This window comes from Trifolium pratense, linkage group LG2 (assembly GCF_020283565.1).
Source record: "Trifolium pratense cultivar HEN17-A07 linkage group LG2, ARS_RC_1.1, whole genome shotgun sequence".
Classification (NCBI taxonomy): Eukaryota; Viridiplantae; Streptophyta; class Magnoliopsida; order Fabales; family Fabaceae; genus Trifolium; species Trifolium pratense.
In genome coordinates this window covers 10144900-10216177 of record NC_060060.1, presented here as the reverse complement: position 1 = coordinate 10216177, position 71278 = coordinate 10144900, and the positions used below count along the sequence as shown (strand labels likewise).

Here is a 71278-nt window from a genome sequence, read left to right as displayed (position 1 = left end):
CCAATTCAATTAGTTTATAACTTATTAATTTTTATTTCAATTTTACTCGTATTATCTTACTTCAAAAAATTAAATATTAATTATGTCATTTCATATTTATATTCCAGTTGAATTGGTAATTTTACCCAATACTACTAACTCAATTACTTATTTACCTTTTTTTGCCAAACAAAGTTAAAGTTAATTGTTATAAAATTAAACTATATATAGCTCAAAATAATACTTTACATATAATGAAAGACTTGAAATCATCAATAATAGACTAGAAACTAATATTTGCACTAATACTTAAACTAATATATGTACAAGGGACTTACAGTCATCAATAATAAACTCTAAACTAATATTTACATTAATATTTGTACGAATATATATACAAAATGACTTAAAATTATTTATAAAATATTTATTTATTTATTTTAGAAAAAAATCGGGCTGGGCTGGTGTGGCTATAGCCACACCAAGCCTTGAAGAGGTCCGCCCCTGACTATGCATATGACTGTTGCATCTGCACAAAGAAGTTTTTCAAAGTTAAAATTATTGAAAAACTACCTGAGATCATCAATGTCACAAGAAAGGTTTAATGGTCTGACCATTTTATGTGTTGAGAGATATGATAGAACATATTGATATATAAACAATTATTAATGAATTTGCATATAAAAATATTCATAAAAATTATTTTTTATGAGTATTTTGATATTAAATAAAAAATTTATTGTTTATTAGCAATTCAACTTTTTTATACTATTTAATAATTATGCCCAAATTTTAAAGTGCCATCAAAATCTTAGAAACGGGACTGTATAAAATAGTTTGAATCGAGAGAAAATTGTGAAAATTAGAAGTAGAGATGATCGGTGATTAAACCTCTCACTCTCTACCTCTATCATTTTCATTATTTGACCCAACCTCACCTTAACCCGACACACACCTATATGTTGACAAAGCAACCCTTGTTCTTCTTACGTGGCTAGTTATTATTGGCTTAGAAAAATATTGAATCCAATGGTATAAAGTCTGTCCTACACACGATGGACCACCACAGTATCTGCGTCAATGTCATCAAACGTCATACAGGGCAAGTAGTACTAGTAGCACCACCTACTATCACTAGTCAAACACCCTTTCTCTCCCATGTCTAGTTAATGTTTGGTATGCAAAAGTGATCAATTAAAAGCATAGAAAACGATGTAACTAGTGTTTTTTCATTGAGTTGTGTTAAAAAAAATCATTTCTCCATCCCAAAATATAAGCAAAAATGAGTCAAAGAAACATAAAGTACTCTCTCCGTCTCAAAGTATAAAAATTAATTGACAAGTGCACGCACACCAATACTTAATTTTGATTACGAATATTTTTAATTGTGTATTACTAAAAATTACAGAAATGTGATATTTTGAAAATACTCGTTGAAACAAATCAAACAAGATCTTATATGATAATATTTACATTTATATATTTTTAGAAAAATACGGTCAAAACAAAAATATGAATAGTGCATTTAGTCAAATGAGGTATTATAAAATAGGACGGAGGGAGTATTTGGTTTCAAATTTGAATCAAATACATTCACTTTTGTTGACTAATTTTTGCTTATATTTTGGAACGAAGGGAGTATCTTTCATTGAGTGAGTAAATGGTTACTTGAATGAATAAAAATTTCAAAAATCTTCTAAAATGTAATATTTTGTTATTTTAGACTATAATTTTCTTAATAGAAGACACGATCAATATCCCCTATGACGCCCCTTAAAAAAAAATAAATATATCCCCTATGACGTAAGTATCAATTGTCACATATTCTTCTTTATTTTATGTACCCAAAAAAAAAAGTATCAATTGTCACATAGACTCCATGTTATAAATATTAATTTGAGTGAATAGTCACGTCATATAGGGGTATTTGATCAAAATTTGTAATAAATAGAAAATTCCAACGATCATCTTCATTTTCTTATGTGAGAATTTTCTTCACCTCTATTTTATTTCATTTACGAATTGAGTTGACATGTAACTTTGACGCAGTACAAAAGCGTGAAGGAAAAGCAAGCGCTAATCCTATAATAAAACACAGGTCCGCAAGCGACAAACCTGTTAGATAAGGCTCTAGAATCCACCAGATTTCCGGAATCCACCAGAAAGAGTAACTAATCTAGAATCCACTAGACTTCCGGAATCCACCAGAAGGAGTAATTTGGAATCCACCAAATTTAAGAGAAAACTTTATATTTTATTAAATCAAAAAGTTGCCTTTCAAGGCTACAATAGTTTAGTTTAAATAGTAGTGAAAAATAAAAATAACAAATCTTCTAAAAGATTGTAAAAATAAAAATAACAAACCTAGCTAAATAAAAATAATAAATCTTGCTAAAATATAAAAATAATAAATCTAGCTAAAATATAAAATTAAATCTTCACTATTTTCCAAGTGAACCTTTCTTGCGCATCACTTGATCTTCAATCTGGCGCGGCCAACCTTCCTACATCAGTCTCCTCTACCTCAAAAGAACTCGACCCCGAGTTCTCATCTTGATAAAGGACCTCAACGACATGGTATTCATATATATTTGCTACATTGAAAACTTTAACACTTCTACATTTTTCAGCAACTGCTTTATTCTTTTGCCTAGTATCTTCTAACTTAGCCTTGACAGCTTCTTTAACATCTTTATTAAGCTCCTCTTCACTTTGCGTCATCAACAAGAAGCTAGACTTCTTTTCCCTTTGGTTCTTTTCAAAGTGTAAAACAGGAGCCATAGTAATCTTTTGTGTGCCCCATGTAAACATCATCACATTATCTCGTCCTCGATAAGTGATATCATTATCAAATTGCCAAGGTCTACCAAGTAAAACATGATAAGCATCCATATCAAGAACATCACAAAGTACCTTTTCTCTGTAATGCTTTCCAATGGAGTAGGAACTTTGCAAGCTAGTGTAACTCGAACTTGGGAATCCTTGCTTACCCAACCGAGGGTGTATGGCTTCTGATGAGGTTCAGTGGATAACTTCAAATAGTCTACTAGTTTCTGCGACACTAGATTTTCCGTGCTGCCAGTATCCACAATCAGATTACACACTTTGTTCTTGATAGAACAATGTGTTTTAAATAAATTTTTGCGCTGCCCTTCATCTTTGGATGCTAGTAAAGTTCTTTGCAACACAAAACTTACCCTCTCATCAGATTCTTCTTCAACAAATTCAACTTCTGCGTATTCATCTTTGTCAGCAAGATGCTCATCATCATCATCATCATCCCTTTCCTCCACTACTCCAGTAACCCTCCTTGATGGACACACATTGGACCTGTGACCCTTCCCCCCGCAACGGTAACAAGTATCACCAGTAGGCTTCGCATAAGGGTTATGTTGTTTTTGGACGGAGGCCTTTCCTTGCGGTGCACTGCCAGAACTGCCTGCTTTGTTAACAGGGTTTGAATCTTTGGTTTCTGCACTTTTCTCTTTGTCATCAACATTATTCTGTGGAGAATACCTTCTGAAGTTTGAGAAATTTCTGGGGGATTTCTCTAATAATTAAGCCTTCAAAGCTAGGTTGGACGCTTCAGCAACGGTCCAAACAGTCTGTAATCCCATCTTCTCTTGCAACGAACTTTTCAAACCACTAATATAACGAGCCACTTTCTGATTCTCGGACTCACCTAATTCATTACGTTCAGAAAAACGTAAGAATTCAGCCGTGTACTCAGCCATTGATCGCTTGCCCTGAACACATTCAATATACATCTTATACAGAATTTGTTCATAATCTTCAGGTAAAAATCTTTCAAGCATTAACCGTTTCATCTTTCTCCAAGTTCGAATAGGGCGTTTCTTTTGCCTCTTCCTCTGAACAACAAGTCTATCCCACCAAACAGCTGCGGTACTTTTCAGCCTGATCGCCACCATCTTAACCTGCTTATTTTCCGGGACGTCCATGACGTCGAAAAACCTGTCAACATCGATCTGCCAGTCCATAAATTCTTCCACCCCCATTGTTCCGTGAAACAAGGGAATATCAGCCTTCACGCGGTAATCATGGTGATTCCCACGTTCACCTCCCTCTTCGGGCACAACTTCCTCATCCTCAGAACTCGAGTCATCAGTAGTAGGGTTGTTGTTGTTGCGGTTGTTGTCGCTGTTTCTGTTGTTATTGTTTCTATTGCTGTTGTTGTTAGCGACGTCGACCCCCTTAGTCGTCAATGACATGAACTTATCTGACAGAACTTTGACCATTGTAGCTAACTCGTCAAAGTCTGCCCTCGTCACCGGTTGATCTCCCATGGCTGATCAATTCACGAAAGAACAGGGGAAACCTGCTCTGATGCCAACTAACGCAGTACAAAAGCGTGAAGGAAAAGCAAGCGCTAATCCTATAATAAAACACAGGTCCGCAAGCGACAAACCTGTTAGATAAGGCTCTGGAATCCACCAGATTTCCGGAATCCACCAGAAAGAGTAACTAATCTAGAATCCACTAGACTTCCGGAATCCACCAGAATGAGTAATTTGTGTTGAGGACAAAATCCTTATTTGATGTTTTAAAGATAACAAACATATTAATTAATTTTAATTATGATTATCTTGTTATCTACTAATGTGTTTTGTGAGAAATGTTTCAACGATAATGATATCATCTGTCAACGGTAACGTTATGGATGAACAACCAATGGACAAGCAAAACATATAAGCAATGAGTAGAAACAACAGAAGCATCTTAAAGTCTTGGCTTAAATGATGAAGTGCTTCACAAAGATATTATTCCTTTGCCTCATCAAAAGTGGTAGTATTTTAAGGAAACACTTATGTAAGGAATATGTCAAATATGGCATAAATTGAATCATGGGCCATAAAGCCTTTTTGGACTAAAGTGATTAAAAGCCCCTTTGGACAAACAAAGGAAGCTTCCATCAATGATTGAAGAAGATTTGAAATTCAAATGAAAGCCACATCACACAATGATGGCTTGGACGAAAATTGGCCAACAAGGTGGAGTCACACCATAAGCCAAGTTGTAGCATGCCTCATTCTCTTCAAGGGAACATAGAGGGGACAAGGAAACAACAAAGGACAATGAGTCACCAAAACAAAGTACAATAATTACATGATATTTTTTCCCACTTGCATACAAGTTGTCCAACCCTAAATTAGGAAAGATTCCTTCTTATGGACATATATGGGCCACGTAAATGCAGTGGTTGTCATTGGATTAAAAGTGTAGTGCAGATTGCCATAACGGTAATGTTACTGAAGCAACGATAACGCACTATTCACAGCAAATTGACAGCACAACATTGTGACATGTCAAGTTGGATTTGAAATTCAAATCCCTCTCTCATACGCTCCTCCAAGGTTATATTTGCCTATAAATACAATGGAGCTACATGAAGAGAAGATTAAGAGTTTGCAAAAAGAATCAAATCATATACTTAGTTGAAGCAAAAATCAACAAGTAATAAACTCTTCAAAAGCAAAGCAAAGCATCAAAGATATATCATAAATTTGTGAAAAACAAATAGACAAAGCTTGCTATTATCAATCTCTCACTTGAGTTGATTTAACCCATATTCCCCACAAATATTGTAACCCTCTCAAGTCTTTCTTTCATGTTAGATTGAGTGTTTGTGAGAAAGTCTTTTCGAGTGAAGAAAAGCATTTTGAGTGAAAGTCTTTTCGAGTGAAGAAAAGCATTTGTGTGAAAGTCTTTTCGAGTGAAGAAAAGCATTTGTGTGAAAGTCTTTTCGAGTGAAGAAAAGCATTTGTGTAAAAGTCTTTTCGAGTGAAGAAAAGCAGTTTGTATTGATCCAGTTGTGATCAAGTTTTTGATGCGAAGCAGAAGGTTCTGATCTGAGCATTTATAGTGGACAATCTCACAAGGACTGTGAGGACTGGACTAGCCCAAGTTGGGTGAACCAGGATAACTTTTGTGTGTTTTTCTCTTGGACTCTAAAATCCTTAAAACATACTAAACTAACTAACTGAGTAATACCAGAGTGCTCTGGGCCTTAAACATTTACTTATTCAGCAACTAACTCAGTATTTATTTTGTTCATTTATATATTGTTTATTTTATTGTTGCTAACTATATTTCTTTGTTAATTGTTAACTAACCAATTAAAAGAAATATTGTGTTGAGTTATTTTAAACTCACATAAAAGATTTTTAAAAAAGGGTCACAATTCAAACCCCCCCTTTCTTGTGACATTTATTGCTACTTCAATTGGCATCAGAGCCTGTCTCTACAGGTTTATACACTTAACAAGTGTTAGAGGAAAAAGATTCAGGAAGAAAAATGTCAAAAGAAAGATACATTCCAGAAGGAGGATCTGCTTCAAGACCACCTTTGTTCACTGGAAAAAATTACTATTTTTGGAAAAACAAAATGCAATTGTTTTTAAAATCTCAAGAAGTAGGAATGTGGCGCATAGTCACAGAAGGAGATTATGTTCCTACTGTAACTTCTGCTGAGGGAGTCATTTCAGATAAACCTGAAGATGCATGGACAACTGCAGAACAACAAAAGGTACTCCTAAACTCTAAAGCTCATTTATTTCTATCCTGTGCTCTAAGCATGGAAGAAAGTGAAAGAGTAGATGAATGTGATACTGCTAAAAAGGTTTGGGACACTTTACAAGTTCACCATGAAGGAACTAGTCATGTAAAAGAAACAAGAATAGACATAGGAACTAATAAATTTGAAACTTTTGAAATGATTGAAAACGAAACTATTGATGAAATGTTTTCAAGATTTACTACTATCATAAATGAATTAAGATCTCTTGGAAAAACTTTTTCAACTAATGATAGAATTAGAAAACTTTTGAGATGTCTTCCAGTCACTTGGAGACCAATGGTTACTGCCATTACTCAAACTAAAGATTTGAAAACACTTCCCATAGAAGATCTTATTGGTACTTTAAAAGCTCATGAAGTTATTCTTCAAGGAGATAAACCTTTGAAAAAGGAAAAAACCATTGCTTTAAAAGCTTCTCAAAAAGATATAAGTTTTTTAGAAGATGACTCTAAGGAATTAGAATCTACCCAAGAAGAGGCAGAAGGAGAACTAGCTCTCATTTCTGGCAAAATCCAACGTATGTTAAGAAGAAGAGATCAAATAAGAAGAAACTTTTCTTCAGGAAAAGATATGCAGAAAAATGACTTTGACAAAAGTCAAGTGACCTGCTTTGGTTGCAACAAACTTGGACATTACAAATCAGAATGTCCCTTAAACAAATCACCCAGAAATTTTCCCTTCAAGAAAAAATCTATGTTAGCTACCTGGGATGATGATGATGAATTTGAAACAAATAAAGAAGAAGAAGAAGCCAACATCTGTCTAATGGCAGATTCAGAAAATGATGAGGTATTTCTCTTTGATAAAACTCATCCTTATGAAGAATTAGAAACTAATTTTGATAGTTTATTACATGATTCTGAATTCTTATCCAAACAATGTTTTTTGTTACAAAAAGAAGTTTCTGAACTAAAAGAAGAAAAGAAAAAACTTCAAATTGACATTCTTAATTTTGAGAAAATTAACAAAGACTTAATTGAGTCAAAAGAAAAACATGTTTGCTCTAGTGTTTTATCTAAGAAAATAGATGAAAATGTTGTGTTGAAAAATGAAATAAAAGAACTGAGAAATGATCTCACTGGGTTTATAAAATCAACTGAAACTTTTCAAAACATTATGGGATCACAATCTCAAGCTCTTAACAAAAATGGCTTAGGTTTTAATGAAGTTAAAAACAAAATTTTTGAAAATGTTCTTTTACCAGCAAATAGAGAGTTTAAGTTGAGATGTTCATTTTGTAACAAAAATGGTCATCATGAATCAATTTGCTATCAAAAAGAAAGTTATGAAAGTTTTTACCATGAACCAAAACGTTATCGTCACTTGGAAAGAAAAAATAAACATTGTTCATTTTGCAAAAACTTTGGGCATCTTGAAAAAGAATGCTATTTTAAAAATAAACAAATTGTGAAAACTAACCCTCAAGGACCCAAGTCATTATGGGCACCTAAACGAAAATTTCAAAATGCAGGGATACTGTCAAAGTGCAAAGAAAAAGCCATGGTTTTTGGACAGTGGCTGTTCAAAACACATGACAGGAGATAAAAGGTGTTTTCTCTCCTTCATCAAAAAAGAAGGAGGGTCAGTTACGTTTGGTAATAATAATACTGCACAAATAAAAGGAAAAGGTATTATAGGTAATAATGATTCTGCAAAAATTGAAGATGTTCAATATGTAGAAGGTCTAAAACATAATTTACTTAGTATTAGTCAATTATGTGATAGTGGTTTTGAAGTTATTTTTAAACCAAACATTTGTGAAGTCAAACAAACTTCATCAGGAAAAGTTTTCTTTTCCGGATCAAGAAAGAAAAATTTGTATGTTTTATACTTAGATGACATTCCAGCTGAATCATGTTTTATGTCTATCGAAAAAGATAAATGGATTTGGCACAAAAGAGCTGGTCATATAAGCATGAAAACAATTTCAAAATTATCTCAACTTGATCTAGTAAGAGGTCTTCCAAAAATTAAGTTTGACAAAGATAAAATCTGTGAAGCTTGTGTAAGAGGAAAGCAAGTCAAAAGTAGTTTTTATCCAAAAGATTTTATTTCAACTAAAAAACCTCTGGAACTACTTCACATTGATTTATTTGGTCCTGTCAACACCACTAGTCTTGGTGGAAAACAATATGGTTTTGTTATAGTTGATGATTTCTCCAGATACACATGGGTTTTGTTTTTGAAAAATAAAGATGAATCTTGTGATGCTTTTCAAAACTTTTGTAAACTTGTTCAAAATGAACAAAGCTCAAATATCATCTCTGTCAGAAGTGATCATGGAGGAGAATTTGAAAATTCATCTTTTAAATCATTCTTTGATGAAAATGGTATTTCTCATAATTTTTCTTGTGCAAGAACTCCTCAACAAAATGGAGTTGTTGAAAGAAAAAATAGAACTTTACAAGAAATGGCAAGAACAATGTTAAATGAATCAAATGTTGAAAAATATTTTTGGGCTGAAGCCATAAGTACTTCTTGCTATATTTTAAATAGAGTTTCAATAAGAAAAATTCTAGACAAAACTCCATATGAACTTTGGAAAAATAGAAAACCAAACATATCATATTTTCATATTTTTGGATGTTTTTGTTATATCTTAAACACAAAAGATAATCTTGGTAAATTTGATTCAAAATCAGATAAAGCTATTTTCTTAGGTTATGCTACTAACTCTAAAGGATATAGAATTTATAACTTGAAAACTCAAACCATGGAAATAAGCATGAATATTATCTTTGATGAATTTGATGATCTTATAATGCCATCAATTGATGATGAGCAAGAAAGACTAACTTCTCAGGATGTTCCAAATCAAAAGAAAGAAGATGATCCTCTTCTTCCTCCAAAAACCTTAAGAATTGTTGGGAATCATCCTCAAGATCAAATCATTGGAAGTTCCACTGATGGAATAAGAACAAGACTATCATTCAAAGAAAATGATAACAACATGGCAATGATCTCTCAGATAGAGCCAAAATCCATTGGCGAAGCCATTATTGATAATTCATGGGTAGAAGCAATGAGAGAAGAACTTCTTCAGTTTGAGAAAAATCAAGTATGGTTACTTGTTCCATCTCCTACAGATCATTCAATCATAGGAACAAGATGGGTTTTTCGAAACAAGCTGGATGAAGAAGGTAAGGTTATTAGAAACAAGGCAAGACTTGTTGCTCAAGGATATAACCAGCAAGAAGGTATTGATTACGATGAAACTTTTGCTCCAGTTGCCAGGTTAGAAGCAATAAGAATTCTTTTAGCATATGCATCACATAAAAATATTAAATTATTTCAAATGGATGTTAAAAGTGCTTTTTTGAATGGTTTTCTAAATGAAGAGGTGTATGTTCATCAACCTCCTGGTTTTGAAAATGAAAAGAAAAAAGATCATGTGTTCAAACTTTCAAAAGCCTTGTATGGTCTAAAACAAGCTCCAAGAGCTTGGTATGACAGATTAAGTGCATTCTTAATCAAGAACAATTTTTCTAGAGGAAAAATTGACACAACTCTTTTTACAAAAATTGATAAATTGGATTTATTAATTGTTCAAGTCTATGTTGATGATATTATTTTTGGATCAACAAATGAAAAATTATGTGAAGATTTTTCCCATCTCATGCAAAATGAATTTGAGATGAGCATGATGGGAGAACTAAGATATTTTCTTGGTTTACAAATTAAACAAGAAATAAATGGAATCTTTATTTGTCAAGAAAAATATATTAAAGATCTTCTCAAAAAATATAAAATGAATGAAGCCAAAATTATGGCAACTCCCATGCATCCATCTACATTTTTGGATAAAGATGAGGAAGGAAAAATTGTTCCGGAAAAGGAATATAGAGGTATGATTGGATCTCTATTGTACTTAACTGCAAGTAGACCAGACATAGTTTTTGCAGTAGGATTGTGTGCACGTTTTCAAACTTCTCCTAGAGAATCGCACCTAACTGCTGTTAAAAGAATTTTCAGATATCTTGTCGGTACTACTAATCTTGGTCTTTGGTATAGCAAAGATTCTATTTTTGATTTAATAGCTTATTGTGACGCTGACTACGCTGGAGACAAAATTGAAAGAAAAAGTACAAGTGGTGCATGCCAATTTCTTGGAAAAGCACTCATAAGCTGGTCATGCAGAAAACAAAACACGATAGCATTATCTACCACTGAAGCTGAATATGTGTCAGCTGCAAGCTGTTGCTCTCAAGTTCTCTGGATTAAAAATCAGCTTGAGGATTTCTCAATAAGGTACGAAAATGTACCTATTTATTGTGATAATACTAGTGCAATTAATTTGTCAAAAAATCCCATTCAACATTCAAGATCCAAGCATATTGAGATAAAACATCATTTTATTAGGGATCATGTTAATAAAAAGGAAATTGAACTAATTTTTGTTGACACAGATAATCAACTAGCTGATATCTTCACTAAACCCTTAGAAGTTAAATTAAAAATAATTCAAAATCCCATTAAAAGCTAGTAATCCAGAAATATCTAAGGTGAATTAAAAAATTATCATTTAAAATGACAACCCATAAATGATTTCCTTTCTTATTTAAAACTTTTCATCTAACCTACTTTACTAAGTGTGATTATTATATCTGAAAAGGGATATCTTTTCAAGATATCACATCTAATCACTCCCTCCCTCGGTTACTTAAACCAACTCCCACCATTACTCCTCATTCATCAACTCTTCCTCTTCTCACTTCAACCGAGTTCATCATCTTCTCCAAACCTTTCTTCTTCCTTCATCTTCCTCTCCTTCACAATCATGAGAACCAAACAAACAGCCAGACGAGCACCACCATTCAACCGTTCACCACCACGATTCCGCAACCCTTCACCACCACCATCTTCATCGTTACCCTTAAACTTAAAACCCTTAAGAACCTTGTTTCCTCCTTACTATGGTCAACCACCACCAAATCCAGTTGAACCATCTCAAAATCTAAACCAAACACCATCACATCTCAAACCAAGAACAAAGAAAAAGAAACCATCCTTCTCTGCTCCTCCGCGTCGTTCTCAGAGAATTAGGGAAAACTTTGCAAATCAACAAACTCAGAGCAATGTTGAAAAAATCTACATAAATGTTGATTCATCTGATGAAGAAGAAAGTGATGAGGAAGAAACTTTCGTTCCTCCATCGTCCAAATCCAACTCAAACCCTTCATCAAAATCCTCAAGCAAGGAAACTAAGTCAGAGTCCACCATTCCCACTCAACCTCAAACTAAAAAGGGAAAAGAGAAAGTTTGTGAAACTTCCTCTAAGCCGAAACAGAGATTGGAAAAGAAAAAATCTGTGAATGCTATGTTTCAAGATGAAACACCAATGTACTCATCAGAAGCTGAAGAACAGATTTTTCAAGAAAAATGGAGAACCAAGCCAATAGCACCAGGACGGTTTTTCAATTTTAAAGCTCTTCAATCACATCCTCTTGAGATAAAAGCCTACACTGACTTTCAAGGTTGGTCCTCTTTTCTATCTCTTAGAGAAACCTATTACCCTAGGTTAATTCAAGCCTTTTATTTTAAGGCCAAGTGTGATCGTGAAAATTGCACAATTAGAGCCAATGTTAAGGGAGTAGAGTTTGAACTAAACCCTGACATTATTGCTGACATTTTCAAAATTCCAAACAATGGTTTTAGAGCTTATGGTAAGAACTGGTATAGCTTAGCTAAAACCACTTTTGAGGAAGTAAGGATCCCTATTTTCACTTTAGAATCTCCAAAAGACTCTCGAAAAACCTCTGACCTAAACTTTTTGCCAAAAGTCTTTCACATCATAAGTCAAGGGAATGTTATGCCTAGACAAGGCAAGTATGAAAATCTGGATGATAATGAAATTATGGTCATTCATCATCTTTTTGAAATGAAAAAGCTAAATCTACCTTTCATCATAATCAATTTCATGATAGATATAGCTAGCAAAAACAACAAGAAATTTTGTGTTTCTTATGGCATGGCCTTAACCAAAATTTTTGAACATTTCAAAATTCCTTTTGAAGGAGAAACCTTTGCAACCTTTTGCAAAAATTTTTCACTGAAAAATCTCAAACACTTCAAGAGTGAACCTATCTCCCAAGCTCCTGTAAAGGTTTACACTAGAGCCAAGAGAAAAAGGAATGAGCAGTATGATGACACTGCACAATCTCAACAAATTCCTGAACCTTCTGTTGAAGATGAATTTATTCCAAATCCACCTTTTGTGCCACATTCTGTTGAAACAGAAATCCCTCAAAATGAGGCTTTTAATTCTCCATCCTCATCTCAAATGCTAGGCCCTAGAGCTGAGATAAACTTGAACATCCCTCTAGCCTATCCACAAAATGAATCACCAGTTGCAGCTGCACCTCAACCCGAGCCACAGCCTCAAATTGCTCCAAATTTAGCAGTCAATCAATTTGTGAACCAACCTGACCCTGACTCTGTGTTAAACCATCTCACCTCCTCATCCACTAGTAGTGCTCCATTGTTTTCTTCTCCACCAAGCTTCAACCTTTCACCTATGTTCAATGAAAGCTTTAACAGTTCCTTTTTTAACTTTTCACCACCTCAGAACCCTTTTTCTCAACCCTTCTTCACTCAAAACATTTCCATCCTTTCACCCACTTTGAATCTCCCAAACATCTCAAACTTCAATGCTGGACCATCAAATGCTGCACCTAGACCTTCACCACAATTACCAAGATCCAAAGTTGAAAGAATCACCTCCAAAACTAGGAGTGATGTGAAAAAATTGTTCCAAGCTACTCAACTTCTTGATTCTCATCTAACCTATATCACTCTTGAAAACTCCATCATGAGGGATTGGATTTCTAATGTTTTCTGTCAAAGGTTCAATCTTCCAACACCTCCAGCCAATCCATATCCCATTCCTGTTCATGTTATGCCTCAACCTTCCACATCATCATCATCAGATGGCTCATCACCATCCAGGCCTGCGCCTTAGCCCACTTTTTGATATGACAAAGGGGGAGAAAAGAACAAAGAAGAAAGCTGCAGATGCTAGCACAACAAAAGGAGCGCACCTCTTTTGATTTCTTTTGATTATTGTTCTGTTTTACTTATTTTGCATTGTGATGTTAAAAACTATGTTTTATGATGCATTTGTATTTTGAACTAGTGCGCCAATATGTTATGCTATGATAGCATGCATCTGCAAGTTTATTTTGAATCCATATATGAAAAAACTCTTGCTACTGCTATGAAATGAATGGTTTATATGTTATGTTATTAGCAGGTTTGTGAATCATCAATTTGATCACAAGAAAACAAAGCTATGCTTTGAGAAAATATGCAATTGAGAGATATCTCAAAATTTTATCATGATCTCTTTTTTTTTTCTGTCAAAAGACAGTTTCAGGATTCATGTTGAAATATGTGATAAATTTCATATTGTTTGATTCTCTGAAACATGCTAAGTTTTTGATCCATGATAAGTTTCTGCATTGAAGGCAGGTAAAAGATATTCAACCAAAAGGATAAGTAATGCTCTAATCAAAACATACAAATGTTTTTGAAAATATCCTTAAAAACTCTGATATGAAACTCATTCAAATTTTGAGCAAAACCATCATAACCATAAACATTCACTTTGGTAAAAGAATGACTTATTAAAATTTGTCATATTATTAATCAAAGTTTAAACTCAATTTGCTATTGAAAATAGAATGCTTAAATTGAGGGGGAGTTATTGACAAATCAAATGCAAAAGATTATCAAAATCTTTTTATCAAAAACTCAAAATCAAAATTAAGTTAAATGTTTGTCATCATCAAAAAGGGGGAGATTGTTGAGGACAAAATCCTTATTTGATGTTTTAAAGATAACAAACATATTAATTAATTTTAATTATGATTATCTTGTTATCTACTAATGTGTTTTGTGAGAAATGTTTCAACGATAATGATATCATCTGTCAACGGTAACGTTATGGATGAACAACCAATGGACAAGCAAAACATATAAGCAATGAGTAGAAACAACAGAAGCATCTTAAAGTCTTGGCTTAAATGATGAAGTGCTTCACAAAGATATTATTCCTTTGCCTCATCAAAAGTGGTAGTATTTTAAGGAAACACTTATGTAAGGAATATGTCAAATATGGCATAAATTGAATCATGGGCCATAAAGCCTTTTTGGACTAAAGTGATTAAAAGCCCCTTTGGACAAACAAAGGAAGCTTCCATCAATGATTGAAGAAGATTTGAAATTCAAATGAAAGCCACATCACACAATGATGGCTTGGACGAAAATTGGCCAACAAGGTGGAGTCACACCATAAGCCAAGTTGTAGCATGCCTCATTCTCTTCAAGGGAACATAGAGGGGACAAGGAAACAACAAAGGACAATGAGTCACCAAAACAAAGTACAATAATTACATGATATTTTTTCCCACTTGCATACAAGTTGTCCAACCCTAAATTAGGAAAGATTCCTTCTTATGGACATATATGGGCCACGTAAATGCAGTGGTTGTCATTGGATTAAAAGTGTAGTGCAGATTGCCATAACGGTAATGTTACTGAAGCAACGATAACGCACTATTCACAGCAAATTGACAGCACAACATTGTGACATGTCAAGTTGGATTTGAAATTCAAATCCCTCTCTCATACGCTCCTCCAAGGTTATATTTGCCTATAAATACAATGGAGCTACATGAAGAGAAGATTAAGAGTTTGCAAAAAGAATCAAATCATATACTTAGTTGAAGCAAAAATCAACAAGTAATAAACTCTTCAAAAGCAAAGCAAAGCATCAAAGATATATCATAAATTTGTGAAAAACAAATAGACAAAGCTTGCTATTATCAATCTCTCACTTGAGTTGATTTAACCCATATTCCCCACAAATATTGTAACCCTCTCAAGTCTTTCTTTCATGTTAGATTGAGTGTTTGTGAGAAAGTCTTTTCGAGTGAAGAAAAGCATTTTGAGTGAAAGTCTTTTCGAGTGAAGAAAAGCATTTGTGTGAAAGTCTTTTCGAGTGAAGAAAAGCATTTGTGTGAAAGTCTTTTCGAGTGAAGAAAAGCATTTGTGTAAAAGTCTTTTCGAGTGAAGAAAAGCAGTTTGTATTGATCCAGTTGTGATCAAGTTTTTGATGCGAAGCAGAAGGTTCTGATCTGAGCATTTATAGTGGACAATCTCACAAGGACTGTGAGGACTGGACTAGCCCAAGTTGGGTGAACCAGGATAACTTTTGTGTGTTTTTCTCTTGGACTCTAAAATCCTTAAAACATACTAAACTAACTAACTGAGTAATACCAGAGTGCTCTGGGCCTTAAACATTTACTTATTCAGCAACTAACTCAGTATTTATTTTGTTCATTTATATATTGTTTATTTTATTGTTGCTAACTATATTTCTTTGTTAATTGTTAACTAACCAATTAAAAGAAATATTGTCTTGAGTTATTTTAAACTCACATAAAAGATTTTTAAAAAAGGGTCACAATTCAAACCCCCTCTTTCTTGTGACATTTATTGCTACTTCAATTTGGAATACACCAAATTTAAGAGAAAACTCTATATTTTATTAAAGATGAGTGCTAGCAACACACTCTTTAACAAACACACTCTAACACACTCTCTTCTATTGATTAAAATTTATATGGGTCCCATAAAAGTTATATGGGTCCACATTTTTTTATGGGACCCGTGTGAATTTCAACCAATAAAAAAGAGTGTGTTGGAGTGTGTTTGTTAAAGAGTGTGTTGCTAGCATTATTCTTTTATTAAATCAAAAAGTTGCCTTTCAAGGCTACAATAGTTTAGTTTAAATAGTAGTGAAAAATAAAAATAACAAATCTTCTAAAAGATTGTAAAAATAAAAATAACAAACCTAGCTAAATAAAAATAATAAATCTTGCTAAAATATAAAAATAATAAATCTAGCTAAAATATAAAATTAAATCTTCACTATTTTCCAAGTGAACCTTTCTTGCGCATCACTTGATCTTCAATCTGGCGCGGCCAACCTTCCTACATCAAACTTGAACCCTGAGCGATGTGAGCAGACATGACTTGGACCCTCAAGTTAGTGTTGACATGAATCGAACATTCAAAATAGTGTTGAGGTCGGATGTGAGTTAGCATGACTTAAACAATCAAACTATGTTGGGGTTGGACCTAGATAAGCGAAGTGAGTTGACGTGAAGAATAATGCAAGCAACACACTCTTTAACAAACACACTCCAACACACTCTCTTTTATTGGTTGAAATTCACATGGGTCCCATAAAAAAATGTGGACCCATATAACTTTTATGAGACCCATATAAATTTTAACCAATAGAAGAGGGTGTGTTAGAGTGTGTTTGTTAAAGAGTGTGTTGCTAGCACTCCTAAATAAACAGCTAGTACTGGGGTTAGGAACTTGACTCAACGAGACGAGCTAACCTAACTTATACAGTAAAACTAGTGTTGACATAGGACATAAACTTGTCAAATAATTTCAATAATAGAAACTACATAGTGGTCATCCGTTCCGGTCCAACTATTAACAAACTAACATTCTTTCATTCATATTCTTCTTGTGAATTATTTCATTTATCAATTTTATTATACAAAGCTAATTGAGTACTCCTAATAGAAATTGACATATGTACTACTAATCTAATACACTATGACAAACTAACAAATTAGGACTAATTAATCATAATGGAATCCTTTTAGCGCTCCTTCTAAAAAGTAGTGTAACACATCATCTAAGACATCTCATGAAATTTGAGTTTACTTATAAAATTAAGATTTTGTCTATAAAATCTAACACAAGCCAAAGCCAACCATGCACCAAAACAGAAACAAGTAAATAAATCTGAGCAATTTTTTTTTATGGAATATATATATATATATATATATATATATATATATATATATATATATATTCTATTCTATTATTGATGCGGTAATTATTATGATGCAGTTTTTTTTTAAATGCAAAATGGAAAGCATGATATCATAGTAAGTCATCGACATCCCAATTATGTTAGCACCTCAATGCATTACCACTCTTCTACCACCTCACCAAAAGTATTATTAAAATGAAAAACATAGTTCATTTGCATAATTGATTTGTGAACATTAAATAAGTTATACTGCATTTTAAAAGGTTGAACGTTATTATGATGCGGTGACTAAAATATTCACTAGATATACTGCATTTTAATTATAAATGGGTTAAAAAAGTACAAAAAAAACACGTTTGTATCTTAAAAAAAGTGCATTAGAAATAAAACTAGAAATAAGTTCAAAAGGCAATAAATAAATTACAGTCGGACGAAAACCACCAATTGACCTTAGTCTTTCATTAACATACTCATGTAACCTTAGATAAATAAGTAAAACAGATAATGTTAAGATCATGCATTTTATACTATTCTTCCTCCTCATCGTCATACACTTGGTCATTATCATCATCACCTGAGTCATCATCATCCTTTTCCACATCACAAAATTCATTCTCATCCTCATCTGCCTCATCAGAAATAATAAAGAGGATCTGGCCATATATCATCCTTGATTATATTTGCAATCTTATAATGATTCTTATACAGACCACCTCTCTGCTCAGGTTCACTAAACCAGTTAAAGAAACTGATATCAGAAGAAAGCCTCTTGTTCCCTTTCTTCTCCTGACTAATTCCATTGGAAATTTCCTTGCCCTCTTTCCACTTTATGGGTGTATTAGTAACTTTTGTTGTTCCTTCTCCAAGGAAGGTAATCGACTTCACAATCTTTGTATCCTCAAAATAAGGATTGAGATTGAAGTTAAATGTGATTGAATAGCCTGATTTGACATCTTCATGGTCTTCAACCTCCAGAGAGTTTAAATGCTTAAATATCTTACGATCTTCTTCGTTCAAAAAAGTGTTAAGAACAGGATGGATCGTAAACACGGCTAGCCAAAAATTACGAATAGACTTGATATGATTGGTGCGCTTATCATACACATGTTTACTTACCTCATTGTACTCCTGCTTGATTTCAAGAACCTTGTCAGTCGCCTCCTCATCGATCTGTTTGAGCTCGTCTTGAATTTCCTCCAACTTTTTGATGGAGAGGTCAATTTCTCCATCAATTTCCTCAGAGTTATCACTCTTGTCAGAAACTTTCAACTTCTTACTCTCGTCGGCAACCATATCGTTGTTGTTTGAAAGCAGAAATAGGTATGTTTTGTTGAAACCCTAGCAGCAGTAGACAACCTCATTGGTTACTTATATACTCCCTCCGTTCTTTAATATAAGATGAAATTTACTTTTTAGATTCATTGAAAATCTAATGTATCTAGTCCATATTACAGACCAAGTACATTAGATTCTTAATGAATCTAAAAAACAAATTTCCTCTTATATTAAGGACCATAGGAAGTACTTTATATAAAGAGTATTATTTAATTTTATAGAAATTACTCCTTCCGGTCCTTAATATAAGAGAGACTTTACTTTTTAGATTCATTAAGAATCTAATGTATCTAGTCTATAATATGGACCAGATACATTAGATTCTCAATGAATCTAAAAAGTAAAATTTCTCTTCTATTAAGGATCGGAGGGAGTATTAAATTTTATGGCAATAAAATCAATTTTTTTTTGAATTGTTGACTGTTGACCGATATTTGGTCTAATGCACATCTTTAATTGTTGACTATTGACTGTTGACCAATCATTATCATCCTTCCATCTATAAATACTACACTTTTTTATTTTATTTTTTCATGTAATTGATATCCTCTTTATATCATTTCCAAAGGCGGTTCTTATTTTTTTTCAGTACTAGTACCTAATAGGTACTTTCATTGGAGCAAAATCAAAATAGTACCTAATAGGTACTAATTCTAAAATAAGACTTGGTACCTATATCATTTTTTGTGGGACCCATTTATAATGATGTAGAGTTATTGATTAGATGTATTATTGGTGAGACCTATTTAAAACTTTTTAAGAATTGTTGGGTTGGAGGGATTGACTTCAATGGTGTAGTACCTATTAGGTATTCATGGTACTTATTATGTACTACCATTGGAGCACAACACATTTTAGTACCAAATAAGTACAACTTCTCAAATAAGCACTCTCTCTCACATAGTACCTAATAGAATTTGTGGGATCAATTTATTAAGATGTAGAGTTATTTATGAGATGTTGAGTTATTTGTGGGACTCGTTTAAATTTTTTTAAGAGGTGCTGGGTTGGAGAGATTGAGTGCTTATTAGATACTATTATTAAAAAATTATAAATGAGTGATGTGTATACGCGAGACCCACTTAGGTACTCAAAATTGGATTTCTCCATTGTGAATGCTTATTAAAAAATTATAAATAAGTGATATGTACACGTGAGGCCCGATTAAGTACCAAAAAATGGTGAGCTCCATTGTAGATGCTAGCAATTCTTACTTGGGCACAAACCCAAGAAAAATCTATTTAGGCACACTCACATGTGCAAAAAAAATTAAATGAAAAAAGGTTAAATGATGTGACAATTTAAATTTTATTTTAATTTTTTAAATTTTTGAGTGTATGCCTAAATAATTTTTTCTTGGATTTGTGTCCAACTAATTCTTTCTCATCCTCTTGAATACTTTTTTGAAAAAAGTGAGCTAATATATTATTTATATTAAAATTTTACTCCTATTTATCATCTTAAATATCCTAACATAACTTGTAATAATGCCCATATGAAGCTTCATCAATTCGTTTACTAGAAAAGGTTCCACTAATTGTTTGTTTATGAGTGAGGTGTGGATTTCCATATTTTTCATTTGGGTCTTTGTTTCTTATGAAGCTAGAACCCTAAATTCCTTTTTTTTTTGGTACAACCCTAAATTCCTTTTTAATTTACAATAAGACGATGCTTCTTTGCATTTTAGTTTTGTTCTTTTTCTGTTTTTTTAATTATTATTTCAATATAAGAGATAATAATAATATTATATTTAAACAATAAAATAATAAATTATATATGATGTAGCCACATAAACATGATACATAGTGCCACATAATCATAATTGAAGGCTAAAATAAAAGGGGACCAAATGTACAAACTTTTAAAAATAGGAGGTCAAAATTGTGGTAAAAAAAATAGAGGACCAAAATTATGGTGCTTGTTGGGGGGTGGGGTGTGTGCGCGCCACGACGAAACAACGGAATGAAAGGTCACTTTGCGTTGAATGCTCTTGACCCAAATTTTGTAAAATGGGGGTGTCAAAATTACATTTAAGCTATTATTTTATTCTAACTTAAAATAATTATTATATTATTTGTAGTTTCACATAATAGTGTGTAATATTTCTTTTGGTACATAAAATACAACTCTGATGTGTAATACTTTTTATTTCTTTTGAGTATAAAGATGGTCTAAGTTCGAAGAAGAAAAAAAAATAAACAACTACTATAATTTTAGGGGGTAGAAATCTTCAAAATACTAGCAAGAAATCTAGAACGTAACTAACATGACATAAATTATAAATTCGTATGATTGACTCATTGTCGCATCTTATATTAGCAAGCGTATCTTTACCCTAGTTCATTTTTTGGTAGGCATGACACATCTTGAAATCCAAGATAGAGTCTCTTCGGTAAAAATAAGTCATAAGCTAGCTGAAAAGTTAGTTATAGCTGATAGCTGAAAAATTAGCTAATTGAAATTAAAGTGTTTTGTAAAATTAGCTTTTAAAGTGGTTAATAAATATAAAATGACATAATTGATAGTGAGTAGTTTCTTTTTTAGAGTGGATAATTATTAAATTAAAGGGTAAAAATGGAATAAGGTATAAAAAACTATAAGCTATGAGCTCAAACGCTACTTGAAATAGCATATGAGAAAAACTATAAGCTAGTAAAAAAAACTTGTTTATGTTACCATACACACCCATGGAGTCCGCAAGCTACTACACCAACATAGAGTCTTTCAAATGGAAATCCAAGTTAACTAATAATAACATTCTAAGTCATGAATTGCAGCTAGGTTTGAATCGGTTTTGAATGAATAATTTCAAAATTTTCGATTCGATTCCATCCAATCAAATTTAATTTAAATCATTTTTTGCGGTAAAATTAATAATAATAATAATAATAATAATAATAACACGGGTCCCATACTATGAGGCGATGGCTCATCTATGGCCCCAAAGCTCACACTGTTAAACAATCAACAAGATTCTGAATCTGTTGTAACGATGATAACAGATTCAAGAATTTGTGTGTAAATAAAAATAGTATGTGACACCATTTTTAAAATATTAAAATGAAAAAAAAAAAACAAAATATGTACACACAAAAGGTAGGAAGTTACGTGGCAGAAAAGGACAAGGTGAAACGATGACGAAAACATGAGGACACTTTTTCATATTGTGCCTTTTGTTGGATACAATTATTATTATTATATTTAACAAGAAGCTAACTTGGTGGAACCAAAAGCCATTTCCAACACGCATAGCATAGATTAAGGTTGAGTTGCGAAACAATTATAGTTTACATAGTTGAATTTTTATCTTTTCTTTTTTTGTTTTGTGAGTGGTGAATTTGGAGAATCTTCTTTATGGAACTTGAGGCTGAAATTGATCGTTTGCCTATTGACTTGTTGGCTCATATTTTTGTTCTCTTCACTTCTTTCACTGATTTGGCACAGTAAGTTTGATCATGAATCATACTATAAATGTTTTGTTTTCTTTTTTTCAGTTATTAATGTTTGTGGTGTATATTGTGTGGTTTTGTAAGGGCTAGCAAGGTTTGCAAGAAATGGAAACAAGGTGTGAAGGAATCTCTGGCAAGGAAACAGAATCTTAGTTTTGCTGGTTGGAAGATGGATGATGATTCAACTTCTCGACTTGTTTCTCATGCCTACAACCTCAGAAAACTTGATATGTATGTTTGCTTTTCTTTTCTTAATTCTAATAATTCTATGATTCTTTGTAGTTTTTGATGATAAGATTGGTGGAATGTTTCTGTCATATTGTCTTTGATGATTTCTGTTTAATATCAAAGTCAAAACTCAAAAGTTTAGTGTTGATTTTATGAGCTTTGGAGATGAATGGTGTAAATATTGAGTTAAATCAATTTTGAATGGATGAGGAATTAATTGACAATCCAATGATAAAAGGTTTCTAGTTGGATACTTGAATGCTATGAACATTCTGCTTTGTTTGAAACTGCATAGCCTTTCACAGTGGAGAATTTGTTGGATTAAGTCTCAACTCACTAAACACTATTTAGTCCATATCATTAATTAATATGAGACTCTTACTGTATTTCCTCACAGTTAGAAATAGACATGTGTGACATTACTCGAGTAGTCTGATAATGAACATGCGTGACATTACTCGAGTGGTCTGATAACTACCGGCCCAACAGATCTATGATAGGCTTTGATATCTGATATCATAATATGAATTTAGGTTAGGCATAGCTTGCTAAAATCGACTTGTAAGATTATTTAGTCCATATCATTAACTAATATGAGACTCTTAACATATTTTCTTGCAATTAGAAATGGACACGTGTTTACTCAAGTAGTCTGATAATGGACATGTGTGAGATTACTCGAGTAGTCTGATAACTAGCGGTCCAACAGATCTATGATAGGCGCTGATATCTGATACCATAATATGAATTTGGGTTAGGCCTAGCTTGCTAAAACCGACTTGTAAGATTCCCCCCACCCACCATTTTGTAATTTGTAACCGTTGTTTAGCTCATATCATTAGCCAGTGTGGATTCTCAACAATTAGATTAAACATGGAATATGTTTGTGTCACTTGCCATTGACAAGCTGAGAGATTTAGCAACTGAAACAAACACAACATTATTTGTGTTATTGTATTTGCAGACCAAGGAGCCGCTGGAGTTGTCAAATAACTGATGCTGGACTTATCAGAATATCATTTGCAAAGTGTATCAGCAATCTCACATCCATATCATTATGGGGTTTAACTGGTATCACAGATGAAGGAGTTGTTCAACTGGTATGCCATCATCATTATAAAAATATTTCCGTCTTTGATCCAACAGTCCTGCCGCGGCTGCACCGTATGTAAGTGCAGCTGCAGGGGGTCCAAGTTTCGGAATCTGAATCTTTTCATTATTCTGGCATTTATCAGGTTCATGAATTGTTACTTTGGGTGTTGCTGCATCTTTTGCAGGACAAATCATTGAATAATTTTAATGTTAATTCCTTTTGCTTCTCTGATGGCAATTATTCTAACAGATCTCCAGAACTAAGTCGCTACGGCATCTGAATGTTGGTGGTACATTTATCACAGATGAATCTCTATTTGCCATCTCAAAAAGTTGTCCAAAAATGGAGGTAAATTGTAAAAATTGAATGTTAGTATGTGTCAAATATGTCTCCTTCTCCCTTAAATCCATGTCATATATGATTGCTTCTTGTTCTTGTTCAGACCATTGTTCTGTGGAGCTGCCGTCATGTAACCGAAAATGGACTTACTGCCCTAGTTGATCAATGCCTCAAGCTCAAATCAATGAATGTATGGGGAACAAGAGTTCCTGTGGATTGTCTTAACAATTTACTTATCATGAGTCCAACTCTTGAAATAAAAATCTAAAACTGGATTGCATGTATAGAATAATATCCAAGTTACTGATTCTAACAGTGATACTTTCACTGTTAATTTTTTTATATGTACAGATTGTTTTCTTCTTGTACTCTTAAATTTGATTCATGAAAAGATGAATATATCAATATTCTTTCTTTAATAATGTACAGAAAACACCATGTTGCGGTTCATAACTTTGTATTTTGAACTCTATCAAATTGTAATTGTTGTAAAGGTTAAGTTCACAAAATAATTCATAAGACATGATTACAGTACGTAATTAGTTTAACGTTGTTTGAAGGAAATGCACATGGTAAGAATTGTTAGACTTAGGATTCAATCATAACAAACCATTACCATGAATCATGACCAAGAGTTTCCAACAATCTTGATATTGCGAAATCATTATACTGTTGACTGTTGATGTCTTCCTAAAAAACCTGAAAGACAACGAGGAGAAACGTTACAGTGAGCCAACAATTAATACATTTGCAACTATTTTATCAAAAACCATATGCACATGCGATGCGACGACAGATAAGTAAGGAAAGTGTACACATCAAGAATGCCAAACATACAACATACCTGAACCGATCCAGATATATTCTTGGTCTGTCTTCGTTGCTATCTACCTGAGGCGACTTCTCAGATTCTTGATTATAGCCTTCACTATTCTGAAATTTTGTCACCTAATTTTCTAACTTCTAAACTATTCCATGACATTCAAGAGACTATCTCGTATATGATATTCAAATATGACAATACCAGAAACTCATCTTGAGTCTTGACTCACCTAGCTTGCATATGATTTACAATAATATATTCATCGAAATTGCAACAGAACTGCAGTAAGCAGGAAGTAAAACAAGAGGAAAAGCGAGCAATTTGGAGAACGGACTGGTGAAGCTGATCTAACAGAAAACTGAACATAACCATTAAAGCGTCCAGCAGTGTTGGTCAATGGACTTGAACTTGGAACAGAAATGTTCTTGCATGATCCAAAAGGTGCTCCCTCCTGCAAAATTCATCAGAAAACATATAGATATAAGAAATCGTAAAAATAAAGAAGAAAGTTCACAAACAAATGGCATTTAAGGCAATACATATTTGGACAAGAAATACAAATTAACCTGGCAAGCAATGACTGTACTGCACCCACACAACATGTGACCATTTATTCTATCGACAACGTCAAAAACACCACCACCGTTACTCCTCTGCATTAAATTCCAAAATGGATTTGTGAGGTTGAGATGTTTTCTTTTTTATTGAATTTGAATTGACAACATAGAAGAACGAACAATACCATGTAAAAATTAACAGCTATGAAATTAGGCAGCACATTTCCTGCAGTTTTGTAACATGTGTTCACCATATTTGCAAGTGGAGCTGAATTGTCTTTGCAAGAGTCGGCTTCAACCGGATATGTTGGGAAGTAATTCTGCAAGAAAAGTGATGCACTTCTTGAGTTTAGCGGATTTGATTCTTTTCTACGTCGGCAAGAACCACGTTGAACTCCAGGATCTCCAGCTGAAAGTTGGTTGAACATGAGATTGTCATTTCATATCAAGGGTCTGTTTGGATTGGTTTATTTGAATTTATCTACTGACATAAACACTTTCGAGACTGTTTGGAAGAGCTTATGGAAACAATTTACAACTTGTCCAGAAGCTGTTTGCAGCTTATTGCCATAAGCTCTCTAGGATAGCACATGAAAACAACTTAAGGCTTATGTGAATACAATTTGACGTTATTTTATCTTTTGTTATTGAAATAGCTTATACATAAACACTAATATCATAAATGTTTATATTATAAGCGCTTGCTTAAGTTGTTTATCCAAACAAGACCATATATATAGTATAGATATCCATGAGCAATGACCAACATTGGACTTACACTCATTTTCAACCATGTACCTCCACTGATAAGCTATTCCTTCTTCAGCTTCCTTTGAAGCATCAGAAGTGAAAACAAGAAGTCGGCGATTTGTTCTAACCATCTCTGTTATAGTTGGCCAATCTTCATCCCTTTTTGGCATATCAGACACAGGAAACCAATATTTATCTAGACCAGCATTTGTGAATAGATTAATCAATGCCTTTGGCGTACGCACATAGTCTTCAATTACAATGGTGACGATTTCCATTGGATTTTCAGTCAAGAATGCTTCCACTTCTTTCAAAGTATTTATTGCAGGTTGCTGAAAACATGATTAGATACATTAGATTAGAACCTCATAACCACAGAATCAGATACAAATATTCAATTTCAAATAAATCACAAAGAGAATTAGATATGATTACAAAGGCGGTGAAGTTGAAGCATTGTCCTTGAAATGAATGACATAGCCAAATATCATTCTGGAAGTCATACATATCCAACATTAATCCTCTCACTCCATTCTAAAACAACATTCACCAAACAAATGTATAATAAGAATCACAATAGAAATAACCAAACAAAATTTTTATTTCAAAATAAATAACAATCAAAGAGGGTGATGTGATGTTAACAAATACCATCAACTGGTTGGTGACAGTGTCTTCTTGATTATAAAAAGTTAGTCTTTGAACTCCATTCAAAGAGGGTGCATCCATTATGCTGAATGAATTATGTGTCATGATCCATGAGTATTTATTGAAGGGTAATCCATTTACCTGCATAAGTTAGTTACAAAAGACGGTTAAAAAACTAAACATATGTTGTTGTTTTTTGTCTTAACTCTTAATCATCTTGTTCACAAGAAACTCTAGTAATCTGGAGTTTTTTCAAATAAAGTCTGACTAAGAATTATTTCAACTGGGATTCGAACCCGGGTTTTTCTGAACAATTTGACTTTAACTGAATTCATTAATGACTTGAGTTCAATATGGCTTGGTTGAAAGAGATATTTCAAAAAGAAAAGAAACATGGGATTGAATCTGAGACACTTACAATGGATGTTACAAGGGTGGCTTGGCCTCTGGTGCAAACAGATTGAGTCCTACCTAAACCAGGGCAATGGCCACAATAGAAGCCTGGACCACAATCTGTAGCAGCTGAACATGCTTCTACAACCTTTGAATTCTCTGCTAATAATAAGTAGATGAATAACATAGGGAAGAAAAAAGAAATTCCCATTGATGCAGGAGGAGGAGGAATAAGGAAGAGAAGAAAAGAGGGGGCACAGAGATGTATTTGATGATGAGAGGTGCACTTGCCCTGCATTTGGGTAAAGCTAATTTCACTATTTCAGAAACAGGTTTTACTGTGAAGAGAAAGTTGATCAAAGTAATGTTATGGGGTTTGTCACCTTTAGTTTCTCTTATTTTATTTTTTTGACAAGTAGTTTTTCTTATTACCACCAATGCACTCATCATTTTTATTTTTTGGTGAACATTTTATTTTAACTTATACAATTTAATAATAATAATAATAATAATTTAGTGCAAATGGTTTTTTGTTTTTGTTTTACGGAGTTTAAGATCATATCTCACACATATCATATGTCCCTACAATCCTCTCTTTTATTATGAGTTGTACTTACAAGATCAGTGTAAATGAATTTTAGACATGATTAAAATATATTTTTCCATGGTATTATATGGAGATATTAGTTCTTAAAATAGCTATTGTATAAATATGTACATGGTTGAGATATAATTAGATATTTATGTAAAAGAAACTATACATAATAATTGAATTATCTATTTGAATTAAGAAATATAATGTTTGTTGGATCCACACTCAAAGCACTAAGCTTGTGAGTTGTGAGTTGTAAACCACCCTTTGGAGAGGTTAAACCCTTCCTCCTAAGTTATTTCTTCTGTGTGCTCCACTCAGCCTCCAATTCTTATCTTGCTTTCTCGGATCTCTTTTATGCTATGCTATCCATGTGGTGGGGTACGTTGCTTCTTCCCATTAAATTGCTTTCAATCACACTGTTTCATGTTGGGCATGGTATACAATTTGATGACCACATTTTTCAAGTCTTGTTTACATGGTATCTCTATGAATTTTTCTTAACTACAGTTCAAGAATAATGCGTTAATTCTTGTATTCTTACCATTGAATGATTATTTAATTAAAACGAAAATTCTCTCAATTACAAACATACGCCACATCATAGCATCACAAATACATCATACCGACCATATATATAATTTTAGTTATTTAGATTAGTCTCTGAAGTCATTAAACATTCCAAAAATATTTTCTTTCAAATAAGCAAAAATATCACCATGATAAACTATCAGGAATTTGACCTGTAAAATTTGTATAATTTTCTAATTCAGATGATAAACTAAATGAAGTCTTCCACTGATATGTATTTGCCCATTTCCCTTTCAGGAAAGGATTGCATGGAATTTTGACTAAACAAGACTGTAATATCCATCTGGGATATCGAATACAGTTAACTAATGCCAAAATGAATGTATAAATGTAATTTTACCTATTCTATTGTATGGCCTTGCTTTGAACAAAAGAACTCGATAAATAATTCTTTCAGCTATCAATGAAACTGCTTTCTCTATGTGTCAAAGAATACCTAAAAGAATGGTTTTTGATTTTTTAAACAAACTACCATTAAGCAAGCTTCTTTGCACGACCACTTGAAGGAGCACCGTCTTCTTTTTTTGATCCAGGTGCCTCTGGCTTCCGAGCCCAAGCAGGAGCTCTATCGGGCTCATAGCGGTAATCATAAAATAGCTCCTCCCCAGCATTAATCCGTTCCTTGGCAAATATTCCTACCCTATGATCTCCAGCAACCATAATAACCTGCCAGTTTAAGCAAAGAGCAATTGTGAACGACACCAAAAACCCACGAAAGCTCAAAATAGAACTCCAATTATAAAAGCATTTTGATGAGGGGAAGAACTGAACACCTTCGCATAACAATTTGGAACAGGAGAGTGGTTTGCAAACTTCAATTTATCACCCTTTCTATAAGCATCAAGAACAAACTGCAAACAAGATTCTTTCATGTGACGTGTAATGCAATGTAAAAAACTTTTATCCAACAAAGGTTTATACTTTATAGTAGTAAAATCTTGCCTGATCATTCAGATTAAAGAGAAAAGATGAATTTTCACGGTCATATATCTTTCCTCGCTTGTCTGCTTCCCTGTGTGAAATTAACTCTCCAGTATACTCTCCAAGGTATTCATGCTTACCAACACTATTCTGGAGGTCAACCAAATAGCATTAGGAAAAGACACATCTAAACAAATTGAATCATTAATTTGGTAAATAGTAAATACCTTTAAGAAGGCCCCCCAGCCAGACACATCAGACCGTCCAAGAAGAACCTGAAGGCATATTACATGTAAATTGCCATCAAGGCAAACAAATAACAGAGAGCAAGGAACTTCATTTAAAAGGATATAAATAGCAACACGATAGAACAAGACAAAACATTGAGAATGGGATAGACCAAAGTCCCATGCAAACCCACGTCCGCGTGAGGATGTACTATATAACTACGGGGTGATACTTTTTCCGATATGATCTTGTCCATTTCTCTCTATGATAATAAATTATAGGTCTCACTGAGTTATTATTTTGAAAGAACTTGTCCAATAAATAAAACAAATAGGACTTGATGTACTATATAACTACTTGATGTATACATAAAAAAATTCTGGAATGAAAGGAAATGGGTGTCTATATGTAAAAATACCAAAAGGATGTAGGATTGAAAAAGGAAGTCAAGGAAAATAAATACCTTTTGCTGCTGTTTGAGAAGAAGCTTCATGTTTCTACATTCATAATTATCCCCTCTTTGACTAGGAGTCCCAAGAGTGCCATCGCCGCAGCTGCTATAATAATTTAATTGAAATAGATATAAGAATAATGTTTTACAAGCACTAAAGTTTCATTGACAAATAAGGAGGCAGATAAGTTCTGAGAAAAAAAAATGTAAACCCAAATATTTTCCTAAAGGCTTAATATTTTATCATCATTAGTGGGAGGAATTGAGAAAATTATAATGGGTCTTCAATTAACATTGGAAGACGCAGACCAAATAATCAACTCAAGTACTCAACAGATCAAATTAAGACTAAAGTCACTAAACACAACAATGAGGAGGATCGAAGATCACAGTTAAGGAAGATATATATGCAATACAAGCAAATATTTTGCTCTTTCATTACATCAATATTCAATAGGACTTAGCAGTTAAGAGTTCATATCATATTGCCTTTCATACAAACAGCTCTACGGTACACGCACAAACTTCGTTTGGATCAAGAAAGAAAATGGAAAGAATGAAAGTAAGAGTGGGTCGATTGTGTTTGTTTTGAATAGGGTTCTATACAGGGAATGAAGATTGAAAGCTTCATTGTGTTTGTTTGGTTAGATAAAATGAGATGGAAAAAATGGTATTTTGGTTCAATGGCAATGTTACCCTCGTGATTTCTATCTGCTATTGTTTTACCAAGTAATCCAAAGGCAGCTCTGTAAAATTGGTCAATGAAGCTCTGTCACATCGTCAACAAATTGCTGCTCTTGTTGGGGAAACAAATGATCAAAATGGCACATGGAACAATCACACATGTGGTTGTTGTTCCATGCTTGCTATCAATTTTATGACGCAAAGAGAGGAACAAATATGAGATAAAGTAGGGGAAAAGTAATTTTTGCAAGAGAATGGAAGCTTCTTCCAATTTTCTTAGTTGGGAATAGTAGAAAAAGTTTATGTGGGCATCATCCCCTTTTCTATCACACCACTTCTCTCTTCCTCCAAATGACAGAGATTGCAGTTTTCCACCCAAAATCAGACATTTTATTCCACTTTCTTTTGTAAATAATTGCAAAGGAAAAATGTAAATCAGCTTCAATCATGCTTAATAGGAAAATCATAAGCCAACTAGATTTTTTTTTTTTTGCCATCTTGAACATCAGGGTTTCAGGACTATATCCAACTGTGTAATCCACTACAAGAAATATAATTATATGTTTGAAATATAATTATATTATTATATATCAAATAAATATAAGAAATCATTCCAAGGACAATGAAACTAACAAATGACAGAGGCAATGCTACATATACACAGGCATAAACAAGTAAATCTCACCTGACCCAACAGTTCCTACAAACATCTGGATCGCATTCCCTATCTGCAGCAAAGCATGGACATTGACGACTTCTGCATTGACTCTTCGCACAATGACAGCCACGAAATCGATTTTTACAACTCTTGGGGCATCTTCAGATCAAAACCATTATCGCACAAATTAATAGATATTAGATGCATTGTTTCAAAAAAAAAATAGATATTAGATGCATGTCCAAGCATGTATGCATACCACGATACAATATATCTCTATTTAAGCTATAAGTATATAACCATCGGAATTTCTGAAACCACCAAGGCACAAGACAACTAAGCAAAACACTATTTGGATAAGTTAAAAGCTTACCCACAGTACTTCTCACAGCAGGTTCCATTTAAAAGACAAGGACACTCCTTTCCACAAGCTGATTGACATCCACATGGATTATACTGTCGGCAGGGCTGATCCTTTTTCTCTGTAATCCTTTTCCTGAATGAATGATAAGCAGCAGATTTCCAGGAATACTTTAAACGACGGACTCTTCCTCTTCTTCGTAAAAATTTTGATCTTCTTCTCACTTCGTTATTACCCTTACATTCATTTGACCAAAACTTGTTCAGTTAAGCACTATATGCAAGTAACAAGGAACAACGAAAAATATTGCACTAAGTACAGTTGCACCAAAATCAACCTTAGAATAGCCTTCTACAAGAGAATTAGTGGCATCCCCAGTAGAACCAGACAACTTCCCTTCTTCACAATTTATGTACTGGAAAACATCCCAACATGTCTTTAGACCATTTAAGAGATTCCTGGCTATTAAGCAGCTGCAACAAAAATCGGTTGTTACTTATTAGGTGATTGACCATCAGTAATTCTTGTCTAAATGTATTGTGGAGATCATTCTCCTAGTGCATCATAGTGTAAAGAAATGACGATTTCAAAATGAAAGAAGGCATCAGACGAGTCACAAATAGGACATCCAAAACTACCCGTAAAAAAACTTAGTTGACATCAACAAAAACTGCATGGTAATATGTAATTTATCCAAAAATTGATCAGTAAGCCTCAAACACCCTTGCAGACGTGCTTATTTTAAGTGAGCATTACGATAGGTATTCCTATTGAATTTTGTATGTACAGTACAGCATCACTGTAAAATGAACAAAATAGAAGAAAAGGACAAGCCTCCAAGCCAGAGTGAGTTCTCTCAACTCTAACTAACAACAATTCACTCGGAAGGCGTTTCCTTATTCACTCCCTACCCATATATAAATGCTGCAGTCTGGTTCCTCTACAGACTATAAGAGTATAACTAACCTCCCCTCTTACTAATTACCGCTTAGAGGTATACTAGGACTTGGACATTTGGGCCTTCAAGTGTAAACCTAGAGGGGATTCACAACTATGGGTTGCTAGGTTGGAGTTGGATTCATATTGGTACCAAATGTCCTTGAGTAATGCTTCTCGGTTTTTGAGACTAAAATCAACAACATTGCGTGTCTCCCAGATTATGAAGGCATTGTGATGGCATTCTCATATATGCAAACACTCTAAACGAGAGCAGCAATTCATGGGAATACCTATGGAATTCTAAATGTAGGAATACAAGGAAGATGGGATAAGCCCCCAAGCAAGGGTGATTTTATCTGCTCCAACTAATAACAATACAATCTGCATGCCTTTCCTTATTCCTTTCTTACTGATATCCCCTCTCTCTGGGCTCCTACTACTAATTCCTGCTCTGAAGTGTAAACCAGATGCTTCCGAACTATGGGCTGGTGGGTCAAAATTGAATACCTACCACAAAGGATGATACACACACAGTGTGTGTGTGTCTATATATATATATATATATATATATATATATATATATATATATATATATATATATATATATATATATATATATATATATATATATATATATACAGTAGAAACTCAATAAATTAATAATGTCGGGACCGGAGAAATTTATTAATTTAGAGAGTTATTAATTTATCGATAAATTAATAATTATTAATTTAAAGAGTTTTTAAGTAATTATACTGTACATACCAAACAAAAAGGCAAATTAGTCTATGTCTCTTAGAATTACATTGCAGCAAATCTTGGGACTCAATGTAAATTAATAAATATTGTATTCATATCCATTGGAAATATGACTTTTGACTTTTGAAGTGTATAGTAAATGTAAACAAGTGGAATGTTCAATGTATTCTTAAGCAAGTTTGGCATATATAAATTACATGAATGTGTTAAAAGTATTCAAACCATATCTCACTCACGAAAAATATTTTTTGACATATAGTTTGGCATATATTTAATATATTTTTTTTCAGTTTCTATGAATTATTAATTTATGATTTTCTTGGGACCGAAAATTATAAAGGGATCTCCCAAAAAATTAATATCTTATTATTTTATCGAATTATTCAATTTTTTACACTGGCCCAAGTCGGGACCGGACAAATTTATTATTTTAGAGAGTTTATTAATTTACCGAGTATTAATTTAAAGAGTTTCTACTGTATAGGGTTTAAAGAATAAGATATTGAAAAAATAGACTCCTAATATCCAGCTCAGTTTCAGCATTTGATTCAGACCAATTATGAACAAGGTTGAACTCATTACTTCCAAATGGAAACAATTCAACAAAACATTTCCCATGAAATTGACTGAAGACAAACTTTTATCTTGATATACTAATTACAAAACACTTGGACTAGTGGTCCAACCCATACATGTTCACCACCTCAATACTAATTACAACATTCATGCATTATATATGATGTAAATTATATCATATTATCGGGTCAATAAAGACAGAAAAACACATATCTCCAACTCAAACATATCTGACCTGTTTTTGCCAAAAATTTCCATTCCTTTTTCCAAAAGCCCTTTTTCAAGAGCTTTCCAAGATTTATTATCTGTCAATTCTTGTTTGCAAATGTTTTCATCCACAAACTCTTCTTTCCTCATGTTGTCTTCCCCAATCATGACATGTGAGTCAGTAACCATATCATTCAATGAGCGGTCCGGTGCTTCACTCTGCAGTATGTACAGATTATCACAAACCAATTCCTTCTAGATCTTTCAATATTAAGAATTAGGAAATTTGATACATTTGTGTACTAAAATATTTTATTCATTATTATGTTGGCAATGATTGAAGTTAAATGCATGTCACTTGAACAAAGAGCGCTACTTACAATGGAATCAGAATCAGAAGCAGCAGTTTTCTTCTGCCGTTTTTGCATGCAAACTAGAACACGTTCTGCCACTCGCTTACTGTTTCTCTTGCCAATTCCACTTTTCCCCACTAGTTTAGTTTTAGGTGGGGCTGAGTGGGAGGCTGAAACAGCATCCCGTCCAGGACCATTCTCTGAGTCACTACTCTCAGATATGTTCTTAGCATTAGATGAAGCATTTTCACTTTGGGTGCATTTTATCCGCCTTCTACCAGAAGATTTTTTCCTAGATAGTGCACTTCCAGGGGATTTGTCTTCAACATCGGTCTGAGTAGAAGATGCGGCTTTGGCCATTTTTTCTGCCTTAAGTGCCTGTAAGTCAGCAAGCATGAGCAACTTGAGTAAATTGTTACAGAAACTCTATCGGTAAACCCTTAAGAATAGACCAGTACTCACCAATAGGAAACAATTTGGTCCACATGGTGCATTTTCAGTATTAGGAGGACTCCACGAAGGTTGTCTCTCAGCCTATTTATGAACCAAGTTAAGATACATGCAGACAATTTCATATGAAATAACCTATAAGTAGAACCTACCGGGAAGACAAGATCCTGAGAGCATCCATGTAATCTGCAATCGAAAACCTGCACAGTGAAAATACAACAACAAATGAGATAGACAGACAAAAAAGATACTGTGATACAGTGCCTTCACGGGAAAGAATCTTACACGACATCGGCGGCAAAAGAGGTTGTCAAAAGAGTCAAGAGCCGCTTCAAGATCCTTTTCCAGAAAAGAATTGTCGATTTGGAAATTATCTTGTGTATCTCCATTTTTAGAATCCTCACCAGCATTGTCTTCATTGCAAAAAGTTTCATATCTGGCCTGTATAAGATGTTTGACGGTGTTTCATATCTCTGTAAAGTCAGCACAAAGCAAATGGGAAACAGCTGGGCGGAAGCTTACACTAAGACCAGTTTTCATCAGAATTGAGAGAGATGGCAGAGGTGGAAAATACATTAAGGTCAATGAATGACAAAAAATGTACCTTAATGTCACTAGTTTTTCTAGAAAAACACTGAGCCAGCGACTCCAAAACAGCATCAGATAAACCATATTCTTTGATAGTCATGCTGTCAAATCAAATCAAACATTATGAAATACACAAATCTGTGTCACACACAATTAAGAAAAAAATGTAATGTAAAGATAAAATCACAGCAGAAGGATAGATACATAACAACTGCAGGGTTTTATCATCCTTTAACGGAAGCAGCAGAATTGACAGGATAAACCAAGCACAGAATCATTTTTGACAACACATTTTAATATTAAGTTAACCTAGGCAATTCTTTCTATAGAAAAATGTAAAGATAACAAATGATAGTATGAAATATGCATAAAAACTATATAAAAAATCCAATAAAGGATTTGATTATACAAATAACTGATGAAGGGATCTTCTTTTGAGTCCTTCTGTATATAGGAAATACAACAAGAAGAAAACAACTGTCAAAACATCCTCTCAAAATCCATTAATAGTCAATCAAAAGATAATGGTACCAAGACACGCCAATTCAAATATGCTTCAATGTAAAACTAAAAAAAATAAATAAAAAACTTATTATCCATACAAGATATGAACTTATTATCTTCCTACTCTCAAAACTTGATCAGAATATCATAATACATAACACGCAAACATATATTGCAACATTATTTTACATGGCAATAAAGAACATCTAACAGAAAAAAGGAAACAGTGAAAGCACCCAATAATAGTTTGCTAAGCTATACCAACCGAAGTATAAAATCTTCTGGTTCTACAAACTCTCTTTTGTCCTCTTCGTCGTCAATTAGTTCCTCCTCACTGTCACTGCAAATAAGTGCTTCGCCACCAGTTTGATCATAATAAATTCGCCTCCGACCAACAACTGACTGATCCTCTGTCATTCTTTGATTTCTGCACACATATGATCACAAGTAGCAAGCATCTTCAAAGGATCAAATTTTTGTACTTCAAAAAAGAAGAAAACTAGAGAGCTGGAAATTAATAAATTGAAAAGGTGAAACCACAATTAAAATAAAAAGAGAGATCAGTCTCATGTGCAACGGTAAAAAAAAAAGTAAAGAGTAAGAGATTTAAGTGGTTGAGAAAGAAACGACAAAAAATAATGTATAGAATGAAGATTCTCCAAATGCACCTTCCTCGGACTTTGATTCATTTCATGTTTATGTATGATATGGTACATTCACCAAAGACCTCAGGTTAGACTGACAAACAGATGGTATGAGTAAAAAATTTATGTATCGCGCAACACAATTAACCATTAGTTAAAAAAAATTTACATAAAGGCTGGAAAATGGAAGCCAACAGCAACCAAAACCTTTTTGCACTAGAAAATGACACCATTATGTTCTGTAAAAAATCAAACTCTTAGAAAGTCCACTTAGATCTAAGTCCCCTTTAATGGTTTCACTGAGAGTTGTCCTTAGTAAACCACCACATCTAATTATCAGGTTACCCTCGAATTGATCTGATTCACTCTTATTGGGGCTTCTATTGGGCTTTCTTCACCTGGCCAGACCACCATTTAGAAATATACTGTTAATTTATCCTTAATATGTGCTAATCTTTCTTTACCTCTAATGTTTCGATCATGCGTGAAGGCTAACTTAGATTGCATTTTATAGGTGGCCAATCATGTATCACAAATGAAATAATAGCAATTGGATTTATCTGTACAAACACTAATACAGTACACTTTATACATATGATTATTGCTCATTTTTTTCACCAAATTGGTTCAGCAGCAGAAAGGATGTGACGATGGTGGATTATTTATTCTGCAAAAGGTTAATTTGTCTTAACATTTTACTACAATGTTTAAATTTCTATAATACAGTATACAAAACAGATGACATAACAATCATCTCAACCCAATCAATCCCCTTAAGTTTCCTCACTAAAAACCAGATTGAGTTAAAAAATATTACTGATGACTGCTAAAAATCCCCATATAACCTCTGATAATATGATATATTTTACTGCCAACAAAACAAGCTGGTTTTTTACTCGGCATCCTCTTTTTTTCAGAGCAAAAATCAGTGATAGTTCTACAGGTTACTAACAGCCAGAACACATCAAGGAAGCAATGAAGGTGGAATTAAAAGGAGGTGGTTGGAAGGGGCTCCGCTAATGATTTCTGCAGTAATGGTGAAGATGCTGTAGCCCCAACAAATGTGGAGATGGGGTTGGTCAGAAAGAGGGAAAAGAAAAAAAGGAAGAAAAATTTCAGAGAAGAGACTACATCGTATTATTATGCATACAAATCCATCAAATGGCTATAATCTGTGGTCACCATCGATCACCTATGAAAGTGGTTTATGTTAGCCTCTGTCGTACACTCGTACTATATATCTAATCTTGCATATCTATTTAGAATTTAGGCTTAGGGCCAAGTTTAACCTTGCAAAATCATACTGTAAAATGTGGTTCACCTAGGTCATATCACTAGTCGATGTGGAGCTCTCAACACACTCCCTCACGATAAGACTGGACATGTGTAACGTGGACTAATATGGGTGGAATAAAATGATCTCAACACACACCTTCACGCTCAAAACTATGTGTCTAGAGAGTGGAAAAGTGCAAGTAGAATAAGAGAGATCTTGGCCTAGTAAGAGATCTAAGATAGGCTTTGATACTGTCTTGGAATTTAAGCTTAGGCTAAACTCAACCCCACAAAATTGGCTATTAAGGTGAGGACTGCACAAGCCTCATAAGCACTACCTAGGTCATATATCTAGATAATCTAGTCAATGTGGGAGTCTCACTCAACATGTCAAATCCGCAGCTGCAACACCCTCATTTTTACAATACTGAGTTTATAATCTTGTTGGCTCTTTACCATCTAATATTAACTATCATACAACACAACAGACTTTATAACTGGTAAAGAAAAACATCATTTACAGCAAAACAAACCTGTCCAAAAATATCCATGTAGTGTAAGGAGGCAATCTTTTCACTTCAGGTAATTTGATAGGCCGAACAGCGTTCTTTACAGCAACATTAGACCCTAGAAGAACTGCCGTAGAACCATGGTCATCTCCATCGTAACCATTGCTCTCCCTATCATCGTCAACACCATTGAGCGCATCAATTGCTTCTTTTTGCCTCTTAGACAGCAAGTCCAGACTTCTATTACCACCATCAGCAATGCCACACGTCCTTTTCTCATCCGACGATTTCCATAGCTGATTCGTGATACCAATCAGCTTCTGTCTATTTTCCTCCACTCTATTCTGATATTTCAAATGCACACACATTTAACACGTCACAACATGTTATAACAAACAATAAAAAAAATCCATATACAAAAATCAACAACTAAATACAATACACTATTACACCTTAACAGTAACAACTCGTTTCGCAGCGACTTGTTTCTTCAAAGATTCGATAACCGATAACACATCTTTTACTGCAGGACTTGCGTCTTCCAATTTCTTAGTCTACATTGTAAACAAACAATAAAATTGTCACAGTTACTATTGCATTATAACCAGATCGAAGCTGAAAAGTAAAATAAAAATGAACAAAGACAAAAATAGGAACTGAAAGTGAGAAATTGAAGAGATAAGGAAAGTATAATACGGAAGCATCGAGAGGAGGGTTGGATCTAGAAGAAGATAACGGGGAAGGTGGAGGCGGAGACTTCGATGCCATGGAAGGTAGCAATGGTGGTGGCGAAGATTTTCGGGACCCGATTCGGAAATGGGGAATCGGATTGAGATCCGATTCATGCAGATTCAATTGCGATTGTGAGAACTGAAAAGGGTTTTTTTTTTGGTTCGATGTGTGAATTTGGCGGGTGAGTTGAAAGTTGAAACCCTAATTTCTAAAAAGAAAAGTGAAATTACGATTTCAATCTTTTATTTTATTTTCCACCGCTTTAGAAGAAGACATTTACAATATTTTATATTAATTTCAGTAATTACTTTGTTGGAAGATGTGACTGGAATGGGGGGAACATGCTTGATTTTGAATTTTATATAAGCACTGTTGTGATGTGTAAGCAGATAAGAAATGCTTTATCTGATTATTTGTCTCTTCCATGAAAATGAGGTGATTGAAATTGATTGGAGATTCACTAAGCTCAGTGTTTGGATATGCGGTAGGTTTTCATGATGAGGAAAAAAAAGTGTACGACTGCGTGTGGTGGCGGTCAGAAAATGCGCGTATTAGTTCGTTAAGTTTAACTGAAAGCTATGAATAGTAGTTTATGGTTTTCAAGTTCGGTGAGAATGGATGCAATCGAGCGTAGTAACGGTGAGAAAACGCGCGTATCCAAACATACGTTAAAAGTACTAGTTAGTTAAGTTTCAATTGATCATCCATTATTTCACTTCGCTTATTTTCTTTCTACTAATGAAGTGAGTGATGATAATTGTTACTTGGTTTGTCCTTTTATAAGATGTAGATCAAATAGTCATATTTGTTGTTGGCGTAAAATATGATAGTATGGGTGAAAAATAACTATTCACATGGTTTATCTATTTTTTCGCGTTGTGATCTCTTCCTACTAAAACAATATTTTTCTAATGAATTAGTAGATTCGCTAGAACTAGTAAGTTGGGTTTCTATTAGTCATCTACTTCATTATTTTTCTTTATACTAATTTTTATTTTTATGGAAAATATGTCAAAAAATCAGATATTTTTTAGGATGGAACAAATCACCCAAGTTAGAGGGGTGTTTGATTTGAATCAAAGGCTTTTTTCTAAAGTGTCATGTTTCTTGATGTGTCATGATCGGATCAAACTTTCATTTTTTGCCTATAAATAGCAATAAATAACTCACAAAATAGAACTTCGATAGAGGGAACACGGTATAAACTATGGTTGAGTGTTAAGGGTTCTTGGGTGAGGTTCTAGGGTTGGGAAAAGATTCAATGTTTTCTCTAATGGATTTCAAATTGAAATCTATCAAGTGAGGGGTTTAAAGGAAAGGGGAGAAATTAGGGATTGTTCTTGATGAGCAATTGAGAACAATTTATTGATCAGTGTCCAAGAGAAAAAATTGGAAAAAGGGTATAAATTAGGATTTGCTTGTCAAAACTCGTAAAGTTAATTTCTTCTAACTTTTTTTTGTATATCTTGTAAATATTTATTGACAGAGAATCGGAAGTTGTTTCATCCCTCGAACCATAGTTTTAAAAACCGGACCGGCCGGTCGGACCGGTCGGTCGGACCGGTCGGGCCAGGAACCGGTTCTGCTTTTAAACCGTTGAAAACCGTTGTGAACCGGCCGGGTCAATGGTTGAACCGGGAACCGGGTAAACCTGCGCGCGAACCGGACCGGTTTGAAGAGGAAATGAATTATTTCAAGAAAATCTTATTATGTTGGATATGAGAATCGAACACATGTCCTTTCTATACTTCAACATCACAACCACCACTAGGCCACTTGCATTTATGTGATATCCATTATTACTGAAATATATTTAATACTATTACACTAGTTATAAACAACAATGACATTCCTTAAAAAAAAAACACCATGGCATATATTAATAAATACATTGATAAATTTTTTTCTTATTATTTAATTTAATTCATTGTTTTATTTTAATGTAATATATTAAATAATGTTGTTCTAATTAAAAATTATGATATAATAATAATTTTATTGACTAAATTATAATATTATATGGTTGGATATGTGAATCCAAATATAAATAACGATAAAATGAGACACTTTTGTGTTTTTTCTTTTAAATATATGAAATTTTATTAAAAAAGTTTGAAGGGAATTTTTTTTCATTAAATTTTTATGTTATAAAATTCAAGTTAATATTTTAAATTTTTTATATAAGCCGGGTCAATAGTCGTGCGGTCTGACCAGTGACCCACTGGTCAGACCAGTGAACCAGTGACCCAGTGCCTCGACCGGGTCGATCACCGGTCCGGGTTTTAAAACATTGCCTCGAACGTAAGTCAATTTTAGACTGAACTAAATGAACAATATTTTGGTGCGCTTATTCATCTTTACTCTTTTTCTGATAAATTAACCATTTTAATTCAACCTTTCTCGAGTTCAACAATCAACAATGAAAATATCGGTCCAATTAAGACTAAGACCACACAAACTGTCGGAGTGTCGGTGCAATTAGGACCGCACAAAAATAATTAAAATTACTATATCAAAAAATTGATTCTAGAATCCAATATTTGTTTTTTAATTTATTTTTCTTTCGGAAAATAGATTCCAAATAGTTCAAAAGGGACAAAAAAAAAAATTGGGAGGTCTGGGAGAAACACAGAGGTAAAGAGAAAATTTCTTTGGGTCTGATATGTGTGGCGAGTTTGGGCTTGTACCAGTCCAGAACACGGTTCTCAACTTCTAAGGAGCTTTTTGTTCTCAATTTCTAATGAGCATATTGTATCTATTTTTGAAGTTCTATATTTGAATCAACACTTGCTATATGATTTCAGGTTAACCACACAAATTAGTGTGGGAGCTGAATCAGCTGATGGAGGCTGAGACAGCAGCACCTCAGTAGGTTGTATCAACCAACCAAGTAACCAACAAGGCCAGTAAAGCCACCATTTTGCAGTTGCTTGACCGGTGGCCTTTACCGGCTGCTGCTAAAAACATGTATGAAGCGAAGAAACGATGTCTTATGTAAGTTATTATGTTTCGTGTTGGCTTGCTTGAACCTTAGTTAATCAGAAGTATGCATGTCAGAACAACAATGTTGCATTGCAATTGCATGCATTCCATTATTAATAACATGAATTTTCGACAGGTTATTCAGCTGTATATACAAGAGCGGAGAGATAAAACACAAGCATTCCTCACCTCTCTCCATTAGAAATTACAGCAATATTAGATGCAAGTGTTTTCCCCTCTCAGAAAGTACTTAACTACACTCAAACTGCATTTCACTTGTTAAACTGATACACTTGTTTTCTTTTCGGCTTTCTTCTTGTCCCTAACATCCTTTTCCACAAGCTTAGTCGTCCATATTTCTTGACAGGTAAAATGGCCAAAGAATTGAGATTAACACCGTCATCGCGGCCTTTAACTCCTTTCAAAACTACAATATTTTCAAGCGGATGTATAAAACATTTTTCGCTTGCTTTACAAGCCTTGGCTTTTGCATCATCTTCAGCAAGCATCTGATCCAATAGAGTTGGTCGGTTTTTCACCTTTGTGACATTAGTTGTGTTTGTAATTATAGGACGACGATGAGCAGCAATAATGTTGTCAAAAATCGAAACATCCTTTGTTGCAGCAATTTCCTTCAACTGCTTCTCAAGGTTAAGGATGGTTTCTTGACACTCTGCTAATTTCTCCGAAGCTGCTGTTATCTCCCATTCCTGCAGGATATGTAAACAAACCTCAACACGATATTGCAATAGAGATGGATTTTCCTAGTAAGGGACTAAAACAGATGAACTTACATTTCGAACTGGCGAGTTTTTCTGATTAACGTAATCATTTGAGTGCGCCCTTTTCATGCTGAGAAGTTAATAATTGAAGCGTGAGTATGACAGTATTTAAATAAGATACAAAAAATTCTAAATCTTCCAAAATCATATTACATTATTGCATATAATTAATATTTATTGAAGGATTAGATTACTTGATACCTTTGAAGCTGAAGTTGAAGTTCAACACATTTTGTGTCTAATTCTTCACAATATTGGTTCTTGCTCTCCAGTTCCACTTCTAATTCCAAAATCTTGTGATAAGCTTCTTTTAATTCAGTTTCTGTAAGTTGAGTTTCAAGAACTGTATTAATGCATGCTTGGTTTTGCATTTGATCTTCGAGTTTTCTATTGGATTCTTTTAAGGTTTGTAACTCCAATCTCAAGCCGGCAATAGTTTTCTCTAATTCCTTAAATCGGTTTGTATCTGTTTGCAACTTTTCTGCATCTGTGAACATTCCAATTTCAGCTTCATTTTCACTTTGTATCTCGTCCCAACTAAATTGTTTTTTAACGGCATCCTCCATACTCGAAACATCCCGAAGCAAAAAGCAGTGATTGATAATCCATTCCAAGGCTGTAGTTAGTTCGGCAGCAAATTTTTCATGATCAGCCTTACCATCCAGTGAACTGTAACACACATTGAGAAATTTTTGTAAGACATCACCGAGATCGGATGTTTTCCACTGGAAAACACGGACCATGTATCCTGTCGGTGTTCCTCGATTATCATCGTCTGCAGGCATGTTGATCCCTTCAATAAGCTCAATCATTTTGCCTATCGATTTATTCAGATCACTCTGAGATTTAACTACATCATGATCCGATGTTGAGAACTCCGAGAGATGATCAGACACTGAGGTAGTCTCATCTAGTAGAGTCTCTGAGAAGCCAATTATTTCATTATTTGCTTCTACAGAAGCATGAGAATCTTCGGCGTCTTTTTCAACAGAAACCACTGCTAATTTTTCCATCTCAACGAAGTCATCCATAAGATTTATATCTGAAGGTCCAACACTTTGGCATGACGATGATTCCTTCTGTTTCGGACTTTTAAGCCGCTCCAATGCTGAAATCAATGCAGAAGCTGAGGATTCGGCACAGCTACCACTGTAGTCACTTCCAATGTCAGACATTGGTGCCGAAGATAATTCTTGCAATGCAAGATTACTTCTAGGCTGCTCCGAGGCTACTTGACCTTTACATTCAAGTTTCAACAGTTTAGAAGCTGTTTGCGAGAGCATTACTCTTGAAAATTGGACTTCATTTCGAATATCAATTTCCTTTTGAAGCACTTGAGCGTCATACGTCAGAGAAGTATTATCTTTTTCCACGGACTCTAATCGAATCATCAACGCATTACGATCTGCTTCTGCTTGAGTCAATCGTCTATTCAGATCATCAATCAAATTGTCTTTCGCAATAATAGATTTATTAAGATAAGAATTTTCAATCACAGTTTTCGCAAGCCTTTTACTTGTCTCTGATAGCTGCTCCTCTAAAACAACGCGAGCTTGATCATATTCTATCGAAACCTTCATCACAGCATCATATATCCTTTGCTCCTGTTCCTCTCTAACGAAATGTAACTGCCGCATACACTCCTTGAGACTACGATCCAAATGCGCCACTCTTTCTTCGTAAACTAATTCCTGGTGTATAGATTCCTCAAGATGTTCCTTCATTGACAACAATTCAGTTTCTGCCTTCTCCCATCCTTCAAAGGAAATTTTATAAGAGACTTATATAACTAAAGCTACTCTTAAAAAAAATTATGCATAATTGATTTTAATTCATATACACCGTCAGTGTAAAGAGTTCTTCCACTGTCAATCAAGCATAACTGTCGGATAAGTATAATTGTATAAACATTTAACTTTTATCATAACCACTTCTAAAGTCACAGACATGATTAGTTGTGATATTCTACTGACAGTGCATGAAAATTAAACTCGATAATAATGTTGCCGAGCTAAAATTTACAAATAGGAATGCAAGAAAATTACCTAACACAGCTTCTTGAACAATCATTGTTTGTTTCTTCATATGTTCATCTTTAGTATTACAATCAGAGAGTGTAAAAGCAAGCTTATCATTTAATCTTTTTAACTCTTTCTCCAATTTTTCTTTATCAGCCATAAGTGCTTGCACCTAAAACAGAAAACAAAAACAAGACAAAAAAGACCAATTAGTCACATCAACATCAAGTAATAAAGAAAACACTATACCACACAAAATCATGAGGAAAAATCCAGATCTTTAACATATAGTTGCATTTAGAATTATTTTGTCCATTTTATAATTAAAAACTAATTAATTAAGAACAGAATAGTTGATTTAAGAAAAAGTTAAAATTACCTACCTCTTCATTTTCTTTTGAAGGAAAATTTGTTTTGTCTGTTTCTAAAATTGTTTTCTCTCTTGTCTTTTTCCCCCATTGCCACTGTTTTTGATCCATTAATAAGCAAATAAGGCTTCAAATAATCCTGATTCTGCATGAAAAAATTTATTAAGAAGAAAAAAATCATATGCTACTATAGTCTAAATGATTTCAAAAGCTCCCTGAAATCAAAACGAGATTAATTTTTATGCACTGACAATGTAAAACTAACACTATTAAACGTCACAAGTCACAACCAATCATATGTATGATCTAATGATCTGATTGAACGACATTATAAAAAATCTTTACACTAAAAGTGAATCCGGAAAATATTCTCCTTAACAAAATATATTTTTAATAAAATATATTCCAAGAGTGTTCTTGATTTCTAACCTTGTGAGAATGAAGTTGAGACTGTGGTTAATAGTTATGCATAGTTGCAGAAAATGGTTAGAATAGAAGATGAAAGTGCAGAGAAATGAAGAAAGAAAAATGGTTAGATTAGAATATGAATGAAAACGTGTAATGTTTGATATCTCATCCTATCCACCGACGGTTTGAGTTGAAGGAAAATGACTCACAGTCCTCTCAAGCAACAACAACTATATCAGCTTTCTCTTTATAATAATAAGTGCAAAATAATGTGTTAGCTTCACAATGAACCAAAAAAGTACTAGTCTCTCTAATATAAAGAAATTTTAACTAACTTATTTAATGATGTCTTTTAATATATACTTTTTTAATTAATGTTCTTATAAAATACTAAATTCCAATAAAAATGTCCACCTAATATAACTCGGTTAATAAGGACATCGTATTATATTGTGGAGGAGTCTGGATTATTATAAAATTTGAACAAAATTTCACATGTAACATAATGTAACAAAACTTTTAAATTTTACCTTAAACTAACTCGTAAAAATATCAACAATTTTGGCCAGAACCCCGACAACTATCCAGACTTGTCGGGCCTTAAAACCGCCCCCGATTATATGTAGGGTTGGGATTTTAAATGTGGGATTCACCACTTCTTCACTTCAAAGGATGAATTGTATAATGCGATCTTAGTTGGAGTTTTATATTACAAGTTTCCAAATATATCAATTATTCAGTTAACTTAAAAAAAAATAATTATATATAAAACTAAGCTCATCTATTAACTTATTATCTATCCGAACCCACTTGGGGTTGGTCGAGTGGTGTTGACTTGGGCCCTTGGAGTATGCTCCTCTCAAGGTCTCAGGTTCGATTCCCACTGGTGCCAATTTCGGTGGGCTAAGTCCATACAGAGCAAAAAAAACTCTGGCTTTAAATGGGGCCCCCGCAAGTAGGCGGTGGGATTGGTCCCCTTAAATTAGTCGGTCCTAAGGCCGAATACCAAGTTTTCAAAAAAAAAAAAAAAAAACTTATTATCTATCCGCTAATTTTACCACACCCTTAACTTCTTTATCACTTCAATCCTCAACTATCCCACTCTAACCATCATACTAAATGATTATTTTTAATTAACATTTCTAATTGGCATATAAATAATTATTTTTGTTTGGCTGACTTTCGCAGAAGCTTGAATCTTTTGCGAAAGTCAGCCAATCAAAAAGGAATGCAAAGGGTAATATGGCTAATTTTGTTCATAAAGAAATAGTAATAATTATTTTTTTCTAATACGACACAACATGACCTTTGATCTCAAGTAGACTCCACAATATTCATATGGCTAAGACTTTTTAGACTTACTATGAGAAAAACATTGATATTTTACAGACTATTTTCTCAAATTGACTGTAATAATTAGCTAGCAAGTGCTTTTATCAAATTAGTAAGTACTTTTCCAATTTAAATTCGAATCCAAAACCTTATTGTAAATGTTTATCATAAATAAATAGAATCATCCGTATAATTTTTTGAACTATGAGGGGAAAATTGTCGGTTTGGCTGTACTAGCATCATGTAACTTTTTATTTTTACTCCCTCCGTCCCAAAAAGAATGACCCATTTTGAATATATGCACTATTCATATATATTGTTTTGACCATATTTTTCTACTAATAAATAAAAATAAATATTAACATATAAGATGTTGTTAGATTCGTCTCGATGAGTATTTTCAAAATATCAATTTTTTATAATTTTTACTATTATACAATTAAAGATATTAGTCGCCAAAGTTATGCATTGGCATGCGTGTTTCGGTCAACTGGGTCATTCTTTTTGGGACGGAGGGAGTAATCAATACTAGCATCATTGCATGTAAGTGTCGGTTTGGCTGCACTGACATCATGGTATTTTTTTTATTAATACTATGTACTCCTAGTTAGTACTAATATTTGGATCTTGGTTCTCTTAAAAATTTGAAAGTTCTATTATTTTCTTTTGTTAAATATTATACTCTCTCCAATCTTTAATATAAGAGCGACTTCATTTTTTAAATTGATTGAAAAGAGGGACAGAGATTAAATTATTTGCTCTTTCTTCCTTTGCAGATCTGATGTGAACCTTTTCTAAGTACTACTTGAGAGAGTCCAAGTGTTTTGTTGAATGAACATGTGTCATTTGACCGAGTAACATAACACAACACCCTCATCAAACACTCACTAGTTTATATACCCTAGTCAATACGCAACCATCACATGCCTAAAATTTAATGATACTGGAGTACGGATATGGATTTGCTGCAGTGTATTTTGCACAGAGTTTCATTTTGGATCCCGGCCGTTAGATTAAGATCAGACGGTCCAGATTATATATTACTAAAATTAACTGTTTGTAATATGAACCATTTATTTATGATCGGACAACTGAGATTCAAAACCGCGTGAAACTGCGTGAAAATTTTACTCACTAAATCTTGTTCCCTGAAGTACTATGTGTGGTTATTACATAACCAACCATATACCCACTTAACAACTTAAAATTCATTCGTTCAAGATTAGTATCAACTTTCTGGTTCATAGGAGAATAATAGTCCGATAATTTAGATTTCAGTCGAAAAAAATAAATAAAGTTTAATTTAAAATTATTTTTATAAAAAATTGAACTCGCTTATTCTCGAATAATTTGTTTAATGGAAAGTTCATTAATCACGTCCAATGCCTTTTTCAAGTATTTTTTTATGTTCAAGTTAGTTGTTTGAAAAATGTTCAAAGTCAAAAGAAAAATATTATTATTTCGATATTGCTATAATGAGACTAGCTAGTAGCTAAGTATTTTGAGTCACTGCTATCAAATGCATTAAGCTATTACACGATTTTAGGATAAATTCTCTTTTTTGATCCCCCGAAAATTCAATTTTGACCTTGAAAAAATTTGGTACATAGAAATCAAAATTTTTCTAGTTCAAATTTAAGAAAAATTCGATAAACAGAAATCAAAATTTTTATTAAAAGACAAAAAAAGAAATACAAAAGGAGAAAAAAAACACAGGACCTAAAGATAAATTATCATCCATTTGTCTCATTAGTTGGTCTATTAATTGGAATTTGTCATGAAATTTTGATCGAGGCCCACACTGTTGTTTGGTGAATTAAGACTTAGCTTGCAAGATCCTTGCCATAAAATCTTACACCCCCACTAATTCATTTGGTCGCAAACAAAAATTAAGTTATCCGATAAAATATCTAAAATACTTTGATTTGATCTTTAATTCAATGAATGAAAAATATATACGCTACAAAAATCTAAAATACTTCCAATCAATTTTAAACCTAGACACATATTGAAAGTTATCTTTCAATATATTTTAATCCTATAAACATATTGAAACTTATATTCCAATCTATTTTATACATGAGAGTATATTAGAAGTTATCTTTCAATCAATGTTTATTTGTTGGGTTTTTGAAGGGTCTGTGAGCATTGCATAGAGAGTCTAAAGAGCAATTTTTAAACATTTTTACTTGGTTTCAAAAGAGGCTTCATGGTTTGGGCCCAGTTTGATACGTGGGCTAAATTTGTGATGTTGTTTATGTTTTCAATTTTGATAATTTCTCTTCCGACCCCCGTGATTCTTTTCAACCCCCTGATATTCTAATTTTGCCCTTATGGAAAAATTCGATTCTCAGAAACCGAATTTTTTATTAGTGCAATTTCAGGAAAAATTCGGTTAGTAGAAACTGATTTTTTTTTCAAGGCAAAAAAAATTCGGTTAACAGAAACCGAATTTTTTATACAAGGACAAAAACGGAAATTTAGGGGATATAAAAGAATCATCAGTTCGGATGAGAAATTATCTTCAATTTTGGATATTCTTTTTTGTTCCTGTACATTAAGTTTGGATATTCTATTCCTTCCTACATTGCTGATAATTAGCAAAAGAGTTTACTGAAAGATAGATTCATGCAAGTATTGTGTACATAATGTGAAAGAAGCAAAACCTTAGATAATTAAATTCTAACAAGTGAGAGTAAGAGAGATTTTGGGCCGTTTGAATTAGCTTATTTTTTATCTTATACAAAACAGTTTATGCAAATAAATAAGTTTTGATGTATTATTATGAGTTTGTCAAGGTAGTTTATGGAAAAATAACTTATATCAATACAGTATTCATTAGTCGGAACTTCTAAATTAATATAAAATATTATTTATTTGCATAAACTATTTTGTATAAGTTCAAAAATAAGTCAATTCAAACATGTCATTTAAGCATTGAAGCGCGATTAGTTGCTCCTTCAAATTTTGATTGTTGACCTATTATGGATAGTTTTTTACCTTTAATTCTTTAGTATCTTTTAATTAAAAAAAAAAAACAGTTGGAAGTTAAAATATATGAACCTATACAAGCAGGAGCAAAATTGTTCTACAAATATATAAGGGTGCACTTAATGTAGACCTACCATTATTTGAAGAAAATGCTAACGAGTCTCATCATGACACTCTTTAATTAAGCACTCTTTAACGAGTAAGATTTTGTAAAATATGTGAAATTAACACATTAAAAATTGAAATATTTTACTTTTTAAATAGGTAATTTTTTTAAATGAAATCGTTAAAGAGTACTCGTTAGCAAAACCCTTATTTGAATAATATTGGTACCACATAATTAAATTTATTTTTAGTTTTTTTTACCGCTCTATTTTTTTCAGTAAATATGATAAGGTTTATTGGTGAAACTTTTTTAGGTAGATATTAAGTACACCCAATATATAAGTGTTGGGTAATGAGAGAGTTAAGCCGATTATCACATTGAACTTTGATTATCATCTAATTTTTTAATTGAATATAAAAAAAAAATTATTCATATTCTACACACTAAAATAGACACAGAATTTAAAGACATAAAATGTCTGTTTTTTTAATCAAATAGTATAAGACTTTTAATTCAATTGTGTTCCTCTGGCCCAACTTATCGGGGAAAAAAATTTAATTTCGTTGTCACAAATTATAAAAGAGAGAAAAATTAATATTTTTGTTTTTTAAAAGTTATTTTTACTTATTTTATTTAATTTTCTTTCTCTTTCTTCACTTTTTTCAATAAACAATAACCAATAAAAATTATTTTTATATTTTTCTATGAAATTTATTTTAAGAAAAGAAAAATAAAAAAAATCAAATATCATATCTTAACCTTTTTTTTTTAATAAATATAGTTTTTGTTTTTTCCTTTATAATTTAATTCTTTCATTGAATTTTCCACCTTGCAGGAAAGTAATTAAATGGATGAGATGAGACTATGAGAGTTGTTCAACCCTATCTATAGGCCTATAGCCACCCTGCTTAGGTTAGCAAAAAGGGTATGATAGTCATAACAAAAGAAGCACCAAAATTCACAAGTTGATAAAGAGTTAGCGTTTGAACCCAAAACTCATTCCATTTAAGGAAAAACAATGTACCCCAAAAGTCCATCACATTCAACATCGAGCCTAAATATAGAAATAACCTCGTGAATATTTTAACACCACACAAAATACTACTTGTTTTGTAGTAAAAAGTAGGTTTCCATCTCTCTCTCTATCATTATTTGGACCTCACTAACATTAGTCCTACAAGAAAGACACCAACTTCTTTCTTTTTTGGCTATTACAATCGGTTCCAAAACTGACCTAGAGTTTTTCTATTCCTGCTATTAGTAGCCCCTTCTCATTGGCATTGGTCCAAATGAAAATAAAACTTGTTTGCTTTTGAAATTAAGCAATTTTGACAAGCATCATGTTAGGGATGACAAAAAAATTCATACTCGCAAGTATTTGTGTATAAATTCGCCAAGGGTACAAAGCGAGTAGTATAATAGATATTCACGAATAAAATGAATTGATATTTAACTATCTACAGTATTATTTAATGGACATGTGTGTGAATTTAATGCTACTCATGCATGGAGATATTCAATTCTAACCCGTTAATTTTTTTTTTAAAAAAAATTACTTAAATATTCTTAATTATTAAATATATAAACGAGCCTTTTAAATTCAATAGAACTTTTTGATGAATTTGTTTTTGTTAGAAATTAAATATATGGATGTTATTTATTCTTTTAAGAAAAATGTATGAATATTATTATGTTTTTGTAAAAAGAAGAAAAGTGAATGTATGACTTTTGTTGTTATGAGAGTGAAATTTATAAATATTATTACGTGTTAATATTTTTTGTTGTCTCTTTAAAAGAAGTTAAAGAAATTTTAGATAATTAGACAGAAATAAAAATATTTTTTTTAAAAAATTATTATCCATGAATATATGTAAATATCCGCAAATACCTTAAAATATGTGGATGATCTGTTTAGCAAATATTTGTATGAATATGAAGTAGGTACGAATATGATGATTTGACAAAATAGACTGTTGTTATTATATCTCAATTTTATAATTATTTTACATTGTTGATGTGTAACTATTGTCCTTTCTTTTTTTTGTCAAGTACGTAGTCTAGTGACTAGACTCGTACACTTTAAATGTAAATTTTTTGAGAATTTAGAGTTAGAACACCAACCCTAAAAACTCAACTGCACTTACTTGATTGTGTATCGATCCCATTTTATTTATTTTTTAGTCGGCCTAATGGTTGTAATTCCACATTTTTTTAAGATGGATATGTAAAGTTTTTATGGTTTGAACCTTGACTCATGCATATAAAATGTGATGTCTCTATCAACTCAGTTAAACTCAAGAAAATTCTCATTTTCTATTAATATCATATTGAAAATAAATATGGGTCATGTTAACATTTTTCCTTAGAGTACATGATAAATCATTCAAATAAAGAAACTTAACAATTAACATTAAATAATACAAAAAAAATTAATATTAAAAATGTTAATTAAACATGTACGAAAAAATTCTATATTAGATTTCTTAACATGTGTTATGAAGGCACCAACATAGTGTGGCACAAGTGGTAGATATTTGGGTCCCTTAACCATTTGGTCCTGAGTTCAATTCAAGATCAGTGTGTATGGAGAAGCATTTGTTAGGAGATGTCAACCCCTTAAATGGATCTCAGTTATGGATTAGTCTCTGCAGTTGCGCGCGGAGGGAGGATACCTTTGGTTTACCAAAAAAATGTGTTATGAAGGCACGTGTTAATATTTTCCGATAACTACCTTAGAAAAGAAGAAAAAAAAATCCAATAATTGTTTTTGTTATAATCTGACGTTTATTATAAGATTGAGAGATCGAGTAATTGATTAGGTTCCTTTATTTCAGAATTGTCAATACATGGTGTGAAGGGTGCATTTACTAGCTGGATTCATCGGATCAACAATTGATTATGAACCTGTATTCAAATTTGGAGACCTTATCGTTTTCTTATTGCCATTATAGGTAAATTAATCTTTTTGCATGATCACTAACACTATAATGTGCTAAAAAGAAATGCAATGTGAAATCATAATCATAGGTAACGTAATCAAGTGACCAACCCAAGCTAAACGATTGCAAGAGGATTTATTTTCAAACTAAAAATAAATTTGATTCAACGTAGACTGAAATTTTGACTACGGATATATTTCTTTTAACAGCCAAGCGAAAAAAGTTTATTGATATAAGAAATAAAAGGATCGGAAAAAAGTATAAGCGGTACTTATCGATCGAGCCGCATAAGTATATATAGTACTGTATCAATCCAAAATACAAAAAAGTTATATGTCAGAACAAAATACTAATACCCCAAAAAAATTAATGTTCAAATTCAATACACTAAAAAGGATTAACACACTATTCGTAGAATAGACACAGAGAGATAAGTTTCTTAGCCAAAATTCATTGCCACGAGATACGCTTAATCTTCTCCACCGCCTCCCTCATACACATCATGATTTTTATCGCAAAAGTTACATCATGTCTTGTTTTCCAAATAACCCACACAACCGCATGCCAAATCATGACTATTCCTTTATGAGCCTTCTTCGATTTGAGAGCACTAAAAAAGTCAAGGAAAAATGCCCCAACATTGTCCGGCAAAACCTCCACTATGTCGAACCACTTGTATATCTCCATCCCAATCTTTCAAGCAAATACACGCAACAAGAATAATCGATCCTCCGATTCAAAGTAACAAGGACAAAAAACTTGATCCCGCTCAAAATTACACCTCTTTAAACCAAATTCAATCATGTCAGTAGACGACTCAATAAAGCTTGCCAAGAAAAAATCACCACCTTTAACGGTGCCCAACTATCTCACACACCCTCTACCATCCAACATGATTCGGCACCCAAAAAAGACAGGGAAGGAGGAAAAAGTTTATGGCATAAACATAAATAAGTAGTCTTGACCTAGAACTCACCACCTCTATCCGGCACAAATTCCCTAGCATAAAGATGGAGAAACCAAAACACTCCATCAACGGATATTAGTTAGTAAAATGTGATTATGATTCACTTTAAATTTGCTTGTCTTACTACTATTAAAAAATCGCATTCAGAATAATTAATCAATATTTGGGAGCTACTTCCAATCAAGTGTACAATACATTTTTTTTTTAATATACCATATATATAGAAACTAAAAATTTGAATGTATTGATATATTAGATTTTTAAATTAATAGGTGAATAAGTATTTGTTTTTTTGTATTAATTAATCATTTGATTCCTAGAGAAAAGAGCTCCGATAATTTAAAATTTGTCCACACGAAGTAAATAAAATTTGACTAATAATTATTTTTACCGAAATTAAAATTCTTCCGAATAATTTATTTTAAGAAAAACTCATTAATCAATTGAGTATAATGTTTGATCATGTGAATAAGTTTTTTTTTTTCTTTTTGAGATCTAATAGTTGGTTGGAAAGTGTTAAATTAATTTCTTCCGAATGATTCTTTTTTATCATGTAAATAAGTATTTAGACATGAGAAATTGAAAGTTATAATTAATAGTTTGGTGAGGAATTAAGTGTCCATTATAGAGGAACATATAAAGGAGTCTTGAAGGCTGAACCTAACCCTCTCCACAATTCCATTTGTAGGTATTGCATTCTTAACTAAGGACTCTACAAATAAACTACAGTAATTTGTGGTCCTGTATCCTAACTTAGGAGTAGGACGTACGAAAACAAAATAGTAATGAATGAGCTTTCCCGATACATATACATAGTATATCTAATCTTATATTTTCTCCGTCCCATAATATAAACAAAAAAAAATATTTTTACACATATTAAGAAAAGTAAAATATGACAATTTTAAGGATGATTTTTTGTGTTTTTATTGAAATAAGTTTCATAGGAATATGTACAAAAAGTTTTTATTGATTATTGATTATGGAGAAAAGAAGAGAGGGAGTAAATTAAGTAAAAGTTTATATTGAAAATGATAAGAATTATTTTTTTTCTTATTTTGGAACATAGAAAAGTAATTTTTTTTCTTATATGGTATGGAGGGAGTATGCCAACTACACCAATTAATTTATGGACCCATTTTCTTTCAATTCTTTCAATGTCTCGACTTTAGCTTGATTGTATAGTTTCCTCATACTTCCCTTTTTTTTCTTTTTCCCTTTATCATTACTTTGTGAAATTAAATTAATTCATTTGTGGTTTGTACCAAAATAATAATAATAATAATAATAATAATAATAATAATAATAATTCATTTGTGGTTCGGGGTGTTATGTCTCCTTTCATAAGATTTTGTAATTATAAATAGGCAAATGATAACCATTGTTAACAAGACATTCTTTAAGATCTTAAATATGAGATGAGATGACATGTTTTAATAAAGTTATGAGTATCATATTGGATATTGGACGAGAGGAGAGGAGAAATGATGCTCTCAATTTTTTTTCTCTTAAATTTTTTCAATTGTGGGCTAATCTTAACTTTTAAACTATTTTTACAATTGAAATTATAAATATAAAATACTTTCATTTTATATTTCAAGGGTCTAAATGTATGTAACATATTATTTTCTCAAATGCTTTTCCACTAGAGAGATCCTCATCTTAGTTGAGAGATAGATAACCATAAGATATGTTATAAATGAAAATGATTTTTATTTTACAGACCGATTTTGTAAAGTTGAGTTAGACTCAACAAAAAAATCATAAGAGTTGATTAATTTTTTTTAAGCACGAGTTAGATCATAAACATTAGTTTCCCGATCGATTTTCATATAATGTGTTAATTAGTGTAAAATTCTTTTACACCAATTGCATATAAATATTAATTAAATTAGTGTTTCAATGTACACAAATCATATCTCAACGGAAGAAAAAAAGTCAAAATTACTAGGTGGGATGTTGTCACTTCTCACTGGTGTTCAAATTCTAACTCTTTCACTTATGTATGTGAATGTCATTTCGTCTATTTATCCAAAAAAAAATAATAATGTTTAAATAGATGATAATTTTTTCCAAAAGATTGTTCCCAAAACGAATGTCACCACCACACAATGAATTTACATTTTGAAGGAAACATAATTGTCCCGAAATTAATGTCTTTTTTTTTTGTTATAAACAACCTTAATGGAGGATATAATAACAAACTATTGTTAAAAATTGGTTTACTGACTTTAAAAAACAGAAAACGAATATTTTTTCTAAAATTGGCAACGAAACAAATTATTGGCTGAGTCGCGTACTAGGTCGCTTTCTTTAAGACGTTTCGCGGAACTACTCGAAGAAGTGCACTGTAGTATATCAACCGCGAAGTCCCCAGGATAAAATAGCCGTTTTTCAAATAAATACCGATAAACTACTGCACTGTAGTATCGGCCAGAATAACACCAAATATGGTACGAAATTTCGAACCACTCTAATTGATATACGAATATCAATTCTACGGCAACAACCGTTCAAATATTGAAACAACAAAAAATAATTTTCGAAGAAGAAAAAAATAGAGAGTAAGAAAGAAGCAGTTTTCTCAGAATGCAGAGAAAAAGAAGTGAGTTTAAACTGAAGAAATGAAGTGGTATTTATAGGCAAGTAGGGAGCTGGAATCAGAGGATTTTAAGGAGCTGAATTTGCTCAGTCAAAATTCAAACGTGGCAAAAAATTAGGGACACGTATTTTTGACCGTTTAACAGATAAAAATCTGTTCAAACTTGGTCTAAGCACATTTAACATGTGCGAATTAAGGGACACGCATTAAAAGAAATTTAAATTCAAAAATTTCTTTTTCTTAGTATTAAAAAATTAATATATCACCCAAGCCCGGCTCGAGCCGGACGGCGGCGGCGGCACGCACGCGTGTGTGATATTCAACATTGTGTGCGGTCTCCCTTTCTTACAAAAGTGGGTACCCCAAGGGCACACCATTGGTTGCCACTTTGTGGTATATAAACACTACCAAGTAGTGTGATCTTTTCAATGTGGGACTCAAAGAGTCTTTTTTCAATTCACACTATACATGGTTCTTATACTTGTGTTTATTTCAATACTAAGTTCCCTCCAAATTCTTCATCATGTTCCAACATTTTTGTTATGAACATTTTAGTTGTTCATTAATGGAGAAAATAATATCTAAAAGAGACTAATAAACTACACTAAGTTAACCTTTTTTTTTAAAAAAAAAACTTGGTATCCGGCTCTAGGATCGACTAATTCGAGGGGACCAATCTCACCGCTCACTTGTGGGGGTCCCATTTAAAGCCAGAGTTTTTTTGCTCTCTATGCTCTAGCCCACCAAAATTGGCATCAGAGTGAATCGAATCTGAAACCTTGAGAGAAACATAATCCAAAGACTCAAGACAACACCACTAGACCAACCCAAGTTGGTTACTACACTAAGTTAACTTGACTAATTTCTCATTCATTCATTCATTCATTCATTCTGCTTCTCTTATTACATTCATCCATGTCTTTGATTAACATTGGTTAATCTTAACAAATTAACCAATGATTCATCTAATAGGATTTTTCTAAATTCTTGTAAGAACGTGATTAATTGCCTAACATTATCTAATGCATCCTGAGCCTATTATATTCTCTAAAGCTATATGATTCATTTACACTGTAACTAAAATTCAAACTCCGACTCTCCACTTATGTGTGAATTACTATTGTAGTAAATGATAATTTTCCCGAAAGATTGTTCCAAAACAAATGTCAGTACTCCACCCCATCCCACGACGAGTTTACGTTTGGAAGAAAACAATTGTCCCAAAATTAATGTCTTCTTGTTCTTTTCTTTTTTCAATATAACAATAGAAAAATTCTTCAAGTTGTATCATCTAATTGATATTTTTGTGCATTATTCACAAGTTTTTTTTTTTTTTACGCAATTCACAGTTATTTATCACTTTATATTTGTAATAGTTGTGAACACACCAATAATTAATTTTTTTTTGTCAAAAATCATTATAACACTATTATTCACTTTCATATATTTATAGTTATTTAAACTTAAAGGTATTTTTGGCAAATCATATTTTTCCCTTTAATGACAAAGCAATCTTTAGAATTACTCTACCGACCACATAAGAGGTAAAAGTAAAACTAAAAAAAAAAAAAAAGGAAAACAAATCAAAGTTAAAACAAAAAAATATGTTTCATATGATAAAATGATAAAGATTGGAGTGGGAGTGGGACATAGGACAGTCTGTAAGAAGAGGACTGTTCAAGTTACACATTTATAGTGAACCTATAAGATCTCAGAATTTAGAAAAGCAAAGCTTAGATAGAAAATATATGAATACAATATCAAACAAAGAAACATTCTAGAAAAGGAAATTATATTTATATGTAACATTATATAATGGTAGTACTATGTTTAGATCCATGTCTTCATAATGGTACGCATCAACCAAAGATTGAACCATGTACTTAATTTTTTTTTGGCTAAATGGTTAATGGTATGTTTAGATCATGTCGACACGTCAAATTATGCGTTCCAATGTGTAACATGAAATTTTTTAATCAACAATATATAGTATATAAGTGCGTTTGATTCGTAAAACAACAAAAATTGGATAGAACAGTACATGACAGAACAAGATAATACAGGACAGGACAAAACTGTACCGGAGAGATATAGGACGATAATATTTCTAAATTTCCTTTTCTAGAATGTTTCTTTGTTTGATATTGTATTCATATATTTTCTATCTAAGCTTTGCTTTTCTAAATTCTGAAAGTTACACATGTATTCATATATGAGCTTTGCTTTTCCAACTGTTCAAGAAATTCCATATATGGAGACACTCATCTTTGAAATAAAAAAAGTGCTACCATAGTACCATATATGGAAACACTCATCTTCATAAAAGTTTGTTCATTCACCAAATCCATCTCAATTTTTTCAAATCAAACTCAATAAATTTTTTCACGTTTTACTCCAAAATACTAAAAAAATCACAATTTATTGATACTTTAGTTATTTTGATGTTTGCAAAGTTAGTTGCAAATATTTTATGATTTAATTTTGGTATTCTTGCTCTTACTTATCAATTTTTTTTTATATATTCTCATTTATTGTGTGTTTATATAATTGATGCTGGGAAAATAGTGAAAATAAGTTAAACCAGATTTTAGACATAAAAAATAAGGTTGTCGTTTTTTAGGAAGAATATAATGACCCATCATTAGGAAATTACAATCCAAACGTGGGTATCCAACCTAAAAATTGGTTATTTGACTCAAGTCCAATGGCGGAGTTAGACTAAAATGTCTGTGGATTGTGGTGAAGTAAAAAAAAATTATTTTAGGGGCCATTTATATATAGAGATCAAATTACACATGTATAATATTTTGATAATATTATACTATTCAATATTTGAACGAATACAAATTTAACAATATACACAGTTGGGTTAAAAATTTGTATTATATAAATCGTTCAGTAAAATTTTAAATAAATCTAGAATAATTTAATGTTATTAAGACTTATCAAAATTAATCTATAAAAAAACCTATCAAAATTAACGGTGTTCAATAAAATCACATAAATTTTTAATTTTTTTTCCGGATAATTACATAAATCTTTAGTTTGTATTTTTTGGTGAATACGTAAATCTTAATAACATACTCCATCCGGTCCTATATATAAGGAATAATTTGACAAAAACACACAGACTAAGGAGATATATTTTTTTTTATTAAAAATTCTAAAATGTCATGTTTAATTTCAAAAATAACCTTTGTGTCTTAATTGATTGTTGCCTCTTGTAATTATCAATATACTCCCTCCGTCCCATAATATAGGCAAAAAAAATATTTTCACACTTATTAAGAAAAGTAAAATATGATAATTTCAAGGTTGACTTTTTGTGTGTTTGTTGAAATAAGTTTCATGGGAAGATGTAAAAACAGTTTTTATTGGTTATTGATTATGGGGAAAAGAAGAGAGAAAGTAAATTAAGTAAAAGTTTATTTTGAAAATGATAAAAGTTAGTTTTTTTTTCTTATAATTTGGGACATGAAAAAGTAATTTTTTTTGCTTATAATATGAGACGGAGGGAGTACACCACTATTCTTAATTCCAATGTAACTCCTATACACAAGACTAATTAATTCCAATGTTCCATAATCATTTACGGCAAAAATTTATTGGTAAGCTTATGTTCTTATGCAAAAGCAACAAATTTTACAGGGGAATGTATGTGTAATTAATGTTAAGCATTGGAATATATTATATTACATTGGAGTATACAGTTCAATTTAATAAGGGTATAAAATGAATTACTTATTTAATAAAGCATAGATTTAAGGAGTGTTCCTTATATAAAGGGCCCAAAAAAATCCAAAAATTTATTACAAGCAGGGTTTGAAACATTGCTATTTCATTTTAAAAAATGTAAAGAAAAGCCAAAAATGACCTACACAGGAATTGAACGCACGACCATTAAGCAACACGCACTCTCTTCTACCACTGGGGTAGCTGATGCTTTTGTTAACAAGCTTGAAACGAATTATATATAACGTAAATTTGAATTTTTTTTTATCTATATACCTATTAAAAAATGAAAATATGGGGACGGGTCGCGGCCCTCCTCAGCTCATAGGGAGCTCCGCCCCTGATTCAAGTCACGAAACCCAACTCAACATTGCACTAGATGATTTTTAACTTAGACCAAAAATGAGATTCTCTACATGGTCTCAATTCTAAAAGTTTTGCTTTTGCCATCCTACTAATTCTTAGGTGCACTTCACGAAATTACCATACTAGCCTTGTCAGTTACTCAGGTCACTGAATAATGTCCGACATTTAAGTGACGGACGTGTTAAAATTCTTTAATTTTTGATTCAGTTGAGATCTCACACCCTACCAAGATTTTTATAACGTCCGCTACTTAAGTAGCGGATGTTATAAAAATTTCTCATTTTAGCAACTTTTATAATATTTTAATTATATGAAAGTTGTATTTCAAATGTGAGACTTTTTGTTTTATATATGAAAGTTGTACTTCAAATGTGAGACTTTCAGGATTCTGTAGTATCGAACGTTATAAAAATGAGATTTTTTTTAGTTAAAAATATCCTACCAAAACTTTTATAACGTCGTCAAACGCTAAATTACTAGAATCTTCTTCTCCTGGAATTGGATGGGTAAAAAAAAACCTAGTACTATATGAAATGAAACTTGAACCTTGTTGTGAAACAAAAACAAAGTTAAATGTTGAACGTGCAAATTGAATTGTGGTTGGTCCCCACCTTTCCCGAAATATCTACCATGACGGTGGTGATGACGGATGCACGCATGCTTTACTATTTTTAATTCCATTTTTTATTCATTAATCCAACTAACAACATCGAAATTAATAAACAAATGGGTTGGATCTTTATTCATCCATCCAGGCATCCATTATCCTAGTACACTTGCAGGTAACACAAGGATTTCGTTGGTCAAATGAAAGGTGTTGTGTTTTTTTTCTTTATCATTTTTCTATACAAAATTAATTAATAAATAAGTACTACTACTCATGTCAGGTTAACAAACTTTTGAAAAATTAAATAAGTAACCCACCACAGCGTGTACAATAAATTAACTAGAAAACAATTTTAAATAATAAATTATTATCATAATACGTGAAATTAATACATTAAAAATTAAAATAATTAATTTATTAAACAAATAATTTTTTTAAATAGACTTTTTAAAGAGTTAGTGTTCAAAGTTGGTTAGAAAAATCAATAAAACAAACAACATAGTACGAGTAAAGTTCTAGAGAAAGAAAAATAAATAGGAAAATATTAAACTGTACGGAGTACTGGTTCATATGAAAATTTTGTTTTGAAATTTATTTATTTAATACTTTTAAAATATAAAAAATTATCAGAATTAACATGAATTTTATTTTTTATTTTTCTTTTTTAATATAATTAGCAAATGTCTTGAAATACTGTTTTAATGTCTTGAAACACCGTTCGAATAAAATACTCCAAACGACAGAGCATTAAAATCAACACTCATGAATATAAATTCCAAACGACAAAGGTTTAATTATCATAAAGTATACTAGAGTGTTGTTTTATTACGGGTTCAGATGCTGTTCCCTGGCATACTCACAACATAAGTCTAGAACCATTGAACCCAACCAAACAAACAAATACACTAACCAATCACTCTCTAATACTGTTCCCATAAAGGTACATCCCATAGTTAAATAATGACCCAACTTTTGTTTCACCATTTAATTAACATTGATTTGTTATCACATTGTAGTACAACAATTTTTTTGGAGTAGTACAACACTTTTTTAATAATTGAAACCCTAATAGCGACCGATTGTAGAATAGATGTTTTCAATCAACTTTTTTAATAATTGAAACTCCTATCCTATGATACTTTCATGATCCTAATTACAATTGAGATGATAATTTGATTAATGTTGATTATCAAAAATAAAAGAGTACGAATATATAATTGTTGGATTATAAGGAGTGTGGTATTTCATCATATTTGACATTGAACAATTATAAGTGAAATTTAATTTCAACATAAAATTTTAATATCTTAGATATATAAATTAGGGTCTTACTAATGAGTGCTCCCGGAACACTCTTTAAGCATTCCATTTAAAGAAATTTTTTATTCAAAAAGTTAAACACTACAATTTCCAATGTGTTGACTTTACGCATTCCGATAAAAATTCTATAAAAAACTTACTATTTAAGGGCTTAAAAAGTGTCCCGGGGGCACTATTTAGCATTTGCCTATAAATTATCCGATTAATTTATACGATGTTCAACATCCACTTTACTAGTACTCCCTCCGGTCCTTTTTATAAGGAACAATTTGGAAAAAAAATTTGGTCCTTTTTATAAGAAACAATCATTAAATTTATTCTTACAATTCCATTTCTACCCTTATTAAATTGTATCCATTCCAAAGTTATGCATTAATTAGAGTGACATATTCCCTAAGAATAAATTAATACACCAAGGTTAATTTTGGAATAGATCGTAAAATTTTAGAATTTTTATTAAGAAAGATAATGTTTCTTGGTATGTGTGTTTTTACCAAATTGTTCCTTATAATAAGGACCGGAGGGAGTATTATCTAACACAAAGATTTATAATTCATTTGACATATATCAGTGATCTTTCCATCAAGTGTGAAATTATATGAGTATATTCATTTCCTCCCAACTTGGCCGTGACATTCAACAACAGGGACGGGCATAAGAAGGAGGTTATGTGGGCTTGTGCCCCCACTTGCTTTTGGATTTTTTTTTAGTAGTGCTACTATACATATGCTACATTATATATAACATAAATTATTAGTAAGTAAATTTGATAGTAGGCCACACTTACACAATTCAAGTTACTTTTTTGTGTAGCTTGTTTAAGTATGAGACATTTATTTTTTGTACTCCGTATTTGATAAGGAGAGATTGGTGTGTTTAACACAATTTTATATTTCCGAGTTTTCTCCAATTGAATTATTGACACTGGATTGTTAGCTTGAAAATTATTTCTTAGATGTATGCTCTTAGAATGAATTTTTAGAATTAGGGGGGATTAACAACCTCTATAAAGCTAGTAGCTAGAACAACTCAAAGAACATTCTCTGCAATGAATATCATCAAAGAATCGGATGCGGAATTGCATCCGAGATGACTGGTTATATACTAATTGTTTAGTTCCTTATATTGAGAGAGATATTTTTATTGATGTTGAAAAAGAAAAAATCATTTAATATTTCGAGAATATGAAAGGTCGTAGAGAACATTAATTATGATGTATTTTTATGCTTTAAAATATTATACGTTATATCTGTGTCAAAAAAAAAAATGTTATATTTATTTAATGATGCGATTTTATAATGACCCATTACACCAAACTTCCAGTACCGTCTCAGTTCAACAATACAATTAAATTTTGAAATAGATGAACACTTCAATATCTGGTCAACTTATTTGTTGAATATATGTATCTGTTGTAGCAAGTATAAGGTGAATTAAATCTCACATTGTTTAGAAAAGTGGAAGTTGAACATTTTATAAATAATAGAATCCATAAACTTTTTTTGAAGAAGTTTATGGATTCTATCACTTATAAAATGTTCAACTTCCACTTATAAAAAGAATCCATAAACTTAACGCCTTAAAATTTTAGAAATATAATGTTCAACTCACTTATATAATAATTCTGAGTCCAATATGAATAATTATCCATTTGCCCGCTCGTAACCCAATAATATTCTCTTGAAGGTGTCGATATCAAACGATGTAATTAGATATTTATCTTAAAATAAAATATTTTTAGTTTTCAATATATTTATACACCAAACTAATATCAATATAGTCATTTTCTTAGTCAACAACAAAGATGATTGCAAACTTCTATTTTTGAAATATTGTGTTTACAATATTTTTTTTATGTATGGGATACTTATTCCAAAGTGAAGCATACCAGAATTTGCCATTTTTCTTTTTGGTAAAAGTTAAAACTTTGACAGAGTCCTAAACTCTGAAGCCATGGATCCCCTTCACCATTTATACCCTTTTGGTAGCATAATTTTTCTCTCTCACACACATTGTATCAGTGTCCTTTTGTAGCTTTAGACGAACAATGATAGGTCCCTCTCGTCATTATAGCCTTTGTCTGACTGCTTTTGAACAAGAGAACTGATTCAAAGGACACCCTTGATTGTGACTATTCATCACCATCCACTCATATTTCCAAGACACCCCAAAAAACCAAAAAAAAATTAACCACATTTTGTACCATCCCTTTTTTTTTACATTTTTACATTATTTGTCTCAATGTTTTTTTTGCCTAGCTAAACAAAACCTGTGTTACCTTATTAAGGAACCAAAGGCTATAGCATCTTTCCTTAGTAAAGTTTTTAAGGCCAAATTGACAACCACGTGTATTTTATAGCAATTCATCCCAAATTAAGAAATGAATAGGTGCTCTCATAAATACCATAACATAACATACTAGCTAGTAGTAAGTAGTAACATAGTAGTAACACATAAATAAAATGCAATAGTAAGTTTTATTTTTATACTACTACATAGTGTAATAAATAAAAATCAGAAATATTTTAGTCAGAAAGCATAATATCTATGTAGAAGTAGTAGAGTATCTAGTTAAAGATTTCGTCCGTTTCTTTAGTTTGACTCACTCTCAGAAACAAGACCAATGAGTGTTTCCAATTTGGCAAACTTTAATCACTTCTTTCACCTCAATAGTAAAGTTATGGTTTTTGTACTAGTAATAATTTTAAACCGCATTAATTTGTACATACTCAAGAGAAATTAAAAAATATAAATAATAAGGGGGATAAGATAAGATAAGAGAAGATTATTTAAATGTAAATTTAATTAAAAATGGCAAGGTTGAAATGAAGAAATATTTGTTGATGGAAGGGATCAAGAGGGTCTCATGAGAGTGTGGAACCCATTTTTCTGCAGCCAACCTTGAGAAGAAGTAGATGGTCTTATCTGAGGTGGGAATCCTGATGATGCTGCAGCAGTTGCTAACAAATGTGGAGGCCCCGTTTGCCACTTTTGTTGATCGGACATTGATAATGTTAAATCACTTCCAATTCGGCCTCCATTGCTGCTGCTACTCGAAACCTGACATATAGATTTGAAATCACAGTGAATTTGACGAAATCATAGTGAAACTCCTGGAGTATAAGAGATTTAGTCAAAATCACACTCGCTCATTGTGATTTTGCAAAACTCATTGCAAATTTAAACATGCATCAATGTTTCAAACATCAATTGCATTAGTCCTTTTGAGAGAATTTCAAGATATTAAAAGGATCATTGTGTAATGTGATGATCATATAAGATTTCATTGATTACAAAATTAAATTGAACAACCATACTAGTACAATTTTAAGTACTAATTGGACTAAAGTAATTAAACAAAAGTACCTACATGAAAATTTGAGGGGTGAAGATGTTGAAAACTGCGAAGCATTTGAGGGTGGTGGTGTTCAACAGGTGATCTGTAGGGACCATATCTATGCATTTCATTAGTGACTGGAGATTGAAGATGAGTTTGGCTTAGCATTCTCAAGGCTTCATTCTCTCCATATCCATCCCTTACATAAGCTTCCATGTTACTCATACCACATGGTTTTGGTAGTATATTCACCGGCTGAATTTAAATGGCGATTCAGTTAAAATTCAACAGAAAAATAAATAAATAAAATTTATAGAATAGTTAGATTGCACTTAATTACCTTAGGCCTGATTCCACCATTCCGCCAATTTGATTCAGGCGCCATATACTGATCAGTGGCGGCATTTGTGTTGTGATTTCCAAATGCTTGATTATTGCTACCTTTAGAACTCGAACTGCCCAAACTCAAATCCAGATTGTGATTCGCGGTAGCGGTACCTGAGGATTCTGCAACTCAATAATGTGCGCATTTCAATTTCAATAACTATATACAAGTTAATGTGAATATAACATATAAACAAAGAGTTTCAATTAGAAAGTGCTTACCAGAATTAAGCTCATTATCATAGATGCTAGGATCAAAATTGGTCACCGCCTCTTTGCCATTGCATTTAATTGCTGCTTTATCATATGCCCTTAAACAAAATGAGCCACAAAAATTCAAAACCCTAGCATGAACTTTATAAAATTTTTGGCTACAATTTTGTAATTGAAAGGGGGGAACAACAAATTGGAAAGAAATTATGAAAGCAAATACCTTGCAGCTTCAATCTCGGTGTCAAATAGACCCAGATAAACGTACCTGGTAAATCGAATCAAACTAATCAAATTAATCGTTACTATTATATGTCATTTATACAGATAAAAACAGCATCAACAAACATTTATAAAAAAATTCATATAGAAGATATAGAAATATATACTTTTTCCCTAAGAATTGACCCATCCGCGCCTCCCATCTTCCACATTTGTGCAAAGTTACACCTCTATATTTAGAACTTCCTCTTGGAAATCCAGTGCTTTGTCGCCGAAGTACGTGCACAAACTCTTCCTTAGTTAAATTGCTCATCTAAATTACGTCAATTATTCAAGATAAAAGTAATTAGTATAATTAATTAATTGAAAACTATAAGAAAATTAGAAGATAATTGCTTTTAAGAAAGAGTCACCTGCTTCAAATCCTCTTCATAATCTTCTATGTTGAAGTTTATATCTGCTTCTACTCCTCTGAACTTAATTGCCGCTCTATCATATGCACTGAGTACGGAAAAAACCAATAAGCATTTTTTACTTATAACAACCAAACCATAAAATCACTATATTACTACTATATACTATGCATATGCAAATTCAATTTGAATTATTTGAATTAAATTAAGGTTGGTAACTCACCGTGCAGCTGCATGTGCTGTGTCAAATCCACCTACACAAATTTACCCAGACAAAACCATCTCATCAGTTAAGTTATCCCTTCAAATTTCCCCACAGTTTTTATTTTTATTATTAAAAAAATAAAAATAAAAACAATTTTTTTAGCCACTTATAACTACCACATATGTAACTGATCTTATACAGAAATATTAATACTTACCCAAATACACTTGTTTTCCACAATCCCTACAACACAAACACAACCAAAACAATCATCAAATAAATTAAATTTTCATGAACTAGTCATTAATAATCAATTCAATTGTATACTTTATATAATAATTTAGGTGAGTTGAATTCTCGAATAGGTCAACACAAACCTCAACGTGAGGTTTTCAGCCTGACAGTCTGAGGGCGAGCCTCTCAGACTGTCAGGAGTTGAATTCACTTTATTGCGGAATATGAATCAATTTCTTATCAGCGAGTCAATTAAATTTAAATTTTATTTTTGGTATTGTATTAATGGAAGATGAAAAAATGCTAACCAAATATGAGATTCCCATCGACCAGTTCTTCTGTAAAAAGTAACACCTCTATACTGAGAACTTCTGGACCTTGGTCCTCGACGACTCTTCTTCGACGGTTGAGAAGCAGAATTTTCAATTAATTTACCGCCGTTAACTGTTTCCGATTGACAAAATCTTACACCTACCCAGTGAGCACGTGGAAAAGAAGAAGAACCTCCACCACCACTACTGCCACCACCGGAAGTAGAATCCACCACCGCTGTCATCTCAGTATCTTCCACCGGAAAAAACTGTCTAGTCACAGGTGGACACTCACTATCATCATCATCATCATCTACTGAGAATCCAAATATCTTACTACCTTTTTTCTTCAACAATCGGTTACCGTTACCGTTGCCGTTACCGTCATCTTCTTCTTCGGATCCATCTTCTATAACTACTGCAGATGAACTTGAATTTGAAATATTTGAAATAGATCCAACTCTTTTACCTTTTTCATCAACTTCATCACCGTCGATTGAACAACCTTCTGCTTCTGATTCATAATTTTTTCTCTGATCGGGTGAGTCATTCAGATCCCACATTCTTCACAATCTTAACAAATTCACTCACTCCACAGAACAACAAGAAAAACAAAAACAAAAACAACAGAAGAAGAAAAAGAAGAAAGTTTCAGAAGCATGAACTTAGAAGAAAAATGAAAAAATAGTAAGAAAAAGAAAGAGAAATGTTGAAAGATCTTTGTGATTTGTATTAACTGCCTAATACAGTATAGACGAGGCAAATTTCAACAAGCTAAAAAGAAAGCAACTTCATTGTTCTCTTTCTTTCTCTCTCTCTAACAAAACAAAATATTACAACTTGTTTCACTTTCTCTCTCTTTATCTATGTATTTAATTATTTTTTTATTTTATCTTTTCATCAATATTATCCGGCTTACTGAACTGCTTAATTTAGTTTGGAAGACAATTTTGTCATCGAGTGATTTCAGTCCCCTCCCAAACATATTTGCGTGGAATCGAACCGTAATCTTTTTTACTAAGTTCAGCGTCAATCACAATTAGACCGACCGATATTGGTATTTTAACTTTTGTTTCAATCACTGAAAAAATTGGACAATGAAATTTTTTTCTATATTTGTTTTTGCTTCTAACAGAGGAAAGTCCTTTTCTTTTATTGCGTTACATAATTTATTAATTATTCAGACTCAAATTGTACTGTCAGTGTATGTATATATTTCTATTTTGATATGTTTATTGAATGAATTTAAATAACAAGTGGTAAAAATAGGGAAAGAAAGAACCATCTCTTTCTTGAACAACTTTCCCACGTTAACCAAATCGAAAAGCATCTATATCTATACATCTCACCTGTCCTTTCTCATTTATTTTTTCTTCTCCCTCTAAAAATTAGATTTCATTAGCTTAATTGGAAATTACAACGAGTATTCTTTGGGTCTCTCTGTTAAGATTTTAAATAGTAGTCCGGTAAATTTTTATACAAATGTGTAGTGTCTTGAAAATTGAAAATTTTAATTTATTTTCTAAAATAAATTTTTTAATGAGTATTTTTGAGACATTTGTTATCGATAGCAAGACTTACATTAATTAACAAAAAATGGTGTACAATTTATGTATAGTAAAAAAATAGTTGACAACTAATAAACTATTGTTGTTTATAGCTGATAACAAATGGTTGATGATTTATAACTAGTCTAATCATTAGACTAGTCGACAAAAAAAAATAAATAATGGAAGGAGTCTAAAATGGACAATTACACAAAAATTATGTTTGACAAAAAATAACAAAATAATTTATAAGTTAACTTATAGCAGATAACTTATGACTTAGTTAAAACTATCATGCTAAATAGTACGTCAAAATATGGGGTATATGAGTTGGGCAACTCCAATCCACCGTTCAAACCCACTCAATCCAACCCAAAAAAGTGAATTGGTTCGGGTCATTGGATGAGTATAGATTTCAAAATGAAAAATTCATAAAATAAAAAATTGGGTTTCGGGCAAAATCAGACCCATACCCAAAGAACCCACTGATCGACTGGTACGATATTGCTATAATTGTTTTTGAAATATTTTTCATATAAATTAAATACCAAATATTTTGCTTTAAAAAAGAAAAACTCAATGTTCAATACTTCGACTCCAAAATAAGTTGTATGTGTGTATATTTCAAACGGCAAATACATTATTCTTCCGTACTTCACGGTCTTCGAAAATAATGAATATATGTTATTTTTAATTAAGAAATAGTGAAAATAGGTTACACTATTTTTTAAGAAAATAAAAAGGTTGATAAAAAATATATAATGATTCGTCATATAATTATTTAATATTAAAAAAATGAAATTGACAAACCAACTACCCACTCAATCCAACCCGAAATTATAAGTGGGTTTATTTCGACCCAATGCTAACATGAATGAATATTTTTATCGACCCAATCCATAATACCTTATATGGTCTGGGTTTTGATTTGTGTCAAACTCAACTCAATCCGGTTCATGTACACTCCTACCTCATAACATTTGTTAAACATACCAACAAAAAAAAAAAAAATTAACATTAATAAAATAACTTTCACATTTTTAAAAATATTTAATGCACAAGCTTTAAGACAAATTTTTTTATAATTTATAGCAGAAAAATTAATTTATTGAATTTACAATGTTTGATAAAATTAACAATTTTATATTCCAAAATAAATTTATTCCGTCATATAAACGAGTTTAATTTGATGATTAGCCACTAGCATCATGGTATATGATATTTAGTATTGGAGCCAGCCACTACTCCTCCTTATTTCCTCCAAGTATTTTTATATTTTTAGGATTATGACCAAGTTTTACCGTGTGGGAATCTACAGGTACAGGGACAAAAGAGGAAAGTAATTAGGAATGGTGGGAGAGGGTATTTTGGGGAGGAAAATAAGGAATAAGAAATCGAGTTTGGGTGGCATGGCATGGCATGAAGAAAAAGGAAATGAGAATAATGAGAAGTAAAAGGAAACTCTTTCCAGAAAAGTCCAATCCAAGAGTACGGGAAGAGGGCCACCTTTGCCTCTTTCGTTTCCCAAGCGACCAATACCCTTCTTACGCTGTACCTCGTATTTATGACCTTTTTTCATTACCTTACTCTCCTCAAACAGCGCGTGTTGTCCCATCACCTAAACTAGTTAAAAAATTAATTTGAGTTTAAACCTAAACTTCTCTATATTAGAAAAAATGAAAAAAAAAATTAGTTATTGATTTTTTAAAAGTTGAAAAACATCACATAACAACAATAATATACTATCAACTATGTTGTACTATTTCAAAGTTACCATCTACTATAATTTGCGGCACTCTCAATAAAAATTTTAAGAAAAACAAAACA

The 71278-nt window shown here is 32.3% G+C and overlaps 7 protein-coding genes across 14 annotated transcripts; 1 reads left to right on the top strand and 6 right to left on the bottom strand.

Annotated features, from left to right (window-relative positions):
- Positions 1–487: 487 nt before the first annotated feature.
- Positions 488–4283, bottom strand: LOC123904136. The gene is made up of 4 exons (XM_045953831.1): positions 3582–4283; positions 2893–3482; positions 2545–2842; positions 488–508 (listed from the first exon to the last, which is right to left on the bottom strand). The coding sequence occupies exons 1-4, from the start codon at positions 4281–4283 to the stop codon at positions 488–490; spliced, it is 1611 nt and encodes a 536-aa protein (XP_045809787.1).
- A 13539-nt stretch (positions 4284–17822) lies between these two features.
- LOC123905853 (NAP1-related protein 2-like) lies at positions 17823–18724 on the bottom strand. Its single transcript, XM_045955619.1, has one exon. The coding sequence runs from the start codon at positions 18722–18724 to the stop codon at positions 18065–18067; it is 660 nt and encodes a 219-aa protein (XP_045811575.1). The 3' UTR covers positions 17823–18064.
- Positions 18725–21939: 3215 nt separating this feature from the next.
- LOC123905852 (F-box protein At5g67140) lies at positions 21940–24421 on the top strand. The gene is made up of 5 exons (XM_045955617.1): positions 21940–22209; positions 22300–22446; positions 23408–23543; positions 23786–23884; positions 23979–24421. Exons 1-5 carry the CDS (start codon positions 22121–22123, stop codon positions 24141–24143), a joined length of 636 nt encoding a protein of 211 aa, XP_045811573.1. The 5' UTR covers positions 21940–22120; the 3' UTR covers positions 24144–24421.
- Positions 24359–27434, bottom strand: LOC123905851 (PI-PLC X domain-containing protein At5g67130-like). Its single transcript, XM_045955616.1, has 8 exons — positions 27072–27434; positions 26657–26794; positions 26441–26539; positions 26034–26337; positions 25441–25664; positions 25265–25351; positions 24720–25149; positions 24359–24574 (listed from the first exon to the last, which is right to left on the bottom strand). Exons 1-7 carry the CDS (start codon positions 27342–27344, stop codon positions 24958–24960), a joined length of 1317 nt encoding a protein of 438 aa, XP_045811572.1. The 5' UTR covers positions 27345–27434; the 3' UTR covers positions 24359–24574; positions 24720–24957.
- A 927-nt stretch (positions 27435–28361) lies between these two features.
- LOC123905850 (histone-lysine N-methyltransferase CLF) lies at positions 28362–39531 on the bottom strand. 2 transcript variants are annotated; one of them, XM_045955615.1, is made up of 18 exons: positions 39033–39531; positions 38789–38890; positions 38361–38680; positions 36174–36335; positions 35421–35505; positions 35102–35257; positions 34969–35016; positions 34829–34900; positions 34394–34744; positions 34042–34232; positions 31870–32005; positions 31545–31768; positions 31199–31330; positions 29842–29932; positions 29378–29425; positions 29172–29300; positions 29003–29080; positions 28362–28895 (listed from the first exon to the last, which is right to left on the bottom strand). In XM_045955615.1, the coding sequence occupies exons 1-18, from the start codon at positions 39102–39104 to the stop codon at positions 28704–28706; spliced, it is 2589 nt and encodes an 862-aa protein (XP_045811571.1). In that variant the 5' UTR covers positions 39105–39531; the 3' UTR covers positions 28362–28703. The 2 variants fall into 2 exon arrangements, with proteins under 2 accessions (XP_045811571.1, XP_045811570.1); XM_045955614.1 differs by having other exon boundaries at positions 29842–29935; positions 39033–39525.
- A 2590-nt stretch (positions 39532–42121) lies between these two features.
- On the bottom strand, positions 42122–45913 carry LOC123905849 (filament-like plant protein 6). Of its 2 annotated transcripts, none has more exons than XM_045955612.1 (6): positions 45648–45913; positions 45234–45363; positions 44878–45022; positions 43034–44588; positions 42845–42902; positions 42122–42760 (listed from the first exon to the last, which is right to left on the bottom strand). In XM_045955612.1, the coding sequence occupies exons 2-6, from the start codon at positions 45327–45329 to the stop codon at positions 42323–42325; spliced, it is 2292 nt and encodes a 763-aa protein (XP_045811568.1). In that variant the 5' UTR covers positions 45330–45363; positions 45648–45913; the 3' UTR covers positions 42122–42322. The 2 variants fall into 2 exon arrangements, with proteins under 2 accessions (XP_045811568.1, XP_045811569.1); XM_045955613.1 differs by having other exon boundaries at positions 45234–45357.
- Positions 45914–65156: 19243 nt separating this feature from the next.
- LOC123905848 (floral homeotic protein APETALA 2) lies at positions 65157–68761 on the bottom strand. 6 transcript variants are annotated; one of them, XM_045955607.1, is made up of 10 exons: positions 67902–68761; positions 67577–67602; positions 67378–67408; positions 67155–67242; positions 66909–67054; positions 66743–66787; positions 66532–66620; positions 66266–66432; positions 65959–66180; positions 65157–65648 (listed from the first exon to the last, which is right to left on the bottom strand). In XM_045955607.1, exons 1-10 carry the CDS (start codon positions 68465–68467, stop codon positions 65442–65444), a joined length of 1587 nt encoding a protein of 528 aa, XP_045811563.1. In that variant the 5' UTR covers positions 68468–68761; the 3' UTR covers positions 65157–65441. The 6 variants fall into 6 exon arrangements, with proteins under 6 accessions (XP_045811563.1, XP_045811561.1, XP_045811567.1 ...); XM_045955605.1 differs by having other exon boundaries at positions 66743–66805; positions 67902–68751; XM_045955611.1 differs by having other exon boundaries at positions 65955–66180; positions 67902–68751.
- Between the last annotated feature and the right edge of the window lie 2517 nt (positions 68762–71278).

Excerpts from the sequence above, each read along its gene's own strand:
- LOC123904136 (XM_045953831.1), bottom strand. The coding sequence starts at position 4,283 with ATGGGAGATCAACCGGTGACGAGGGCAGACTTTGACGAGTTAGCTACA. Across the intron at positions 3,483-3,581 it reads AGAAGATGGGATTACAGACT|AATAATGTTGATGACAAAGA; the intron begins GTTTGGACCGTT and ends TATTCTCCACAG. Across the intron at positions 2,843-2,892 it reads GAAAGCATTACAGAGAAAAG|ACCTTGGCAATTTGATAATG; the intron begins GTACTTTGTGAT and ends TTTACTTGGTAG.
- LOC123905853 (XM_045955619.1), bottom strand. The coding sequence starts at position 18,724 with ATGGTTGCCGACGAGAGTAAGAAGTTGAAAGTTTCTGACAAGAGTGAT.
- LOC123905852 (XM_045955617.1), top strand. The coding sequence starts at position 22,121 with ATGGAACTTGAGGCTGAAATTGATCGTTTGCCTATTGACTTGTTGGCT. Across the intron at positions 23,544-23,785 it reads ATGAAGGAGTTGTTCAACTG|ATCTCCAGAACTAAGTCGCT; the intron begins GTATGCCATCAT and ends TTATTCTAACAG. Across the intron at positions 23,885-23,978 it reads AAAGTTGTCCAAAAATGGAG|ACCATTGTTCTGTGGAGCTG; the intron begins GTAAATTGTAAA and ends GTTCTTGTTCAG.
- LOC123905851 (XM_045955616.1), bottom strand. The coding sequence starts at position 27,344 with ATGCAGGGCAAGTGCACCTCTCATCATCAAATACATCTCTGTGCCCCC. Across the intron at positions 26,795-27,071 it reads CCACCCTTGTAACATCCATT|GTAAATGGATTACCCTTCAA; the intron begins GTAAGTGTCTCA and ends TAACTTATGCAG. Across the intron at positions 25,665-26,033 it reads GTACATGGTTGAAAATGAGT|CTGGAGATCCTGGAGTTCAA; the intron begins GTAAGTCCAATG and ends ACCAACTTTCAG.
- LOC123905850 (XM_045955614.1), bottom strand. The coding sequence starts at position 39,104 with ATGGCATCGAAGTCTCCGCCTCCACCTTCCCCGTTATCTTCTTCTAGA. Across the intron at positions 35,258-35,420 it reads GAAAAACTAGTGACATTAAG|GCCAGATATGAAACTTTTTG; the intron begins GTACATTTTTTG and ends CATCTTATACAG. Across the intron at positions 34,745-34,828 it reads GACCAAATTGTTTCCTATTG|GCACTTAAGGCAGAAAAAAT; the intron begins GTGAGTACTGGT and ends GCTGACTTACAG.
- LOC123905849 (XM_045955612.1), bottom strand. The coding sequence starts at position 45,329 with ATGGATCAAAAACAGTGGCAATGGGGGAAAAAGACAAGAGAGAAAACA. Across the intron at positions 45,023-45,233 it reads CTTCAAAAGAAAATGAAGAG|GTGCAAGCACTTATGGCTGA; the intron begins GTAGGTAATTTT and ends TTTCTGTTTTAG. Across the intron at positions 44,589-44,877 it reads TGTTCAAGAAGCTGTGTTAG|GATGGGAGAAGGCAGAAACT; the intron begins GTAATTTTCTTG and ends TTTCCTTTGAAG.
- LOC123905848 (XM_045955605.1), bottom strand. The coding sequence starts at position 68,467 with ATGTGGGATCTGAATGACTCACCCGATCAGAGAAAAAATTATGAATCA. Across the intron at positions 67,603-67,901 it reads CGATGGGAATCTCATATTTG|GGATTGTGGAAAACAAGTGT; the intron begins GTTAGCATTTTT and ends TTTGTGTTGTAG. Across the intron at positions 66,433-66,531 it reads TGATAATGAGCTTAATTCTG|AATCCTCAGGTACCGCTACC; the intron begins GTAAGCACTTTC and ends ATTGAGTTGCAG.